At 37.1% G+C, this 59,896-nt stretch overlaps 2 protein-coding genes and 1 pseudogene across 30 annotated transcripts; 1 reads left to right on the top strand and 2 right to left on the bottom strand.

Moving 5' to 3' along the window:
- The first annotated feature begins 5,326 nt into the window (after nucleotides 1–5,326).
- On the top strand, nucleotides 5,327–6,607 carry HVA22F (HVA22-like protein F). The gene is made up of 5 exons (XM_010274386.3): nucleotides 5,327–5,591; nucleotides 5,687–5,713; nucleotides 5,812–5,934; nucleotides 6,025–6,274; nucleotides 6,443–6,607. Exons 1-5 carry the CDS (start codon nucleotides 5,545–5,547, stop codon nucleotides 6,467–6,469), a joined length of 474 nt encoding a protein of 157 aa, XP_010272688.1. The 5' UTR covers nucleotides 5,327–5,544; the 3' UTR covers nucleotides 6,470–6,607.
- LOC104608412 (uncharacterized) lies at nucleotides 6,314–39,310 on the bottom strand. 29 transcript variants are annotated; one of them, XM_088890003.1, is made up of 9 exons: nucleotides 38,997–39,310; nucleotides 38,183–38,930; nucleotides 26,610–29,710; nucleotides 26,315–26,517; nucleotides 26,059–26,119; nucleotides 14,497–14,577; nucleotides 10,103–11,538; nucleotides 6,880–7,086; nucleotides 6,473–6,774 (listed from the first exon to the last, which is right to left on the bottom strand). In XM_088890003.1, exons 1-3 carry the CDS (start codon nucleotides 39,023–39,025, stop codon nucleotides 26,612–26,614), a joined length of 3,876 nt encoding a protein of 1,291 aa, XP_088746129.1. In that variant the 5' UTR covers nucleotides 39,026–39,310; the 3' UTR covers nucleotides 6,473–6,774; nucleotides 6,880–7,086; nucleotides 10,103–11,538; nucleotides 14,497–14,577; nucleotides 26,059–26,119; nucleotides 26,315–26,517; nucleotides 26,610–26,611. The 29 variants fall into 29 exon arrangements, with proteins under 29 accessions (XP_088746132.1, XP_088746129.1, XP_088746128.1 ...); XM_088890002.1 differs by lacking the exon at nucleotides 10,103–11,538 and adding an exon at nucleotides 7,175–7,239; XM_088890021.1 differs by lacking the exon at nucleotides 10,103–11,538 and adding an exon at nucleotides 7,179–7,239 and having other exon boundaries at nucleotides 6,876–7,086.
- Nucleotides 39,311–46,231: 6,921 nt separating this feature from the next.
- Nucleotides 46,232–47,946, bottom strand: LOC104608453 (high mobility group B protein 10 pseudogene; annotated as a pseudogene).
- Between the last annotated feature and the right edge of the window lie 11,950 nt (nucleotides 47,947–59,896).

Here is a 59,896-nt window from a genome sequence, read left to right as displayed (position 1 = left end):
TTGATTGTAGGATTAACTAGAAACTAGATTATTAATATAGACCAATTTGTAGATGTCTTCTGAGAGCAACCACAGTGTTCAACAAAAATTGCCAATAGTTATGTATGTATATATCCACTCCACCCCCTTCAAAGACTCTTGATAGATGAGACCAACATTTGGTAATGGCCTTTTGACCAATTTGTGGATATGTATATTCATGGGAAATGTGCATAATCCTAATAATAATACCAAGAAAAAAATTATTTAGGTGAGAGTACCTAATTTACAAATTGTTGTTTCTACCTAAAACTTTGTTTATCTTGTCATTTACATGAAAACAAATTAGTAGCAAAAAACTAGGCTTTTCATTATAAAAGAGATAATAAAAATAATAGTTGAAATATTTTAGCATAAAAAATTTTACAAAGAAACAAATACAACCTAAAGAAATGACAATGCCTATTATACAATTATCATTAATCAAGTCAACAGAGAACGTATGCAGCCAAGGCATAGTACAACAATATTCCATCCTCCCTCACTCGACAAGTAGAACCTACCACTTCAACTTTCCTCTTTCTCTCATAGTATTAGGCCTTTAAGGTGAAATTTTCAAATTCTTCCACCTCATAATTACCTATTTTTTTCCTGTTTGTAGCGTCAAATAGATGAGGAAATCTATCACAATAGAAAGGGTTTGAAAAATAAAATCACTAAATAAATAAAAATTTATAAGTTGAGAAAAAGTGAAGAAGGACCTTTTAATTATCGAGGTACATGATTGGAGATATGAATGCATAATTGCCCAAGCTTAGACCCGATTCGGATTACAAGTTTGAGGTATTATAGGAAATGCATTATGGAAAAGAAACACTAAAATAATATTGTAATATGTCTAGGTGAAAGTCAAAGACTTTAATGCAAGGGGTATGTTGAGGGATTGATGTTTCAGTTCTTATTTTATTTTATTTTTTTGATAGGTAAAGAAATATTTCATTAATAATTAACTAAAATGTGTACAGTATGGCAATCCAAAGGAGGCACGAGATGCAGCCTAAGGTACAATTCAACTTACAATTGAGCCCAAAATTTAGATTTCCTAGAAACCCTCTTGCTTAGTTAAAGAATTGCTTGGAAGAGATTGATAGTTGATAATAGTATAAGTAGATATGATACCCGTACATTTCATACTTCAATATAGAACCAAAAGAAGAAAGAGATCTCACCATTATATTTATTAATTTATATTTCTGAAGCCTAAAAGCCACTTTGTTTTCAATTACATGCACAAATATTTATAACCCTAGCGTATTCAGAAAGTGGCAGATTGTTCTTTAGATTCTACATAACTTTCTACACCCTATAAAAATGACCCAAATGTAACTGCCCCCAAGACTAACAATAGCATTGTCAGTCCCAAAAAGGTAAGCCCAATAACTTCATCATTAGATGTATCAACTGAAGCATCCTCTGCAATTTTGATGTCTGGCCTATCAAACAAGGCCTGTGTCTACTTTTATTTCAAAGAAAGCTTCTTTGGTCCTCATGGTTGCATATCTCTACAGTGTCACTGCATCCAAATACATAACATAGGACCTAAATTTATAGGACTTTGTTTCACCAGAACCCAATATGCCTCCATCATTGTCACCATCATTAGGTGGTATCTGAACCCAAGAATCTAAAACCCCAAGCTGATTTTTAGGTGCCAGATTGTTCACAATTACCTAGTCCTTGATGAGTTCATTAGCAAGAGATTTCATAGTTCTCTCAAATTGAAACCTCCAATCAGGAAGAGATTTTTGCTAGCCATTATCAAATATCAACTATCAATCTCTCCACATTCAACTGTTTAGAGAGTTGTACCCCTTGCAGAACTGCTTGGGGGAAAGACGGAATCCCCTGGTCCAATCAAGTTTGAGAACAATGCACATATATTCCCCCCTCCATGCCTTATAACACCCCCTATACCTGAAGGTCATGGGTTGCCAAGACTGTTGCCATCATAGTTAGTTTTAGGAATCCTTCTTCTGGAGGAGCCCATTCTGGATTAGGCTTGGCTTTAGTGTGTGAGGAAAGTACCACTTGCTTCCCAATTCCTCCATATATCATCAAAGGAGAATGGGGAAAACCGCTTCAAGGTTTTAACCCAATGTATAGTCCTTGTTTTGATGTAGTTCAAAAGAGTTTATACATTTCTTTCTTTGTCATTAAAAATTCTAGAATTTCTTCCCAAATGGTCCGAATCAATGCAGCCCTAATACAACTCCACAATAATCCACCCCTCCGCTTAGACCAATTGAAGAAAGATTGGTCAAAAAGGCCACTAATTTGTGTAGTAGCTGACCATCTATACCCAAAAAGTGCAATAATCTTTTCCCACAAGCTTTCAGCCACAGGATAGGAGACAAAGAAATAATAACAACTCTCTCCACTAACTTTTCAAAGACAACACCACTTGGGGGACAAGAAAAGGTTGGGTTTTTCAATTTGTAAATCATCCAAAGTGTTTAACTTTACCTAGTCCCCTATGGAAGCTGGTACACATGCGAAGACATATTGGAATATGATAAGATTGTAGTTTCTGTATCTATAAACTAAATAAGGATAGTTGAAAAATAAATAGCTTATGTATCTTAAGGCGGGGGGGAGATGACCTTGGATCAAAATTCCTATTAATGCCACTGACTTCAGTATGTGTAATATATCAAAATAAAGTATTATAACAGAGCTTTTACGAAGAGCAAATCTAATCATATGGGATGAGGCACCAATGGCAAAACGAAAAGCAATTGAAACTTTAGATAGAACTCTTAAAGACACTATAAACATTCAATTGCCATTTGAAACTTGGATCTACTGAATGGTTTATGCAATGGAACAAGAATGATTTGCAAGAGTTTCCAACGCAATGTCATATACACATAAATTTCTGCAGGACAACATGTCGGAAAACAAGTTTTTTTTCCCCAAATACCACTCACAATCTGAGGATGAAGGGTTCCCATCTAAACTCAAGCGGAAACAATTTTCAATTCGTTTAAGCTTTACAATGGCAATAAATAAATTAAAGCTTAGGGCCAACAATAAAACTATACGTTGCTTTGTCAAGAAAAATATCATCTTCAACAATAAAACTACTCATCAAAATTGAATAACCAAATAAGAAGAGAGGAACTTTCACAAAAAATAGAGTGTACAAAGAAATTTTAACCACAAATATCATCTAAATGTAGTCTAAAGACATATATAAGTTTTATTCTTGTTTTTGCAAATATAATAACTAATGCCACTAATTTCTGAGCTACATTTCTCTTAGTAGATATTTCTGCTGTGTAGGGTTCAACTATGATATAAAAAAGATATGATATCCCAAAAACTACTGACCAATGAATTAGAATCATAAACGCGGTAGCAAATATGGTATTATTTATCAAAGGCATGAATTTTATGCAAATAAGGTGTTAGTCTCAATATTTTATGCAAAAGGCAGAATTATTCAATTAAAAAATTAAGGGGTAATTTGAACAATAAACTGACTATTGATTGAGATGATCGACCTGACTTAACTTTAATGGGATTGAAGAGGAGAGAGACGGTTGAGCGGAGTAGCACCTTATTCAAATAACAAAAGAAAATTTGACTTTTTTTTTTTCTGACACGAGACACATATAAAGACAAAATTGTATATTTGTATAAAGCCAAAGAGAAGAATGGGCAAGATGGTAGGTTTTTGAGGTTTTTATACTTACGTCGGTTAAATCGGTTTCGATTTGAAAGTTGACAAAATCAAATTGAATCGAATCAGTTTGATCGGTTTTTAGCATTTTGTTAACAGCCTAACCCTACTAGGGGGATGTTGGATTTCCTCGTAGCTTTCATTTGACCATTGGATGAGAATCAGAATCAGTAATATAATAGGGTGGAATCAATTGAATATAAACAATTCATATAAACGTGGATAGCAATGCTAACAGCAAACAAAACACTGGTCAGCAATAAGTACCAATTAGGTTTCGTGTCAAAATGTTGTGTTGGTGTTTTGACATGAAATGCTATTGCCTCTCTAGCCTGAAATGGCAGAGTTGGATCTGCTCCTTGCAAAGTGTATCCCTCACACAGACCTCACAGCATGTCCTGGTCGCATGTCAGGAACATTTCCATAATTGTATTTAATATTTCATGAGGAGATGTTCTCAATACATAGTAGGATGTGGCTGTGAGGTCGGTGTAAGGAGTGCTATGTGAGGAACAGGTCCCAATTGAAAATCACAATGGTAACAAACACAACCTAACTAAATCAATCGGTTTGATGACACAACTGTTTGGGTTGATGGGTTCCTGTCTTTGACCTAATCAATGATTTTTTACGACCACAGTGGGTTATGGGTTGGACCAACCATTATTGTGATTGGGTGACCAGTGCATTGGATGGTTGAACCCTAACTGCTTAGGTCAACGACAGGCTGAAAATATCGATAAATTTCGCCCTTTAGTAAAATTCAAATTATTCTTTTATGGGTAAGGGTCAGTAACTTTGCTTTTTGCAGAATTGGAAAGAAAGCAGAACTCGAACTCAGATCGAGTTCCAATACCATATCCGGCATTCTCCATGCATTATATTTCCAACAGATCCTAACCAGCCCGCCCGAACCCGACATACTTGAAGTTCTTTGCAACCAGACTTGCAGCAATACAGCCCTGCGCTCCATGTGTGTCAGGATCTGCTGCACTAAGAGACTGAAGTTCCATGTCTGTAATAAATTTACAGGCTGCAGGCCCCATGTATTTAAATACTGACGCGGAACCTGTATCATGATCGCTTCTATCAGGGCAAACCTGTGCCCACACGGCCACACCGATCGTTTCACAGCTCGCTTAACAGCTTATCATTGGTTCTACAGCCTCAGCCCGCGTTCAGCTACACCTTGCACCTTGCGAGAGCTAACGATAAGTGCAGCATGTGTGGGCTCGTTTTATCAAACCGACTTAGATGGCATTTAAAGGAGCGAATCCTCCTTTTTCATTGTGGATCCAGGCATCCAGCTGCAAGCGTGCATCTGTGGGTCTCAATTGTCAATTCTTTAAAAAGCGTGGATCTCCAGTTGAGGAGATTTTTTTTTTTTTTTTTTTTGTTTTCGAAGCAGTTGAGAAGAATTAAAGAATGGGGAATCTCGTCGCGTAAATTAGCCGAAGCAAATAAACCCGATACGACACGTCAGCCTCTCATTCTCCGAGCTGATCCTCCGATACAATCAATTAATAGAAGTTGCGAGGCTATTATTTTATGATTTGTGTTAGTGGCTAAGAAAGTAAAAGGGGGTGGAGGAGGCTATTATTTTATGATTCCGTCTCATTATTCTCTTCTGGATTTCCTTCTGGTTGAAGGAAAGAAGACTTCGGCAGCTCCAACAAAAATGCTTTACTTCACCTACTCACCACCCTACTTCCCTTTAAAAGCTCTGGGACATCTCATGCTCCAAATCATACCAGTGGAAATCATCAAAGAGTGTTGATCAGAAGAGAAAGGAAAAAGAAAAGAAGAAACCACAGCAGCACAATATGGGTTTTCTGGGAACAATTGCAAGGCATCTTGATGCACTAATTGGGTATGTTTCTTTCATCCACAATACACGTACAAAGTAAAGAAAATATATTTCATGGGATATGTTTTAACACAATTTCATCTCGATTTGTGAACCAGGCCGGGTGTGATGCTCCTCTTTCCTTTGTAAGTCACCAACACTATAGTTGTAGTTATGGAAATTCTTCATTCCCCACCCCTTGTTCATAAAACGATGAGTTTTAATTCTTTGATCCAATGATCAGATATGCATCAATGCGAGCGATTGAAAGTCCAACAACTGTAGATGATCAGCAGTGGCTAACATACTGGATTTTGTACTCTTTCATCACACTTTTTGAGCTCTCTTGTTGGAAAATCCTAGCATGGTAAATGGTGATATAGTGCACGCAATACATGAATATGATGTTTTTATCTTGTAAGACTTGGTTACAATTTGGCAAGATATTGCACTGCAGGTTCCCCCTTTGGCCATATATCAAGCTTGTATTCTGTTTGTGGCTGGTGCTACCAGTCTTTAATGGTGCAGCTTATATCTATGAGAATTTGGTGAGGAAGCTTGCAAATAGGATTTGGGGTGAAGTCAGCTCGAATTATCCGGAGGGGCAACGGAGAGCTCTCCAGATGATGAGCCCGAATGCTAGGCAGGCGGTTGAGCGGTTTATTCAGAAACATGGCTCTGAAGCCTTTGAGAGGGTCATGAAAGCGGTATGAGATCCAATCATTTCCATGGGCATTGGCAGTAGATAATAGAATAAAAATTGTTTGATTTAATCTTACAATTCACAAAAACACCAAGGCACATTGTTTTCTTTCTCTTCTTTCCTTCTGTTGAATTTCCAGGAGGTGATGAAATCTTACTTTACATGTTTGCAGGCTGAAAAGGAAGCAAAGAAATACTAAGGATATATCAAGCTTCTTTGAAGCAGCGTTTCCACTTCTACCCAATTTATGATACAAATATTCTGATGCTTGTAATAATAGAAATCATTAAATGAACAGTATTCTTAAATTATCTAAGGGATTCTCCAAAAGACTGTACATGTGGCATCTTGACCCCTTTTCATGGCAGAAGAATAATGCTCTCTTTTAATGGGAAAATTTTCTTTATATCCAAAATTCCTAGAACACGATCGATTTGCCTGTGCTCCACATCTTACAAGTGAATCAAAGGAATTATCAGAATGACCATGCATTGTTCAATATACCTGCAAATGTGAAAAGCACATCAACAATAGAGACATCTAAATGACCTCATCAAACTCCATTTTTTTGGTTAGAAAGAAATGAATAAAATCATATCCTTGACCTACAGATTCATCAAAGATGTTGCGGTTCAGCCATTTGAAATGAGTCTCATAGGAATTACATGTTATGTACACATTGTCACTCAATTCTGATGTGCTTTGGGCCTTTGGTATGAAGTGAATCTTCATTCTATTTGACTGCCACGCCCAATAATCGTTCAGAACAAATCTAGGTTGTCTCAGATTGGTGATGGCTCATACTGACCCATATACCTTGATTGATGACAAAGGATGTCAACCAATAATTCAAGTTTAGCAAAAAAAAAAACAATAATTCTGAAGATAGATTCAAAGTTAGTACCCACATCATTGGCATAAAAATGCAGTGCAGAATGCAGATTCTTGGTCCCAATATGAGAGAAAATTCTTCAGAACCAGAAATGACAAATGGTTAGATTACTTATGCAAATTGAATCCATGTGCATGGAAAAAATTAGAAGCTTTTTAAGTATGAATTGCATCTAACCATCTATCTATGCCTTTTCCTAGCACATGAGACAGGTTAGAGCTACTGATTTTCAACATCTGATTGCATGCATATGGCAGTCTCAACTTACACATCTACAAGAGCATAAATAGCATTCAGATTTTACAACTGACAAGCTCTTCATGACCTTCTAAAAGTGCTTTTCCTGTACCATTTTGGAATTAAATACCATGACAATTACTAATTGCTATAAATTGGCCCTACTTCAAAGATTTCCTTTCCATACCCTTTGACGTTATACTTGATATAACTTGAAACCAAGCTTCTATACAGTACCAAATTAACAATGGACTAAATATTCAGGCAATGTCCTATAAGATTCTGACAGGCGTGTCATAAGTGATGGGAATACATCTTCCTAGTTCTTTAGTATGAGAACATGTCTTTTTTCTTTTGATAACGGAAACCATTATATAAGGAGGAGGAGGTTCCTTCAAGATAAAGGGAAGTACAGTATGGAAGAATACAGGACAAACGTAAACAACAAACAGAAGCTTCCCCTGTACAGAAGAAGGAAGAGTCAAAGATTAATCTATCCTGGCGATCCATAAAATGAATGGGTTTACAACCAGAAAATCCCTCTAGAATAAACAACCAATGGCAAGGAATACCTTCAACCTTTCCAATAATAACCTCCATATACTTTTCCCCTTGATAATTCTTTGGTTCATCTCCTTCCATACACTCTAACACATTTCAAATGTAACAGATTCCTCAAAATCCTTCCCTAGGTGCTAAAATGTTCCACCTTCCAAGAAGCCATCAGCATAGACAGATTCCAGGAGTAATCTGTTCCCACTTAAAGGGAAATGCTTGTAGTGGTAAAATCACAGGCTGATAAGCATGAGAACACAAGTTTGAGTCTGAGGTAGGCCACTGTGTGCAAAGCAAAAAATGTTAGGTTAGGTTCATATCCAGTCCACCCCTCCCAAGACCCCAGATAGCAGGGACCAACAATGGCCTTTACCCATCTCACTTTAATAGCATCAAAAGTGTTCTCGGATTGCATAAGTGATGTTACAATGGATCAACAATCTTCCTCATGCACACAGGCTACAGACATTTGCAATGGCCATTCCTTTTTTTCTTAGATAGTTTATGGTTAAGCATTTTGTTTAGAATACCAGTCTACATGAAAGAAGAGATCTTTTTAGGCATTAGCTCTCCAAATCCACCTCCACGGAAAAGAATACCAGGCTATCCCAGAAAATATTCATAAAATAAAGTATCGGTGAGTGTCTCAGAGCTATCTGCTTTCTAAATCCTAGCAATTTCCAGCAAGGATATTATCCACTCCACCTCCCAATCATTGACATTGCACTGCAAGCATGGCACCTAATTTATGTTACCACCCACTTCATATTTCTCCATGATTGTGGCATTCTGATTTTATGCTAAGAAAAACATGTCTGGGTGAACCACATTCAATGAATGTACAAATGAAAAACTGATAGATATCTCCTCAATACAATTATTTTTTTTTGGATAACAGATTTACTCATCTATCAACTCATACCTACTATGCATTGTCAATGGCAGATCTGCTACTTGAGACTTTTTATTATTAAATTTTATTTTCCTCTGTTATTAGCAATACAACTTTGAATTCTTTGAAAATAGAAGTCAAAACAGAGTTGGTGATTGAAATTCAATTTCAAAGTCAAGTTCCAATTCTCTGAAGTGCAATCAAAATGTCTGAAATAGATTTTGTGGTCCCCATGGTTTGCAATTTTGATATTGATGGATGTTTTGCCACAAGTGATCTATGGAAAACTTTGTTAATTTCACTAACAGATCTAGAAAATCTAGAGAAATCAAGGAAAGATTACAAAACACATGGAATTTGTTAATGAAAATGATTGTTACAAACTGTAACTGCACAATTAAGACTCAAAAAGCCATAACACAACTACATAAATCATATAAGAGAAGATTAATAGACTTAAATAGGTATACAAATTACAAAAAGCATTTAATTCATTACCATCGAAGGATCATGTTTCCTTATTTTTCTAATATATTAACTAAATGTACAGATTTATGTTATTTCTACACTTATGCTTAAAAATACAATAATCCATCAACTTTACATATATCTGTATTTTACACTAATAAGTTTATGCTTATCTTATAAATTTTCTAAAGTTAGCACTTACCTTTTTCATAATATTTAATAACTGATTTATATTCATTTGTTACAGAAACAATATTTCTATAATAGGTGCAATTGCATACTAAAATGTTTATACTTTTGTCTTGTTCCCTATAAATTATTTGAATGTATAAATATATGTATATGGTTATGACTTATAAATTTATAATCACTTAGTTCTTAAAAAGTTTTTAATTATAGTTGTGCTATGGTTACAACTTACAAGCATACAATACACATATTATGTTCATACATACTCAAACAATAATTTTTTTTGTGTATATTGGTTAAGTATTTAATTTTTGACTAACACAATATTTTATGAGTCTCCACATTTTTCTTTTAAAATTCCAATGATTTTAGTGAAATTTCAGAAAGCGTCATCAATATTCTGAAATTTTGAACATTAAATGTTTAATTTATCGGAGATTTTCAAAATATTTGTACTAAATTGGTGATGTGAGAGAAAAATATACCAAAAATCTTTTGTATTGCCTACAGAGGGAAATTTTGACAAAAAATTGGCAAATTCACCAATATTGAAAAAGTTGATAGTTTCCCATTCTTCACATCAACTAGTAGACACCAACCTGCATCTCTTCTTTTCTTCAGGATCTAAACCAGCAAGAAACTTGAATGCCCTACCTTCTTCAACTTGCTTATCATGCACTCCTTGTCACTGGCACTATCCCAATCAATAACCAAGATATGATCAAGTGCTTCCCAGAGACCTTCAAGGTTAGTAAAGTAGCTACTCACATATCTCGTTGTTGAGCTGTTAAATCTTGTATCAACTTGTACACCCATGCATTGTTCTTCCTCTGTCCATATGTAATAGAAATCTTTTCCCAATTCTTAAAGTCTGTAAAAAAGTGTTAACAGTCCTTGAAACCTTGGGGGTCATGGAAGACAAAATTCATGACATCACCACTGCATTCTCCCTATGCCAAGTTTTATACTAGGTTCTTCTTCTTTGGGTTCATTGGCCTTGCCATTGATGTACCCAAACAAACTTCTACCTGTAATAAACAACTTGGATGAGACAAACCACTCCCTATAATTATACTCATCCAGCTTCACATTTGTAATCTGAAGGCTAGTAATATTTAGTTCTCAAGACTTGTTCCAATGTCTCCTGGCCTATGATCTATATATGTAACATCACTAGTATGTGTTTACATCTCTGAGGCATGAATCTGCTAGTAGACCCCAAATACCACTTGTAAACAACTCTAGGGCTGAAATAAATAGCTTAATCTCCTTACTTTTTTTGATAAGTAAATAGCAAAAAATTTTATTAAATGAAAAGAAGATACAAGTAAGGGTGTTAAGTCAGCACCCGAGAACAAAGAAAACAAAAAAGCCATCTTTCAAACTAGATTACAGGCTCTGCATTACATATCTGATATCCCAGGACCTCTCCTAACCTACTCCAAAATCCTCCTTTTTTATTTGACTGAATTTAGGAAGAATCAGCACCCATTCAACCACTGTTCTGCCCACAGCCGCAACCATCTTCTCCATGCTACAAGCCTTGTCTTTGAAAGTCCTATTTCTTTCCTTCCATATGTTCCAACATATGCAAATGGGATGCAATTCCATAATATCTTCACCTTCTTGCTCCCAGTCAGCCTGGGCCATGTAGAAAAAATCTCTGCTGTTGAGGTTGGATGAAAGTCAGAGACCCTGAACATGGAAGTAAACACTTTCCATAGGAATCTTGAAAATCTGCATGAGATGAATAAGTGAATCTCCTAATTGCTTCCAGTCAGGCTGAATCTCAAACTCTTTCTTCTGTTGGGCTGCTGATTTTTATTGATTTCAACATCTAGATTTGATTTGTATCACCCTAACAAGGCATATTTTGGGCCTTTGATACCCTCTCCAGGGGAAGATTTTCTACAATTAGATCCTACATTTTAGGATGCTCAAAAAAAGAATGTTCGAGCAAATCAGAGAAGGGAAAATAGAAGGAAACAACATCAAGCAGGCTTCAATGCTCTGATACCATGAAATCAAATTTAACCTGCAAGAAGATTAAAGAAAAGGAAAAAAATCAAGAGAGAAGAGGATGGAAGAATGGGTAGCAGCAATTCAATTCTGTCCAGCCCTACTAAGGAGATTTATATCTTAAGTACAATTACAATGGAAAGGACAAATCTTCCCCTCATTAGGCAGAAGAAAGAAATAAAAAAAAATAACATACAGCCCAAGGCCCACTCAAGATACTAAAACAGAAGGAACACAAATGGGCAAGCAAGCCCAAAGATAAGACATCCCAAACTAATATAAATCATTCCTTTCAAAATCGTATTCATTCCAATTTAAAAGGTAAAGGACATATCAGAAACTATGATGCCTATGTACAAATATAGACACAAACATGGAACAGGAAATGGGGATACAAATCTCTATTTCCTAATATCCAGTGCATAAATATGGGTATGTATCCTATATAATATACTTATATTATGCTTTTATATTTAGCTTTTGAAGATAAATCTCTCATGACTTATATCTTGTCAAATTTAATTAAATATCTAAAGCGTACAGAGTTTTTATAGTATAATTGGTTAAGGCATTCCATTTAACATATTTTAAGGTTTAATGCTATAGAGTACATCTAGAAGTGTCAATGAAGTATCCGGTGTCATATATGAAAAGTGTGTTGTCCAACACTTCTATGCAAAGCATGTTAGGTATAATAGATCAGAAGGCTTTTGGCAAGTTTTGTGCTTTTAAAGTGGAATGATTGTCAGTGATCATTTTACTTGTCTTTCTTTTAAAGTGGAATGGTTGTCAGTGATCAGAAGCCTTTTGGCAAGTTTTGTTCCTTTCTGTCGGCCTTCAAAAGTATGCAGCAGGCCAATATTATCACTGTAAAAATCCAAATTCCAATATTATGTTGACCTTTACAGCTTTTGCAATGTCATCTAACAAAATTCTGAAAGTTTTTTCTGGCTCCATAGGATCAACCCATTGACAATATATATGCTCCATGCCCTTGATCATGAGACAGTCCACCTTAGAAGTCTATTTCCAGATTCAATAACCCCATGGAAACTGCCAAGAAAGCTGAGAAGTCTATTTCCACCTTAGAAGTCTATTTCCATAGGATCAACCCATTGACAATATATATGCTCCATGCCCTTGATCATGAGACAGTCCACCTTAGAAGTCTATTTCCAGATTCAATAACCACCACACCCCTGCCCTAAATCTAGGTCTGCAACATGGGTGCACAAAGCCAAGCAAGGATTTTGGGTTTCATGCTGGAATTTACAACTGGATGATAGAGAAAAGTTTCAACAAGTAGTACATTCCATATCAACATCTAATCATATGATTGATAGAGAATTTAATTAGTATTTTATCATAAAATTGATAAAAAATTCACTTGTGTGTTCATACAGCACTACCATTTTCTGGAGATCATGTAACAGCAAATCCCACACGATTTCATCTGCACCCAGATTACTTGATCTGTATCTGAGACCAGGCCTTGGGAACCTTACTGTCTTCCTTTTTTCCTTTCATTTTCTGATCATATACCTTCAAAGCTTTACTACCCTTAGTAATGTGGGTTTCGATCATGTGGTTTTCAAGAGTATCCTCCATGATAGGCCAAACCTGCAAGGGAGCAAGGTGTGCCTGATAACCTGGAATGACATCCCTTTGCTGTCCACTGGAACTATTAGCAAGGTGTTTTCCATACTGCTCCCTTCTTTTGAATCATCAACCCTTTAATATATCGATCCCCTTCATATTGAAGAATTTTAGTCTCGGAGTTCTTTTATCATGGTAAGAAAAACTCCTGTTAAGTGATTACATAGGGCAAATAGATTGAGATCCAGAGTAAGTTGACCATACCTGAGCCCAATGTACCATAAAAACCAAACCCAAATCTTCAAATCTTTCTTTCTGGTTGATCCATCTTCCTAGACTAGTGCCAATTTTATAATTTTTGGGTTATTGGTCAAGAGTTATTTTCTAATTTGTTAGTATCTTTTTTGATAATCAACAGAATGAATTGTATTCATTATAATGGGAAACCTTGCTGTCCAAAGATGGATAGCAGGTAGGTAGCATGTGCAATACAAAAGAGCAACAACCTGACCAGTCTTTCTTAAGTTGTGTTAATAACCAACTTCACAATTCCAGGTCCCGGACATCACCATTCTAAGGATTGCCTTGATGTTGCTGATTTAGCTAGGCCTTCGGCCAGCTCATTAGCACCCCTTCAAATCCATCTGATCTAATTTGTTACTATCTTAGAAATAAGGTTAATCATCTAGGATGGTCATAAATATTTTAAGTGTCTTCTTTAGAGAGAATATTGAAAGTTGAGGTTCTAATCACATCCCTTTTCATCAGCCTAACTTTCAGAGGACAAAACTTGTTTGTTTTACTTGATTTTGGTGTCATTAAATAGTCTATTGAGTTGTCTATCCAATTATACCAATATATTTGTAAATTTGATGTGTTTTGGGAGAATTATAGAAGTTATACTGGTAGGATGTCAATCTGTGGTAAGATTTCAGTCTTATTTTTAATTTTTTAGGGTACATCTTGGAGTTATCTTTGGTTTGTTTAGTTTAGAAAGATTAGTAATGGGTTATAAAAGTTACTGTAAGAATTTTGCGTCCTTATTTAAGTGCCCTTATAGGTTATCTATAGGTTTGACTGTGGTCAATTTCCTATTTGGAAAGGAACAGGAAATGAATTAGTTTTTTTTCCCACAAAGGCCCATGATTGTTTAGATGAAACTTAAAGTCACCTAACTGCATGAAGCACTGGTTCTTGAAAATAAGTATCAAGAGTGGAAATATACAACTCAATAAGTTGATTTATTGGAAGATATCAATTTATGATATAATGAACTCAAAAATTGCTGAAGCTTACAACCTATAGTGAAACTCCATTTGATGCAAAAATCTTTCCCAACATTGTGGTTTTCAACATATAAAGGAGACACACTATCTACCTTCTTGTTTATCAAAATAAAAGTAGTTCTTCTTAGTTGGATAGCATTTAGAAACTTTCTATGTGTGTTTTGAATCTGTATCTGCACCACAGATAATGCACAAAAAGGCGACTTGTTAGAGCTATAAAGGCTTTGCTATGCACGATACTTAGGCTTTCACCTTTCAAATAGTTGGTCTAACGGCTTATGAGGTCTAGCAATGGAACAACTTCAGAAAAACTTTCTAGTTAAAAGATTTGATTGAATATATAATTATCTTTATTCTACGTTTAGAAGAATTTATTATGAATAATCATGCCTTAATAAATTAGTATTTCAGGAGATGTGATAGGGGTTTCTCTGAATTCTCTCTCTAGGACAATGAATATATGATAAAATTTTGCCTCTGCTTTGTGGTAAGACCTCTCAATTATCCTATATCTTTATTTCCTTATAACTACTTTACATTTCCGCTATTTCCCTTGACTTAACTCTGTTCTTTCAATAAAGGTTGTGGCTTCAATCTTGGTGGACATTTTTCCATGAAGAAATGGTTTTAGGAATATTTCACTAGTTTTTCCAAGAGAAAATATAGAGAAATTAGGGAACGATTATAAAAACATGAAATTTGTTATGAAACCTCAAGATTTGTCAGAAGAAGTTTAATTGCATTTAAGACTCAAAAACATAGCAAACAATATGCATATAAATAAGAGAAGGTTGAGAGACTTAAGATAGATATATCAATTATATTCAAGTGATAAAACTTGTCAATGATTTCATCAGCAAGAAATTCAGAAAAATATCAGTATAATTTTGTTGATATTGAAAAAACTTTGAAAGTTAACAGTTAAACTTATTTTGAATGTTTCTGTCTGCAGACAATTATTTTTTTCTAGTTCACCTAACATATCTGTTAATAAAAAGGCTCAGTTTCTGTGTAGTATCGTTCCATTTGCAATATGGGAATTTGGAGAGAAAGAAGTGAACATATATTTGAGGATAAATGTTGGGCTAGAAGCAAAATGACTGCTGAAATCTGCGCTGTAATTGTTAAATGAGCAGTGGTCCATCAAGAATTTAAAGATACTAATAGGGATAAGAACTAACTTTTTGGTCTACTTTGGGCTTAAATGATAGGGCTCAATGAGAAATATGGATTTTGTTGATGTAATCCTGAATGGAAAATGCTGAGTTTTCTGTTTTGGTGAAATATCTTCATTTTGTGATTGTAATCCTTCCTTTTTTATTTAATGAAAAGTTTTCTATATCAAAAAAACTTTTTGAAAGATTCTCAATACATTGGCATTGGCATTATAATGGGAGAAAAAAGATCCTGGGGCTCTTCCATATTACCCCATAGCGAAAGGGTGAGATTTCAACCAAATTTGTCAATGTACAACCTCTCTTTAACTGGTTGCACTACATCTTATTTTTGGTATCTTAGCAATTTGCTTTCTCCGAGGATTTGTTTAGATATAATGGATTGAGAACTTTGAACTAGAAGTATACTTTCGATTAGAAGAGTTGCCAATTTTGTTTTTGGTAAAAACAGTTGAGAATTTGCTTTCTAAAAAGTCCATAAAGAAGAGTTCTATTTAAATGCAGATTACATATGTAGTAGATCTTTTAGTAATATATTGTACCTCAATTTCATTATTCAAAAGTATGAGGCATTTTGTCAAAGTGTCCCTACGATGATTTATCATGTTATTTTAGGAAGATGTTGGCTACAAGAACAAAAAGCTACATATGATCTCAAGAAGCATGCTTACATTTTTGGAAGGGTTTATAGAATCAGATTGTTCCATATTGATCTACCTCCAGTTAGTACATTACAATTGAAGATGTGGAGGACCTAAAATCTAACAGAGTCGATGGTACATGTGCTGATGAAGTATTCAACAACATTATTACTGAAGCAAAGGAAATTAGTGGGAGGTATGTCATTACTTTGGTTCATGATCATACCAAAGAGATGAAACAAAGAAAAATAGAAAACTAAAAGATTCCAAGCAACCAATCAAAGAACAAGAAAAATTGTCTCAAGCCAATCAAAGAACATTAAAACAAATTGAAGCTGAACCTTGATGGTAGTTCTATGGGCACTCTAGGGAGGGCAAGCATAGGAAGTGTCTTCAGGAATCACTTAGGCATGGTGTTGGCTATGTATTCAGGACCAATTGGTTTTAGTGGCTCGGTTAGAGCTGAAATAATGGCACTGTTGCAAGGGCTGAGATTAGCACAACAGCTTGGTTTCCTAGAACTTGAAGTTGAAAGAGATTCAAAACTGGTCATATCTTGGACAAGGCATTGTAATTCAGCACCTTGGAGTTTTAAACACGCCTTCAGGGAGATAGACTACCTAGCAAGGGAACTCAATATCACCTTCAGTTGGATTAAAAGAATTGCAAATGGGTTGGCAAATGTACTTGTAGAGAAGATGGGCCGAATGGCCGATAAGTTGTTTATTCTTTCTTGTTATTTATGTTTTCTCTGTAATGGGCCTTATTTTGGGCCCATCCTGTCAATATTAAGTTCTTTGTAAATTCTTGCCCAACTAAGGGCCTCCTTGTAATTATTCAAATATATCTTAATAAAATAGTGTTAGGGTGCTGAGAGAGGGAAGGTTCGAAACTTTCATTCTCATACCCTCATTTCCGAACTCTCAGCTCTCCTCTCTTCAGTTTTCTTCATGGTATCAGAGCATACCTGAACTTCAATATCCTAGGGCTGGAAGCTTAACTCGTATTGCCTGATTCTTGGAGGTCATTGGAAGTGCCCAAGACTCGAATCTCTTGGAGAAGTGGTTCGGTGGCCAGGAAGAATCAGAGAAAAGAAAAAGGGGAAGGGGAACAGCTCGGTTCTGGTTTGAAGCTCGAAACTGTAAGTTGTGCTCAGATTTCTGGGTTCAGTTTTCTTCTGGTTGTTCTGTATTGCTTTCGACTGTTGAAGTGTCCGAAAACTCTGGTTGTTCTATACTACCTTCGGCTGCCATTGAATCTGGTTTAACCCGGAAATTTCTGGGCTGTTTTTTCACTCCTTCTTGGACTGTCAAAACTGCCGAAACATCCTTGTAACAAGGCTGTGGATTGTTTCTTATACTTGGTTGTTTTTGGGGGGCTGTACAAACTGTTCTTGAGGCCTTTTTCTTTTTTGACAGTGGGGTTGTCTCTATTGCCCACACTATGTTTGTAAAAAGGGCTATTTCGGCAATACCAAGTGGTATTTATCTTGAAGTCCAGATTTGAAAAGGTACTTCGGCTGAGTGCCTAGAAGTTTCTGTTTACTTCTTGAAGGCCGAACTCAGTGTAGTGCCTTCTTGTGGTCGGCTGAACTCTGTTATTGCTTGTCCTTATTCAGTATACTTGTAGAAGTCATCTGAAATCATATTTGGAGTGTTTACATGATGTACTCCTCAGAGTTTGAAAACAAAAGTGGTGCTGAATATGGAATGGTTCAGGGGACTCCAAGTGATTCCTTATTGACTGTGACCACAGTTAAACTAAATGGAACTAATTATCTGACATGGTCACAATCAGTAAAGATTCATGTATGTAGTAGAGGAAAGTGGGGGTTCATTACCGGGAGTAAGAAGGCTCCCCCAGAAGATGATCCAACCTATGAGAAGTGGATGCAAGAAAATTACACTGTCATTGGGTGGCTTGTAAACTCAATGCAACCACAAATCAGTCAACACTACCTATGGATGAATTCAGAAAAAGAAATTTGGGACAGTGTTGCAGAAACCTATTCCCAAAAACCCAATGTGGCCCGGGCATATAAATTTAGAAGTGATGTAAAGAATTTAAGGCAAGGGGAGAAACCTCTTGCTGTATATTTCTCAACCCTGAAGTCCCTATGGCAAGAGATTGACCTAATAGAAGCTGTAACTTGGGACACCACCAATGATGCAGAGACCTACAGAAAATTGGTTGAAAGGAACAGGTTATTTGAGTTCTTAACTGGACTAAACCCAGAATATGATATCACAAAACAGAATATTCTTTCCAAGGAGTGTGTCTCTTTGTCACAAGCTTATGCATTGGTGAGTAGTGAAGAGAGCAGAAGGGTTGTCCAGGTTCAAGGGGTTGATATTAATGATCACTTTTCCAATATGGGGATTAAACCTAAAGGGAATGCTAGACTTCTGGTGGCACAGGAAAGAAAGAAGTTATATGTGAGTACTGCAAGAAGCCGAAGCACACCAAAGACAAGTGCTAGAAATTACATCCTAATCTTGTTCCCATTCGGTTTCAGAAAAAACATGATGGTAAAAGATCAGGAAGTGCAAATGTAGCTGTCGAACCAGATAGTGAAGAGATGTCTGCTTCTACACAGTTGGCAGCCATGAGAGCAGAATATGAAAAGTTTGGGAAGATGATCAATCAGCTGAGTGATGTGACCTCTCCTTCCAACCCTTCAGGAAATTCTACTACTTCAGCATTTGCTCATTCAGGTATAAGGGCTTCTGCTAATCATGCTACCACTTCAGGTAATCTCAAGATCCCTTGGATTATTGACTCAGGTGCTTCTGACCATATGACCAATCTGTCTACCTTGTTTGTTTCATATGACTTACTTCCTGGACGTGATAAAATCACTTTAGTTGATGGTTCACTTGCCCCTATCTCTAGTAAGGGAACCATCAAGGCTACGGATTCCTTGTTCCTACCTTTTGCCCTCCATGTACCTAAACTAAATACAAATCTGTTGTCTGTGAGTAGTTTAACCAAGTCACTAAACTGTTGTGTAACCTTTTTTCCTTCCTACTGTGTTTTTCAGGATCTGGAGTCTCAGAAGGTGATTGGGAGTGGCCATGAGGCAAACGGAATATACCTGCTTGATACTTCGGGACAATGCACCGATCATCTTGGGAATGTTGCTCTCGGATCTGCCTCTTCAGAGTCTGTTAGTCGGATTATGTTGTGTCATCGTCGTTTTGGTCATCTGTCTTTTTCTGCCTTGAGTCATCTATTCCCTGAACTGTTTAAGGGAATTAGTTTGTCCAGTCTTCATTGTGAGTCTTGTGAATTGTCAAAGCATTGTAGAAACAATTATCCTTTGAGCAATAAAAGATCTTCTGTTCCTTTTAATATTGTGCATTCTGATGTGTGGGGACCTTACCACTTACCCTCCATGGGTGGCTACAAATATTTTATCCTGTTTATTGATGACTTTTCTCGGTTCACTTGGATATTCCTGATGAAATCCCGTGATGAAGTTCCAAGACTTGTAAAACAATTCCATGAATTTGTTCAAACCCAATTTGATACCAGGATTAAAATCTTCAGATTTGACAATGCAAAAGAATACTTTGAGAAAAACCTATCCTGCTATCTTTCTAACATGGGGGTTATTCATCAAAGCTCGTGTGCTAGGACCCCAAAACAGAATGGGGTTGCTGAGAGGAAAAATAGGCATATTGTTGAAGTTGAAAGAAGTATCTTATTTGCCTCACATGTTCCTACCAGGTTTTGGGGTGATGTTGTTCTTACTGCTACCTACCTTATAAACTGTATGCCATCTAGGGTTTTGGGGTTTAAGTCTCCCTTCACTCTTCTTCATCCGGACAAGGACCTTTTTCCTATTCCTATTCGTGTCTTTGGCTGCACCTGTTATGTACATGTTCCAAGTGTCCAAAGGCATAAATTTGAACCCAAAGTTCAAAAGTGTATATTCCTTGGTTATTCCCCCACACAGAAAGGTTATTGTTGTTTTGATCCAAAGTCTGGCAATCGGTATGTCTCAATGGATGTCACCTTTGATGAGCTTTCCCCCTTTTATGGTTCCTCTCCAGAAGGACATTGTCCATAGGGGGAGGATTTGTCACAGATGTTTGCTCTTCCTCTTCCTATCCCTGTTGAGTCTCTTGATGTGTCTGCTTCTCCTTCAAATGTATCAAGGGTGGATCAGTCGTTTCATTCTCCTTGTCCCAGTACTCTACCTCCTCGTCCTATCCTCAATCCCAAGGTGTATCAAAGGCAAAGATCCAGAAATGTGCAGGTTGTTTCTCCTACAACACACGAGCCTCATACACTTCCAGTCACAGAAGAGACAACAGGTACTATTTCAGCACCTTTGGATTCATCCTTCCCTGACCTTGATATTCCCATTGCTGTTAGAAAAGGAAAACGGAAGTGCACTGCACACTGCATTTCCAAGCACCTTTCTTACAGTTTTCTTTCACCTTCATACTTTGCCTATCTCTCTTCTGTTGCTTCTCATCCTATTCCCAGGTCTGTGTTAGAAGTTCTTAAGATTCCAGAATGGAGGGAGGCTATGAGATCTGAAATCGATGTCCTACACAAGAATGACACATGGGAAGTGGTGGATTTACCTGAAGGGAAGGATCCAGTTGGTTGCAAGTGGGTCTTTACTATCAAATACCGAGCTAATGGCACCATTGAAAGGTACAAGGCTAGGCTGGTTGCAAAAGGCTATACACAGACATATGGGATTGATTATTTAGAGACCTTTGCACCTGTTGCCAAGATGACATCTATGAGGGTTCTTCTATCTTTAGCTGCTCACTTTGACTGGCCCCTTTATCAATTGGATGTGAAGAATGCATTTCTGAATGGTGAATTACATGAGGAGGTTTACATGTCTCTTCCTCCAGGGATGTATGGAACTGATATGAAAGGGAAGGTATGCAGGCTGAAGAAATCTCTTTATGGACTAAAACAGTCCCCTAGAGCATGGTTTGAGAGATTTAGAACAGCACTTGTTAACTTTGGTTATGTGCAGACACAGTCTGATCATACTCTTTTTGTGAAGAGGAGTGGACCTCTAGCAGTATACCTCATTGTGTATGTAGATGATATTGTAGTGACTAGTAATGATGTTTCAGGAATTCATGATCTAAAATCTTTTCTCCATACAAAGTTTGAGATTAAAGATTTGGGGGAATTGAGATACTTTCTTGGCATAAAAGTGGCTCGATCCAAGGATGGGATTCTTGTCTCCCAAAGGAAGTATGTTCTTGACTTGCTCTCTGAAACTGGAAAGATGGGTGCTAGACCAGTTGCTACTCCTATTGATATGAGTCATAAACTCTCAGCCTCAGAAGGGACATTGTTAGAAGACAAAGGAATCTTTCAGAAACTTCTTGGAAAACTTTTGTACCTATGCATGACTCGGCCAGATATTGCATATGCAGTCAATTGCATTAGCCAATTCATGCATGCTCCCCGAGACACTCATATGGCAGCTACAGAGAGAATCCTATGTTATTTGAAGGGCTCCCTAGGAAAGGGTATTCTGTTTGCCAAGCATGGTCATATGAAACTTGAAGCCTACACCGATGCTGACTGGGCCGGGAACATTGATGACAGAAGATCTACTTCTAGATATTACAGCTTGGTGGCTAGTAATGTTGTTTCTTGGAGAAGCAAGAAACAATCGGTTGTTGCTCGGTCTTCTACTGAAGCAGAATACAGGGCCATGGCACATGGAGTTTCTGAATTATTATGGCTAAAATCTTTGATGGAAGAACTTGGAATTGAATATGACAAGCCAATGATGTTGTACTGTGATAATCAGGCTGCCATTAACATTGCTCACAACCCAGTGCAACATGATAGAACCAAGCATATTGAAGTTGATCGACACTTCATTAGGGAAAGGGTCTCTTTGGGTGAAGTGTGTCTTCCTTTCATCACATCTGAAGGATAGTTGGCAGATTTTCTCACCAAAGGCATTCCCAAGGCAAAACTTCAGCATGATACTAGCAAGCTTGGCATGATTGACATCTATGCTCAGCTTGAGGGGGAGTGTAGAGAAGATGGGCCGAATGGCCCATAGATTGTTTATTCTTTCTTGTTATTTATGTTTTCTCTGTAATGGGCCTTATTCTGGGCCCATCCTGTCAATATTAAGTTCTTTGTAAATTCTTGCCCAACTAAGGGCCTCCTTGTAATTATTCAAATATATCTTAATAAAATAGTGTTAGGGTGCTGAGAGAGGGAATGTTCGAAACTCTCATTCTCAGACCCTCATTGCCGAACTCTCAGCTCTCCTCTCTTTAGTTTTCTTCAGTACTAGTAAAACAAAGGGTGAATAGAAACCAATTGCTTTAGGAAAAAATGTAAACTCTTATATCTGGGGATTGGCTGGAATGGTCCAACATTTGTACTAAAATTTAACTTCAAATTTAATTAATGAATATCCTTTACTGATCAAAAAAAAAAAAGAAAGAAAGAAAGTTGTTCCAATGCCTAAGCATCAACATGAGCCAAAATTTGAGTCCTTTGAATATCAAGAAAAGCCTCAACAATTGGATGTGAATACACCTAGGAGGCTATTGGCAACAATTGTTCATCATATTTTTCACGAAAACCCATTCTAAGCTCCCTTCAGTACTCATGCTAAGATTTAAGAAGAATTATACAAACTTTTGGGGGTGGAAACATGGAATATGGATTTTTTAAATGCATTTATTATCAACCCAAAGAATCATATTTCCCAATTACTTCAATGCCCTCTCAATAAATGCTCAATTAGTGATGGTACATGGTGATCACCTAATGCTGGTCTTGACAATACAAGGTCTTGGTAGGGGTTAACTGGATAGGAACCTAAGCTACAGCATTTAATGTATGAAGTGATCACATTCTCATGCTTGTCAGCCCCAGATTTTACCAGTGCACCAAAAATGACCCCATTATTAATGACTATGCAAATGTTGCAAAGAATATTTTAAAAAATAGAAGCATTCCATTAGGCATTCCACTATCCCAAGGTGTGGCTAATAAACCAAAATGCAAGAGGCATTAGTCTACTGAACATAAATTTTTCAATTTCTCAACTAATATAAAAAAATAAAATAATATAAAAGCATAGCAAAATAAGCATCAATTTTGGTAGACCTCTGACATGTAGAAATAGGAAAGTTTTGGGGATTATTTATAGTTTGATAAATATTTGGAAGGAAAATCCAGAGAAATTAATGGAAGTATCAAAATCATGGATTTTGTTACAAAACTTAAGGGATTGTAGTAATTGCACATTTAAAATTCAAAAAACCATATAAACAACTATTCATATCAAATAAGAGAAGATTAATAGACTTAAATAGGTTCATTAATTACTATAAATATCTAATTGTTAAACTTATCAGTGATTTCATTGGCAAGATATTTCCAATAATTTTATTGGAATTTCAGAATGTTTCATTGATATTTGGAAATATCACTAATATAATGATAAAAAATATGTTAGGACTTTTTTATCACTCCTAATAAAAAGGTGTGATTTTGAAAAAAAAAAATCACATATATTGCAAAACATCCTATTACCAAAACTGCCACATTCAAATAGAAAAATCAAGGGCTAATCAGGTAAAAACTGACAAGAAATAAACGTAATATGATTTATAAACAGATTTGGTTAATGCCAACAATGGAATTGTAAATACAATGGATATAAAGCATTAAGGCAATTATATAACAGTAACGAAATGAAAAGCATTTTTAATTCACAAATCACAATTCACTTAAGTTACATAAAATCTAAAGCAATGAAGCAATAATATCAATTATCAATAAGGATAAATTTTGAGTACCAAGTTATTAACTAGTAACTTAATTGTTCACTTCTTGCAAGTAAAGCTCTAACAGATTTTTTTTTTTTAATAAATGCATCTGAACTTGGAAGACGGCTGCTAAAGGAAGGGGCCCTATGTTTCTTTTCTAATCTCATATCTTTTTTTATCCAACATTTGTTTTTTTTTTTTTTTCATTTTGTTTGGTGGGAAGTGGAGTCCTCAAGTAGAGGTGGGTATCCCATTCAAAATTTCATTCTTTTCTCCACCTAAAAGGAGAGAAACATTTTGTAGACATGTACCACATTGGGAACCCTTTGAAATATTTGGGAAGAAAGGAATGCTAGGATATTCAAAGAAAAAAGCCAAAGTAAAGGAGCCATAGAAACTAGCAGTTGGTAGCAAATTCCTTGCAGAGAATATTTGTAATTTAGACATATTGGTGGAAGGAGACTCATACAATTATAAGTTGTCTTAAAAACAGTATAGGCTCTTGGAAAGATAGATACATACCAAGGGAGGTTGAAAAGTTGGCTACGGAATTGACAACAAGTTATAACTGGGTCCCAAGGTTTGCAAATGCAGTGGTAAATTGGTTAGCAAGACAAGGAATAAATAAAAATTTGTTGTATAGGGGATTGATTCCCCAAGATGAGTTATTGTGAAAAGAAATTCAAGGGTGGCTAGAAAGGACTGGGTCAACATTTCATACAAAATTATTTTTATTCATATTCATTAATGTTACAACTTAATAATAAAGTGAGAAAAGATAAGGGTCAGAGAACCCCCTTTATGTCTTAGAGATGAACAAGAAGAAAGGGATGAAGCCCACCTCATGCATGAGGGAGAGAGCAGTTGCCAAAAAATTGTGTACCTCTAGCTGTAAGAAGCAATCAATCCTCAAGAGTCCTATTGGGTTTGATGCATTAATTGTTTATATTTATGGCATCATTGATAAAGAGGACAGATTAAACAATATTCAAAGACTCGGTTCTTCTTTGCCAATGAATTTAGGATTAAGGATCTAGAAGATTTATATTTCTTGGAAATTGAATTTGCTCTCACAAAAGAAGCATGCATATTTCTCAAATGAAATACATCCTCACATCCTCCTAGAGAGATAGGAACAGTAGGATCAAAGCAAGTTCATACTCCAACCTAGTAGAATCATTAAAACAAACAAGATTATTAGGTATTTAAAATCTTCACCTAGGAAGGGAATTTTATTTTTTAATCATGGAAATTTGCAAATTGGGCAAGATTTGTCACTAACTGTAGTTCTACCGACGGTTGTTGTGCATATATGGGAGGTTATCTGATTACTTGGTAAAGTTAAAAAGCAAGTTGTAGTCTCCCGATCTAAAGACAGGCAGAATTCAGCCATATGACTCGTGAGTTTGCAAAATGTTCTAGCTCAAGCCTTTGCATTTTGAATTAGGCTTCAGTACTCCTAGACTCATAATTCTATAAATTTGTATTATGTCAACAAAATTGTGATTATAATTTACAAAATCTTGTTCAGCATGATCACACAAAGCATATAGAAGTTGGTTGCACTTTGAAAAGAAAATCTCTATTGGGTAGATTTGTATTCCATATGTCACTACACAACTAAAGGTGGCTGAGCTTCTTGGTAAAGGGTGCTAGTCAAGTTTGATTGCCAGAGATATTTGGCAAGTTTGGCATGATTGATATCTCTGTTGATGGTTAACAATGAAGTATATATTAATATGATAAAAAGATATAGGAAGTACAGCTGTTAACACCCTTTATAATGAGAAGAAACCAAAGGACCTCTATTATGAGGCAAGCTAAAAGCAATTATAAAGAATTAATCAACAAGAAAGTACAAATAATAAGAGCCCATGACACCACAAAACTACCTAATGATAGGAGCATCACCAACAGAGAATGAAGTATTTTTTTCCCAAATTTATACAAGACAAATAGTAAAAGATAAAAATCAAATAGAAATAAAATAACATAGAGATTCATCTACAGAATATTTGTAACAAATTTTCTTTCTATAAATATCAAACCTTAAATGCACTCATCCAACCAAGAGAAATGCAAAAAGAATCTCTCCACGATTAACCATACCTAAGCAAAATCCAGAAGAATATATTTCGTTATTTCATGATATGCACATGCATAATCACCCTCAAACATAATTGCAACTAGAAGATTCAGGTAAGAAACTAAGAGAAGATGATATTATCAGTGAAGCATGAATGTACTTCAAAGAAATTAACATTTCCAGGATGCCACACTCCTTGGGCCAGTGGATCTGGTTACCTGATTAAGAAACTTGAATTTGAAAGCATAATTAAATGACAGACATTTGGTATCTTGAAGTTTGATCGCAGCCAAACAGTACAACATTATCAGAGCTACTGTTCAAAAACCTGTAGTTGAGTAAATTTCTTTTGATTTTGAAACAAATATTGATGCATACTTGTCAATTGGAATTTTTTCCTATCTTAGACAGAAAACTCAACCTACAAAACACATAAAAACTGCTTTTAGAAAGCATGCCTTACGTACGATACAGCCAATTAATTCATTAAAATCAGATATAAACCAGACTTACTCTCAAAACCTGTAAACCTTTGCTGATGTCTCCTGAAATTCTGGAATATTATCAGTTGTGTTAACAGCTCCAAAGGGTATGGTTGAATGAGTTGGTCTAGAATTATACTGAGACATGTTCTGACGGGGTTTCAGAATGTGTTTTGCTCCTGCGCTTAATTTAATAGGACCTGATCTTGTCACAACATCCGGATTAGAAGAATTGTGATCAGATGACATTCCACATTCATCCTGAATCTTCACTGGACAGTATCCGGTGCTGCTTGCCTTCTCCCCACATACATCAGATTCAGCTGATTCTCTGTTATATTGTGTATGGCAAGTGAATTCCATATTTTTCTTCAATTCTTTTGGAGATCTTGGAACCTCTTGCATCTCTAAAGTGGGTTTCTTTGCAGCTTTTGTTGAATTGTCTGTTTTAGAAGCAGCTCTCTTTTTGAATTTCTTTTCATGGTCAGGATCTCCAGGATGAATACTTTTCATCCTTACATCCTTGGTCCTGTTTGTGGAAGTTGTATTCCACAAGGAAGCAGATTTGTATCCTGGTGGGACTGGGATAAGTGGAGGGTAAACTAAAGAGGCTAGAGAAGATGAACTCTTCATGCAAGGGTGAGAATTGCTGGGGTTGTGAGAAGACATAATCAAATTCTTATTAAGGGGAGGGTTAGCTGGAAACCTAGTTCCAGACATGGTACTGGGATGAGGTTGAGCACTTGTATTAGGATATGGTTGAGAAGTTAGGTCACTCCCTTTCTGCTCTGTTGCATTTAGTAGCCAATGGGGAAGGTTCACTGAAGAGCTTTGAGAACATGATGGCTGCAAATGCTCTCCAGACTCTTGATTGGAGAAGGGAAACTGGAGAGTTGGTTTTGTACCACATTCCAAGCACTGTTTACAGTTGAATTGGGCAGAACTTAAAAGGTTATGCTGACAACCATCAAAAGGAGTTGATGCAGGGGATGGAATTTGAGAGATCATTTTCAAAGATTCAGTTCCAGAAATACAGGGATCCAAGGACCTCACTTTCTGATTTGGCAATTCTAGGGAAGGACAAGGATGGACAAAGTTTTGCAATTGTGCATCTGGGTTGCCATTGATCATGGGAAAGCTATTTTGTGATTTTACATATGTTTGCCAGTCTAGATATGAGTGAGCAGATTTAGGCTCTACCCTTTTCTCCTGAAAAATACTTTGTAAGGGAGAACAACTTCTTGGTTCAAATGAAGAAATTATAGTTTCTTTCAATTCTTCTGATACTGGAAGTATAACCAATTCAGGCTGGAAATGTCCTTTCAGAGAAGAGTTGCCTGGTGCAACAATGGCAGGACGATGCTCTGACACAATTTCCTTATCTGTCCATATCTTTCCATCCTCAGAACCTTGGACTTCTTTGCTACGTACACCCACTGTAACATCTTTACCCATCAGCCGCAATGTTGGTTGGGTGGTAAGCGGAAACCCACAGTCCTGAATTTCCTTTGGTTGAATCTTTTCACCTTCAGTTTGATGTGGAGTTGAAGTATACTTATGCCCAGAAGAAGGTATGTCAACGAGGTTCAGGTCGGAATCAAATTGATAGGCAGAGGGGTTGTTTCCCCTCACTGAATCATGCCTGTGAACATCTGCACCTCCAGTATATTGGAATCCACTAATACTTAACAAAGATGAAAATGATACTTTAGAGTTTTCTTTCTGATAGGGTTTCTCAGCAACCAGTTTTAAGTTGTCTCTGGTAAGTCCAGTCTCAGCAATACCCTTCTCTTTCAAGTGTGAATTATCAAATACACTCTTTGTCTCCAGAAGATGATGCTTTGGGGAAATGCTTGAAGTCCCAATAATTGTGTTTTGCTTCTGCAGTGGGAACCCTGCTTTACCACTTGAATGCAAAGGGATCAGTTCCCCCTGTGAATTAAGAGGCAAACCAATAAAACCTTCACCAATGCACTTATCTCTGAAAATAGCTTCTCTTTGCTTCTTCCACTCAACAGAGGGACATATGCTGCTCATTAAATCCCTAGCAGTCAGGTGACCAAGTGACGGGTAAGGTGAAGCACAATGGTTGAGCCTTTGAGTGGTGTCTTGTGACAGAAATGGATGCCTTGCACTTTTTTCTGTATTTGTAGCAGAACAGGATGGTAAGAACTGAAAATTTGCCTTTCTGTTTGTCAATGAATACATTGCAACAGATCTTGGAATAGAATCTGCACAGGGATCGGGTAGATTTATCCCAGTATCAGATATCCCTTGGATATTTCCATCTGCTTGAGCCTCTACAATGGGATTAAATCCCCTATTTGTAGTAGAATGGAGGAGTTGGGGAATGCCCACATGTGAAAGAGACTGTGAGGCAGTCAGGTTACCTTGATTGAGCAAATACAAATTATCATCATGCTGTAATTCCTGGTTGAGGTCTACAAATTCATCTGGAGTTTTTTCTTTATCCTGGAAATCTCTTTTAAGTTGACTTGGAGATGTTGGTGAAATGGGACAACTGTGATTATCATCCAAACATATATTTTCATGTGCAGGTAGGAACTCAGTTCCGTTTCTAATGCTAACAGCAACATTTTCATTACTTCCATCCACCTCCAGGGCCTCAATCGCAGGGGATAATTTTTTATTATTTTCCATAGATTGATCATGTAATGGTAGAGCATCTATGACATCAGGAAATACTTTTCCAAGGCTTTGCACTTGAGGCAGATCAATGGAAGGGCACCCTTTCTTTATTGGTCCAAGTATGTCATCCTTACCTGAAAATCTGACATGTTTGTCTGATTGTTGACCTCGTCTAAGGTTTATTTGATTACCACCCTGTATATCACCTAAACCAGCAGAGCACTCACTGGAAATGGCTGTTGCCCGATTCTTCAGAATACTGTGAATGGGAAAAACTGGTTTTTCATGCTGCTGGTGTTCTGGTACTAATTCGGAATCTTGTACAATTTTTTGTGTACAGGAACTTTTCATGCTTGATTGTCTCTTTTTTGGGATAACACCAGTATCTGAGATGTCCTTTCCCAACCTCTTATTGTGTAATGAAACTTTTTTTCGTCCGGAGATATCAGCTTGAGATGGAACTTTTAGTTTACTAATTTTTCCCTGCAAAAGAGACATGCCATACCAAATCATTAACGCATTTTGAATTCATATGCAATCCAGCACTACGTTTCACATGAACAAGAGATGCAGAGTTAGGCGAATGTTAAAGCAACACTGTGGAAGTGTCAAACATCAAATTTAAGAACGATAAGCAATCGACTTGCAAGAAAAAAAATATACCACATTTCTTCTTTTAGAATAAAGTAATATTTCATTTAAAAAGAAGGTCATACATTCTATTTATCTAGATGTAAACTAAGCAAGTTCAAGTTCCAGAAGAAAGTGTCCAGCAAAACAAATATGATTGCCTCAATGTGGTCAGCTCTTCTGGCAGCTTTAATGTGGTCAGTATGGATGGAAAGAAGCAGAAGGTTGTTTGAGAACAAGTTCACACATGAAAATAAAGTGATAAAGAATATGGTGGGCAGACTGGGATCGCGGATAGCTGTTGAGAAAGAGTTTAGTCAAGGTACAGAAGATTTGTTTTTGTCTGAACAGAGTTGATTTGGATTGTAATGAACTTGTAAGTTGCTTTGATGTGGCTAGGTGTTGGTTTGCTCCTACAGTGACTCACTGTAGGGAAAAGTTTTGTAAAAGTTTCTATTTGTGCAACAATATACCTTGCTTTAAAAAAAAAAAAAAAGATGATGCACAAGTTGTACATTCATGTATATAAGTATAGGGTCAGATATAACAGCACGGTACTATCCTTTGTTCCAAAGAGACACCTACCCTTAAATATGATTATTATCCCAAAGGATATTCACCTCACCTCAAATCTTCTCTACCCACACCCTCACAAGCAAGGGTCTTCCATTGAGTTAGCTCACCAATATGTCCAAAGAATATCTTCTTGTGTCCCATGACAAAGTTGTCTTCCTTCTCTAATCTGATGGAGATTTCTTAAGTAGCACACAATTAATTTTGTATCCTTCTACTACTAGTTCTAAGAAACCAGACTCCTTGGCCAATATCAGACCTTGAAGTGCACCATCTAGCTCAGCTCTTATGGAGCTCCCAACACTAATTGGTCCTAAAAAAGCAAATATAGTGTACCTTCTTGACAGTATGGCCGACCAGAAATAAGAGGAAGAGAAGAGGAGAGAAGAGGAGAAGAGAAGAGAAGAGAGGAGGGAAGAAAGAAGGTTAGAAATAAGTGCACCATTTAGCACATGTCATTTTTGCTTTATGAACCGCAATAGGAAGATTAAGGTTAGAAACCACACAAGGTGGCTCAGTAATAAGTTCACCGCAAGTATCAAAAAGAAGAAGAGGTTCAGAATCCAGATTACCTAAGTCCAGGAAGTCAAATTGTAATAGACATTCAATCTCTGGAGTCATCCTCTTTTTTCGTCTAACGAACCACTGGTGCCAAGACCAAGGAATGGGAGGAGGCACAGGAGGAGTATTACTACCACCACAAGGAAGAAGAGGAGAAGGGGAAGGATCAACAACACCAATTATAGTTGGAGTAGGAATTGGCATACAAAAAGGAGTCTGATCTTCACTAGCTTTCTCCCCCTGAAGAGAAGGACAAGAAGAGGAAAATAAGAGAGTAGACTCAAAGAATGTAACATCTTTGGGCACATACCTTTTTCCAGAGTGAGGGTCATAACAAAGGTACCCTTTTTGGACTGAAGAATATCCCAAGAAGACACACTTAATAGACTTTGGATCAAATTTTAACCTAGAAGGACTCATGTCATGGACAAAACAGAAGAAGCTGATGAGGAGACTGGAGATGAAGGGTCCGTGAAGGAAGTCTATTAATAAGATATAAAGCTGTTTGTATAGCATCCCCCTAGAACCGAGTTGGGACATGCATCTGGAATAACAATCCCCTAGCAACTTCAACCACATGTCTATTTTTCCTCTCTGATACCCCATTTTGTTGGGGGTATGAGGACATGAACTTTGGTGAATTGCTCCTTTCTCTTCAAGGAAAGTTTGTAAGTGCTTCTCCAAGTATTCCTTGGCATTGTTAGATCTAATAATCTTAATCTTCTTTTCAAATTGTGCCTCCACCATATTAAGAAAACCTTTTATAATTGAAGGAACTACATCTCGGCTCTTCATCAAATACAGCCAAGTATACCGCGAGTAGTCATCAACAAAGAGAATGAAATATTTATAACCACCCATACATGGAATAGAATAAGGTCCCCAAACATCAGTAACATTACTTCTCTCATTACTTGCAAAATATGTGGTTCTACATTGCTTTGATAGTTGGAAAACTTCACATTGTAAACCAGAACTAGACAAGGACTCAAACAGACTAGGAAACAAAAACTTCAACGAACCAAAAGACACATGCCCAAGACAGTGATGCCACGATTTCAATTGACTTAGTTTTTCATCATGACAATACTCAGACTAACACATTAACCCAAACTTTGGAGACTGATCAAGAAGATAAACTCCATCGGCATCATGTCCACTGCCAATCGTCTTCCCCGTACTCGGATCCTAGAAGACACAATAAAATGGAAAGAATGTTTCCGAACAATTATGAGACTTTGTAAGAGAGCTAACAAATAAGAGATTTCCATGCAATTGTGGGACATGGAGAACTGTTTCAGAGAAAGGTTGTTGGTAAGTTTAACTTCACCCAAACCCGAGATTGGAGTTTGAGATCCATCGACAACAGTAATCTTACCTTTCCTTGAAAAAAGTTTATACGTGGTAAAGTAGGAAGGCATACCAGTCATATGATCACTGGCTCTTCTGTCAATTATCCAAGGGCCAAAGGATGAGGCATGACATGCAAGTGTAGTACCTGATTTTGCAAAGGCACTAAAAGGTGTATGTGAACCAGCAGATGTAGGTAACCCACTCTTTTCAAGATGGAGCAAGATACCACTCAATTTTTCCATCACATCAGAGGTGTCATGAGTAGATGCCTGAGCAGAAGAATTCCCCTCAAGCATGTGAGTCTGAGAATCATGACTAGCTGTAGCAACATGAGCATTTACCTTCTTTCTGGTTTTAAAATTCTTAGGCTTTAGGTGGGGATTTAGTTTCCAGCACCTATCCTTGGTGTGCCTTGGCTTCTTGCAATGTTCACAAACTACATCTTCAGGTTTACCAGAACTCTATTTGGGTTTTGTAGACACAAGATCTGTGTGCTCATTGACAGGAACTTGCATCATGGCAATCCTCCTACTCTCTTCATTCTGCACCATAAATATACTATGGAGAGTGACAAGATATCAGCACTAAGGATATGTTGCCTGGTGAAATCATAATCAGCATTCAATCCAACAAGAAAATCAAAAACTCGGTTTTTCTCAATGCACTTCCTATATTGTTCAGCATCAATAGGATCCTTCCACTCCAAAGCTTCTAAATGATCCATTTCTTCCCAAAATGATTGTAAGGAAGAGAAATACATGACCACCGATTTCTCCCCCAGTCGCATATTACATGCTTCTCTTCGCAATTGATAGATTCTAGCTGTGTTCTTCGCTTGAGAATAAGTTGAAAAGTTAACCTATCCCAAATGTCCTTAGCTGTTGGAAGGAACGTATAATTGTGGGCAATGTGAGGCTGCATAAAGCATACCAGCCAAGACATAACCAGCAAATTATCCTGCTCCCATTTGTAATAAACCTAAGCTTACCTCTTCCTCCGATTGTAAGCTTAGCTGATTGAGACCATTCAATAAAATTTGTTCTATCAAGTTTTACAATAGTAATTTGCCCTCCAGCACTGCCATTACTTCCCGGGAGGACATAGGTAGGTACATACACATCCTTGTGTGAGTCCATTGATCACCACCCCTCTAAAAACACTTTTCTCACCAACACCACAATCTCCCAACACTAGCTGAACACCCAAACACCTTTCCTTGAAGGTTAAACACGGGCTACAACAATAAAACAAAAGAAAAGAAGGTGCTGGTGGCAAAATAGGGGAAGAAAAAAAATCCCAAAAAAAGGTTTAGGGCTCCAAAAAATCTGAGACTGCTTCCTATAATCTCAGAAATTTACCACACTTCAAACGCAAGTGGATTTAACAGCAACCAGCCCACCATGCGAGCATGCAAGCCCTAAACTCTAAATCTGTAATTTTTGCCAATTTTCATCTAAAAAATCTAAGAAAATGTAAAAGAGCTTCAAACCTCCATGAAATGTATATCAAAATTCCTCTAAAAATGAAACGCATCAAGGGGTGTCAAAACCGCAAATGAACGCCACCGAATGTACGGGCTGCTGACATCAACCAACGGCAAGCTGGCGTCAACAAGTTCGTCTGTGAGTCATGACCAGCAGCTGATGCTCTCCTTGATCTTCCGACGCTCTGATACCAAGTTAAAGTAATCGAAGAACCTAGGTGTGTTACTATTCACACCCTGAAGAGGCCTTCTTAACTTTTTTAAGAAAATTACAAATGGGCCCTTGAATAGGCGCCCAAATACAAAAAATCACGAAAGGACATAAGCGCCCTTACACTCTCAACAACTGCTATACTGCAAGTAGTTGGAGCAGCAACTTTATCATCCATTTCATACTATAAGGGTGATAATGACTTGCAATACTGTTGTAGTGAATTTCATGATATTGTGACTAATCTTGCTATGTTGTTACCTGATATAGAACTACATGCAGACAATTTCATATGTATCAAACCTCCAAAAAATGTACAGTTTTTGTTATTTTTTGTTGGGCACGGTTTCCATTCTTTTGGTGGTGGTTGTGTTTTATGAAATTAGTCCCAAATATATAATAATGCTCCTAAAATATCAAAACAAGCATCCTGTAGTTTTCCATAATATCCAGAATAGTCCAATGCTTTCTGTGGTTTTCTTACAGTACTTTTATATAGTCCCCTACATCTATTTCCATATCATTTATCCACTGCTGAGAGGAATCAATGGTTGTATCTACGTAGAAGTTTAGATCCTGGTAGTGATCACTCTTCAAGCCATTTTCAGTTTTTAAGAAATTTGCAGTTTCCCCATAATCAATATCAGTAGCAGTCCAACTCATTTAGCAAAACTCTGAAAAAAAGAGTAATACTAGTCAAGAATTGTTCTCTATATTACTCAATTGTGGTAAGCTAAACGACAAAATTCTAAGCACAGTAGCTTGGGTGGCTAAAGGAGCCAGAGACTGTAGCTTGGTCTTTAGAAGAGCGATGAGAAGATTCAAATGGCTAACTTCCAACATAATAGTGAGAGTCCAGTGGGAGAGGGGATCGGCTAATGGACTGGCATACCTTCAAGCTAAGCAAGGGATGCATAGGGGTCATTGATTTTGGGCTCAATTGTAATCTTGATTTATTTTTGAGGCTGCATCATGCCTCTCTGTGGACTTTTTATCCTGTATCCTTTCATAGTTCTTATTTAGTCTTTAATAAAACACTTCTTATTGCTTATCATAAAAAGAAATCCTAAGCACAGTAGATGAAATTCTTATTGGAAAGAAATTGAGAGAACATCAGCTTTCCCCAATAGGACAAGAACAAGAACAAAGCACTCTTGACCTCTACATGACTCTGAAGTATAAACCAAATTGCTTTATCTAGGATAATCTCTATCAAATTGATTATAACTTCATCACATAGCAGACATGCCAAATGTTCTGAAGAGATGTTATATTTCATGAAATTGTAAGTAATTAGAACTAAATTGTAAGGCCAATTTTAATGGTCCAAACGTGCTTCTAGTCTAAGAAATTTGTAGGTATAAATGAATTCTACCCTACACAAAAAATTCAGGAGAAGAATAAGCTATAAGAATGAATAGGAGTCAAATGATTACAGTTCAGTTCTTGAAGATAATAATGAGAGGACAAAATAGCTGAGTATTAGATACTATAATCACATATTACCTTTCAGTGCCTAAATCCTGTATCAGTAAGTTTCTACAATGGTAGCCACAATACTGAATCTAGTATAAATGTTTGTCATGAATTATCGAACATTAGGCTCAGTTTGGGAAGAGTGCAAATACAAATATGTTCACTGCAAAACCTTGTATTTGTATTATTTGCACTTTTCCCGAACTGAACCTTAAACTGAGACTAAGGCTCAGTTTCGAAGGAGTACAAATACAAATATGTACATGTACAGCACAAATACATACAAAATAAGACAAAATACATATTTGTATTTGTAATCCTTCCAAACTGAGCCTAAGGCTCGTGTGTAGAAGATGGGCCCTACAGCTCGGTTTAGGAATAGTGCAAATAATACAAATATGTACAGTGCAAATACAAGGTTTAGAAATATCATATACAAGGTTTTGCACTGTACATATTTATATTTGTACTCTTCCCAAACTGAGCCTTAGGAAACTGTGGAATGACCAATACAGGTGGAAATGCTTGAAACCTATGATAGCTGGATTTTCATTTTCCTTACGGTAATAGTATCAGCATGACATTGCACGGATCTTGGCTCATAATCTGTGTATTGACCAAAAATCTCATTTGGTATTTCCATATTGATGGTTTGGTTGGTTACATGCTCATGGTTTTGGAATATAAACTCAGAGCATTAAAATATCAAAACCGATATCGCAATTATAAAAATAGCAGTACAAAACAGTGATGACAGAAGTATAAATTTTACTTATGCAACAGCCATTAAGTTAAGTACATTTCAACTTGTGTAAGACCAGTGCAATGCATGGGCTGGTGTTAAAAGATGCCTAAATATGTTTTATAGGGGACTGATTGGATGTTTTGTTGTGAGTAGCCCGTGTTTTATTTTTTAAAACAAAAGACACAAAATTATAAAAGGATTGGAAAGCAAGAGAAGGTAGATGATGTGGACAACTGCACTTGGTGATAACCAACCAGAAAAACTTGTAACCAATCAACGGCATCATAAAAGTGAAAACCAACCAATCAGCAGGTTGGTTTTCATCAAAATTCACGAGAGTTTTAATGATCAAAGTCTTTATGGTATCATGTCTTTCTAGCATCATAGATTTTTCTATGGTATAGGTTAGTGTTTGCATTTGGAGTTCATTATAAGTTCACAACTATTATTTTGTTACAGAACAATTTCTAGTACTTACCGTAAGTTATAACATAATTATTATATTCCACTAGATATAGTGTTTGATTGCTTGTTTACTTGATAATTTCGTATTATTCTTCAATATGGCATGTGTCTATATGCCCATAACTAATTTACTTGAGTCTTCATGTCAATAATGTAATGTCAAATAAATCCTAGGAGCACATGCAATTAACCATTGTACCTCGGCCCATGAAAATACCTAGCAATATCTAATCAAATCACATCATGATTTCTTGCTTGTATTTTATTGTTTAGTCATTTTTTGTGTTCAATTAAACTAGAAGATTTCAGTACGAAAAACGATGTGAAATTATTTATATATCTATAAAAGAGTATCAAAGAGAACCATTATTTCTATGTTGATAAAAGAATATGAAAGAACTACTACGCAGTATCAAACTCATGCCATCATCTTATAATTTTTTCTATCTTCAAATTAACCAATAATCTTGTTAAAAAATGGGAAGCTTCATTGAAGACCAAAGTCTAGAAAGAAAATATGTGATCAATTAAGATTTAAGATTTTAAAGCTGATGGAGCAAAGAATGAATGAAGTGATCAAGCATATTTGGAACCCCCTAACACCAGAGGAGCGCTCTACAAGAACCTTCCTATTTCACAACATTGTTGACAAACATCATGCTCTCATCCATAAGATCTCACATCCCGAGTGCTAGACAATCTACAAGAGTTTGGAAATACGGCTCAGTGAAATGGAGGAATATCCACATGAAATTCCCTCCCCTAATGGATTGGTTTCTAAATCAATGAAAATAAGTAGATGGTCGTTACTCGGTTGTAAGCGATTGTTGTACATTTGATGTCTACATTTCATGATCTGACCACAAATTGCACATGTGATATCGATTTGGTTACCATATATAACAACCAAAAAGAATCTAGAATAAGTGGCATTTCCTATATCTGTTTAGCTGTTAGAATTCAACAGTCCATGTACGATTAACGTTTGGAAAACAAACACGATAAAAAACTAACCATACGATCCAAACCCAACTGCTCCAAAACAGTATGACTGTCAATCATATCTTCTCACACAAGAACCATCGCTGCTGAACCCGTACAGACAGCTGGAGCAGCACAGATCACTTCAGAATCCTAAAAATCTCCAATAACATGGAACCCCATCTCTTATTTTAACTTTTCCCTTTATACCGAAGCTCCTCGTAGGAGCAGCGAAATTCACATAAGCATGTACAAGAATTACGCGTGGCTTTTATCCTCAAACTCATAAAAAAAGGTCCTAATGCTTTGCAGTCATAAATCTTGAGCAGAAAGAGTATAGAAACAATATTGAAGATAAAATTAAAAGATAACAAACAATGAAGATCTAACTAAACACAGAAATACTGTAGCAATCAAGCAACCAACAATCGAGAATAGAAGAAAAAAATAAACATAGTTTTAGAGAAAATCGCGTACCTTCTTCCCTTTATTCGATGGATCGAAGACTGCAGTCTCACTCTTCTTCGTTTTCTTTTTCTTCTTTCTCTTGTTCTTCAATTTCAGTTTCCTTGCAACAGCTACGGCTTCCTCTCTCGACATCTTCTGCTTCCTTTTACGTTTCACAACACCATCCGATGCTTTCGCAGCTTTTGTAGAATCCAAATCCTCTTCAGACACCTGCTCCGCTTCTTCATTACAATCAACCTCCGCCTTCTCGATCTGCTCCGCAGCCTTAAAGATCTCCACAATAGATCTCTTCTTCAGCGTTCTCGTCTTCGACTTCACTGCCGCCGCCGCTTCAGCCGTCGTTCTCGTCTGCTTCCCTTCTTCGGAAGACACCTGAGCGAGACAATTATCGATATGCGCGTTCACCGCATTCACCGTTGACGCAGTAAAACTCCGACAGACCGGACAGATCATTGCCAATTTCTCCTCCTCCGTTCCCGAACCCGCTTTTCCAGCCCCCAAATCCGCCTTTTCCGACACCAAACCGCTTCCGTCGCCGGAGACCGGTTTCTCCGTTTCTTCTAGAACCTTCTCCTTCCTCTCATCAACTTGCTTAGATCTCACCAACTCGAGCTCGTCCTCCCACCACCGGTATTTCGGACACATTAACGGAGGAAGCAATTTCTCCATCTCTTCTTTCGTCTTCTTCTCCTTCCCATCTCCACCGAACGGCCAACATATCTTCACGTCAACGCTTCTCATCTTCAAAGTATACTCTCTGAAACACCAAATCACAAGCTTCAGCCCCATACGAGAACTCCTAACAAAAACCATCGACACTTACCGGATCGAAAAGCCTCCAAACGTAGCCATGCTCCAGTTTCTCCTACACACACAAAAAAAAAGAAGAAAATATAATAAAATTTCAACGAAGAACAAAGGATCGAGATTGGTTGTTGGTGGCGATAGAGATTCCGGCGGCGGTGACCGACAACTTTGACGTCGGATTCAGAAGCAAGAATTTGATGCGAAAGAGGCAGAGAGCTCGCTTTTTGGTAGCTTTTCCATATTTTTCCCGCTCGCTCTCTGCTGGCTTGGGTTGGGTTCGGTGTTCCTCGCCACTCAGTTCTCCGTCCCCTATTTATGACAGAAAGCGACGTATAATAGATCAGAGAGAGAGAGAGAGAGAGAGAAGCTATATATATTTCTTAAGTAAAATAAAATAACTTCCGAAAAATAATAAATATGATAATGTATGTGAGGATACTATGGCATACATGCATGCATGAGCATACATGATGGCCATGAGCACATGAACATGCAACGCCAGACGCTTCCGTGGGAGGGAGACATGGGACCGACCCTCCGGAACACCTGTCACTTGATAGTGACATGATTATAAGGAACTAAATGAGAAGAAAAAGGCAAAACCCAGATAAATAACTTAATTAATTAATTAATGTAATTAAAAATTAAACAATTTGAAGGGCGTGAGAGTTAATCTCCTTTCTCGCCATTTTGTCCTGGTTCAGACAGGCTGGTTTGTAGGAGGAATTAATTCTGGGTGAGGATTAATTGATTGATTTCTGTGGGTATAATCAGAGGAAATGTTGTTGGGAAACGATTCAGGAATGTTAGATTAATGGGGAAATGCGGTTTTCCTGAATAAGAAAGGAGGTGAGAAGAGGAAGAAGCTGGCTTCGTTTCTGAGTTCGCATGAAACAAAGCTGCAGAAAACGAGGCTGCTGTCTCCTGATTTGGCCACCCTTCTTGTCCTTGTTGGGTTGGATGTAGTGACGGTGATTTGGTTTTGCTTGGAGTGGTTACGAGACAAAGCTCAGAAACGAAGAAAGAGAGATGGAGATTGTTGTGAAGATGAGTGACGGAAGAGAGTCTGGTGATCAGTGGTGATTTCTTTTCCTGCTTCGGCTTACCGCTTGTCTGACAGACCGTGGACTGAGTAAGAAGTCAATGTTCTTTGGGTGCTTAATGACTTATTAATAAAGCCGCTTTAGCTGAGAGCCTGCTGAAGTATAAGTAGAAGTAGCTAGCTCTTTGAGTGTATCTCTCTCGATCTCTCTCCCATTACATCATTACAGGTTAAAAGCTTAACTTTCATGATTTGAAGCTTTTTGGCTTTGGACGCAGAACATTACAAAACAGCAGAGCTGGGGGAAATTGGAGTTGGCAACTGTACGCAGCAGGCGTAGCCCAGCGAAGAGTAGACTCTTCCTTGCGACGGAACGAGAACGCCGCTATCACCGCTGATGCCAACTTCAGGTCTTCAGCAGGGTGCTTTGATGCTTTCTCTACGAATTCATCTAAAACCATCTTTTATTAATAACGGTAGTACGGGGCTGGCCGCTGGGTCTGCTCTGAAAGTAATAAACTAACGGCCGTTATATCTGTTAAAACGATAAAAGAAGCCAACGTTAGATACAGTTGTGAGCAACGTAACTGTTACACCGTCCGTCGTAATTATGTCGGCACAGTATAAAATGTACACATCCAATGTGAGGCCTTTCTCTACATTTACTACAAAAGTACCCGTACTATATACCCTGTTTTTGGGGGTTCTCCAATGGTTCAAGGACACATTTATCAGGACAGCATGACCAATTGTATCAGCAATTTTTGAAGGAGCCTTTTTAGTCGATTGCCAATGAACAAAATACTTGATTAAAAAAAGCACTACAAAATTGGGTTTATAAATTTATGCAGGGGAGAGCATGGGTTCATTCAGTTCGGTTACAAGGCATCTCAAGTTTTTGGAACCGGAACATAGGTCGGCTTTGGCTTTGGTAGTTTCAAAGTCGAACTTATTCTTTCCTTTACTCAAAAATGGAATATGTTTTTTAAAAATTTAATTTTTTTTAAATAATAATAATATAATTCAAAATTTTATTAATTTATACTATATATTTAGATTACTTATTGTACACATTATTCAAATATTATTATTTAGATTAAATCACTTAAGTGAATCAATAGTCAAGTGAGACCATGGACTTATGTTTGGGTTCAAATCTTCACATCCTCAAACTATTTTGGGATTTGTTTTAAACCAAGTTAAATTTCAAGGTCAATTCCACCAAGACCAACCAAGGTTAGCTCTCTATGTCAATTCAAGTAGGATAAACCCCTAGACCCTAAAATTATTCTAGGTTGGGGTTGCTCCCAAGAATTTAGAATCAAGCGGCCTACCCGGTAACAAATTGGATAGGATTATTTGAGGCTAGTTGGAGATCAATTTCATTCGGTTTTGAGTAGAACCTATTCATTTGCTCACCCCTAGGGTTATATTAGACCAAAATGGTATTTATTCATACCACTGTTTTAAAAATCAACTTGAAGGCGGAATCATTTTTCCCAATGGATTGCATGTCATTGGTTCAACCATTCGGATGAAACAACTGAGTGCAAAGTTATGGCCTACAAAGTTTTCTACAAAATTGTATTTTATAACCCATAACTCATCAATCAAGTCAAGTGACTCAGCAATTAAACTACTTGGCTTGAACATGTTTTGACCAAGTCAATAGTTTTTAAACATTTTGTGGGTTTTAAGTTAATCCAAACCAAAATCAGAACCGGGTCACAGGTTGAACAATTCAACCAGCTGTGTTAAGGATGACTTGAAAATATTGGTTCAAACAATAGACTATTACTTGGTGCAATGGTTAAATCTTGAGTTGATAAGCATGAAAACATGGAATGGTGTGTGAGTAGTCACAAGGATAGGAATGGTAATGAAGCGGGTTTAGGGTGGGGCATCCCCGCCTTGTAGTCAAAATGCTTTGCCCCATCCTCGGTGGTGGGGTGGGTTTAGGGTGGGGCATCCCCATTCCTCGTCAAGGACAAGGAATTCCTAAATTTTCTCCGCCCCGAGGCAATCACCTAAAAATAATTTAATTTGTGGATATTTTACAAATAGGATTATGGGAATTTGAGGATATTTTAAGAACTGAATTATGAAAATCTGAGAATACTTTAGAAATGGAATTATAAGATTCTAGGATTTTAATAATTTAGTGAAAACTTAGAGATATTTAAAAAAAAAATCAATATTAAATATAATGATGTTTTACTAATTTACCATTAGGTTCGGGGCGGGTTCGGGGAATTCTATGCAAACTACTCCATCCTCGTTTTAAGACAAAAATATTTTTTCCTTCCCTGTTTAAGATCAGAAAAAAACCCACCCCATTTAGGGTGGGACGGGGCTTTACAGAAAAACTTTTTATCCCTAAATCTAGCCCTCCTACAACCCTCGTACCTTTGTCTTTGTTCAGACAACTTCTTTTAGTATTTACTTACAAACTTAAATTAAGCATAGCATTTATATATTCGGACAAAGAGCAATCACTTGAACTAAGCATGTTTGTGATCTCATGTTGGTGGAGAATGTTGAACTAGCATGGCAGCAGCGTATTCTCAATGGAGGTGTGAGGTGAATCACATTTACGGAGATAGTAATGGAACTGCACATGGCCTAGCACTCTAGCCCAAGTTGCTTAAAAAGTAAATTTCAAACTGATGTAACCGTTTCTGGTCACGTACCATTTTTTGTGATGTATAATTTTTTTTTGGCTAAGTACCTCGTTATTTGACCCGGTGGTGATGTGCCTTGGTGATGAGCTACTTGGTGGTGAACTCCCTGGTGGAGAACTGCCTGGTGGCGAGTTCCCTAGTGGCGAACTGCCTGGTGGCAAGCTCCCTGGTGGCGAGCTGCCTGGTGGCGAGCTGCCTAGTGGCGAAATGCCTGGTGGCGAGCTCCCTGGTGGCGAACTGCCTGGTGGCGAACTCCCTGGTGGAGAACTGCCTGGTGGCGAGCTCCCTGGTGGCGAACTACTTGGTGGTGAGCTCCCTAGTGGCGAATTGCCTGGTGGCGAGCTCCCTGGTGGACTCATCATTTGACCTGCTCCTAGGCGGTCTGCAACTCAGAGGATGGTGGAGCTCCTTGGTTCAACGCAACCCGACTACCCTCTGCATGAGGTGATTTCCTCTCCTTTGTAGGCGGCGGGAGCTGAGGGACCTGCGAGAACTGAATCAGAGGACCCGGGGGTATTTTCCCGGCGGGGACTCTCCGATGCCTAAGTTAGCATTCTGATTACAGAGAGCTTGGAGTGAAATGAGAGCTTGGAGAGAAATGAGAGAGCTAGAGGGTAGGGGTTACCATCCCTTTTCCCCTCCTCCCCCCCTTTGGAGGGTGAGGTCTTTATATATCGGAGTCCTTGCGGGTTAGGTGGGTGAAAAGCCTCCAAACGGTAAGACTCGTCACATCCCGTCAGAACCGGGGTATGGTGGTGAACTCCTCGAGGTCGTCAGGCTGGCGCTTGTGTCAGGCGGCCAGGTTGGCACCTGGGCCAGGTTGTCAGGGCGGCGCCTGCATCAGTCGGCGGGTCGGTGTCTAGGCCAGGTTGTCAGGTCGGCGCCTGTGTTAGTCGGCGGGTCGGTGTCTAGGCCAGGTTGTCAAGCAAGAGATCTTCCTGCGATACGCCAAACTACTCCTGTACCGAGCTACCCTACAAGGGGCGAGCTGCCCGAGGGAGCTATGCCGAGCTGCTTGTGGCGAGCTCTGCCGAGCTTCCTAGCTCCTTGGTGGCGAGCTCCTTGGAGAGAAGCCTAGCTCCTTGGCGAGCTCTTTGGTGAGCTACCGAGCTCCTTGGTGAGCTACCGAGCTCGCGGGGTACGCCGCTATGGTTCATCGATGGGCGTCTTATGGGCGGCTAGGTCGGCCAGGTCAGATCATGTGCCAAGTCGCGCAGGCCGCACGCAGGCTGCCCATAGCCTACGTGCAGATCGCGCCAAGCCGGCCAGACCGGTGCCCGGGTGGGATACCAACTTGGTAAGTTGTTGCCTGAGTGTTTGCCTAGTTGTCACGAGGTACCACATGTCGCAATTTCACTGGAGGGCCAAATCTGCCCTCATCACAAACTATTGTACCGACCGGCTCTACACATCACCTAACTTTCCTTCGTCCATCATATCATATTATTATTCTGTTAGCCAATCTGTGTAGCTCGTTTTATGTTGAACGGAATTAGCCCAAGGGTTTTCTAAAAGAAGGTAAAATGATGTGTATGCGTAACACCGGCGTGTTCAGGTTATTTAGCCATTTTACATGCATGCATCTCCAGTAGATTCCAATTCCATGGTTTAGCCATTTTAATAAACAAGCATCTAATTTATGCCTTGTACCTGTGCACATCTCTTAGAATGCTAGTGAGACAAACAGGTGGCATAATATGATTGGAGATCGTCCGGCAGATAGAAACTCTCTTTAGTTGACGTTGTAGGAGAGACAGAGAGGGCTGGTTGGAACATGGAAGTACATAAGGGAGGATTTGTGTTCGGGCTTTAGAAAAGCAAAGGTAGCAGGAATCCTGGTGAAAAGTTTCGCACGGTTCCTTTTTTCGGGGTTTTTTATAGTACGGCATGATCCGGAATCCGGAGCTGATGATGTTGGCAATGGAGTTCAGAATTCAGAGAGTTCAGAATATCAATCAAATTTTATCCAAACAAACAACACCCCATTAGTGCTATTCCCTAGGCATTCAGACATCATTTCGAGCAAAGCTCAGAGAGAGAATTTGGCTTGGCTTAACCAAGTTGCAGTGGAGAATCTCATGACAAACAAATTTAGGAGAGAGTCATCACTCATCACTATGAAAGGTGGTGACAACATTCTTTTTTATATTGTTTGGGTAAAAAATTTTGTTAAGCATGCATTCTCTCATTTTCTTATCGTTATCTCTCTGACAATATATAAAAATAGTTTACTAGTTTATAGCTAATCCACTCTGCCGTAAAGAAATTGTTTAAGCCTGTCCAATCGTACAGCGGCCAATGAAAATAGAATCAAGAAAACAAGTTTTGATAGAACAAAAGGAAGCTGTCCTTATCAGTCCCATACTGGCTAGTCTAACCCCCACCAGCTAAATGTTGCCCACTCACGCTTAAATAATAATATGGTAAATTATAAATACCCCCTTGACCCTGCACTATTTTTTGTGACAAATATCCCATGAACTTTGGCTGTTAGATAAAGATCCCTCCATTAACCTTTAATTAGTTAATTTTGAAAAATATTCTCACTTAATTCTCTAAAGTTTTCTAAATTCCTAAATTACCATTTTCTAATTTATTATTTTATTCTTTTTTATATAGACCGGATCTGCTCCTCACACCTGGTGCCTCACACGCACATCCTATCACGCATTGGGAACATCTCCCATACTTATTGACTATTATTTACGGAAGATGTTTCCAATGCATGGTGGATTTGCCTGTGAAGCGCCCATTTGTGAGGAGCAGATCCCACCACTCTTTGCAAGGTGTTTGTTTCTGCAATCAATATGGGTCCGCTGTTGAGAAATTGCAGCTTCTGGTGTTAAAGGATTGGGTCCCATTGAAAAGATTGTTCCCTGCATCAAACATTGTGATCTCAACAAACTGATCTCGTAAGGGAGGCAACTGGATAATTGGTTGTTTAAAAGAAGCACCTCCACCAACTGTGCCTTTTAAACAGGCAAAGCTACTAAATGAAAACCGAGTTGGCTGGAGGAGGTGAGTTAGATGGCAATTTATCCAGGAGCCTAAGGCCCCGTTCACTTTTTTGTAAGTTATTTATCCAAGTAAATGCAGTTACTTGGGTAGGTTTTTCTTGAAAAACACTTACCCGAGTAAGTGCATACCCATGTTCTTTTATTTGTCATGTAAATAAGGCAATGGCCATTTTAGCCATAAAAATCCATTATTAAAAAAGGTATTTTTGTCCCATTCAAGTGTTGGCAACATTTCCCTTAAGTGGGAAAGTTATTTACCCACCTAGGAGAGGGGTACCACTTATTTGGGTAAGTGATACCCACTTTCCCTAATCTCCACATAAATCTGAAAAAATAAGATAGGTTTCTTGGTAAAATCCTATTGACCAACTTTCTCCCCTCTCAAAATCCAAAAAATGAACGCCCCCTAAAACGAAAATCCCTTGCAATTGCAGATCAACAAATTCAGTTTTTGTGTGTATGTGCGTTTAGAGAGAGACCTACAAATATTTTCCAAGTAGGGAAAGGAAGGGAAAGATAGGAAAACCTTTACAAACCTTGTATTAGGTTTCCCTACCTTCCCCTTGAAACCAAACATAAGCTAAATGTTGTTTGATAGTGGTGTAATCATTTCCGGAGCAGGAGGTTGCCTCCTGATTCCCTCTCATTCCAACGCCTTGACCAATGGGTTCATGCCATTGGCACAATCTTCACGGGAAGATGTCAGAAAACAGAGGAATGAAGAAAAATCAATAACCTCAAGAAAAGGACCGACCTTAGATATATTGAGGCTTTCAAGCATTTGATAATTTTCTATACTCCAAAATTTCGCTCTAATGTCTCTCTTTATCATGCAATCCTTTCTCTTGATAAACTTGTTTTTCAGCCTCAGTCAGTTTTCTAGCTCCATAGGTGTCCAATCTTCTTGTTGATGGCTTTTTCTTGCCCATGGTGCAAAGGCTTCAGCCGATCGGGCATAAAGCTCAGCAAAAAAAGAAATTGTAATCACTCCTATTTGGTTTAGGATGAGAGGGGTCCTTCAATGCTAGCCTGGATCTTTTCTAGTGCCGACAAGGAATTATAGTTGAAGTATTAGTACACCAGGACATCGCAATTGAAGTATTAGAACTCAAAAACATCTATAACTCAGGAGGAACATGATACAGGACACCTTTCAGCTTATTGGGACCAAAACTCATAGTCACTAAATATCCATTGTCAAATTTTCCATCAATTTATCCCAGTAACCCGACAACCAGCACTCAATTTTGAAGTTTTTGCTAACCAATCCGTGGTGGTTTGTTTCTCACAAGTAGATGGTGTGGCTCCTGTGCAACAGACAAGGCTTTTAGCTACAAAATTAGATGCCTGGACTGAAGGGATGTTTTTACGAAAGAAATACAACTGTTCATAATGGTGAAGCAATGATATGTAGTACTTGTACAATACAAAGGATGCGTTGGTAATGGTGCTTGGGAAATTGAAAACGGAAATGACACATCTCCATTTGTGATCTCTTATAACCTCCTCAAGACCACCCTGTGATGTAGCCTCCACAAAAAGTCGATGTAGATCTAGAGACTTCCCACCCATGGTGGGTACCATAAACTTAGTTTCCAACGACCCGTGAAGATTCGTAAGTGTTTCCATGAACGTCTTTGCATTTTGAATAACTTCCTCATATTCCGCAACTAGCGAAGGATAGAGCTTAGAAGGGTTTGATTCTTCATATGTGTTGTTCGATGGTGTTTGTGGAGCCACTGTTGTTTTTGTAGTGGTAACCATTGAAATCAATACTAGCAAGTGCTCTGACGTTGTTGTCGTCCGGTGGGTGGTCACAGTATAAGTCCGTGTAATTGCATATTCTGAGGCCTACCAGAACTGTTGATGGTAGAAGTCGGAGTTGGGCGATCTTCTCTACCCTGCTCGCTGGTTTCTTTTATGATGCCGAGAAGGAAGTGAACGAACAAACACCCAAACACCCCCATTTGCTGGTAATGGAGGTCGGACGTAGGTGGCGGTGGGGATGTTTGTTCCGATTGTTACAATTCTCGTCACGGTGGGAGTGGAGGAGGAGGAGGTGGCGGTGACGGTGTTTGTGTTACTTAATGCGGGGAATGAACAATTATAATTAAAGTTTTTTTGTCAGTGATGCTGTGAGAGAGAACGGTAACGAAAAGAAAATAGAAAAAATTTAATGGGGTATTTTGATAATTTAATGCCTTTCGGTCGGGGTATTTGTCGCAATGTAAAAGTTTAAGGAGTGTTTGTCGCAAAAGAAAGTGCAGGGTCTTTGTCAGTTACCGTATAGTATAAGGGGGGTTTTGTAATTTATCCTAAATAATATGTTCAGTTGGCCAAACTCCCCTGTGGGGCGGTTGCAGCCTTCTCAAGAAATCATATGTGCATGGATTTTTCATTCTACAGCGCGCTCTCTCTCTCTCTACTTCTGATCATCGTCAGATTGGAATCTCTTGGGTGCTATATTTCTAAATTCATCCTATGGGAGCTTTTATATTTCATGGGTGGAGTTCGAAAACACTAGGGGCTCTTGCACTTTAGGTTTCTGGTATCTGAAGTCCAATTATTTTGAGCTTGTAGGTTTAATTGGAATCTTGTTTGGACAAGGCTAAAGCTTGGCATTCACATTTGTAGTTTGAAAAGTCCCTTCATACCTTTTGGGGGAGGCATTTTTTTCTTGGATTTTGAGAGGGGGGAAAGTTGGTCAATGGAATTTTGATTTTTATTGACCAAGAATCCTATGGTTCTTTTTTTCAGATTTATGTAGGGACTAGGTAAGTGATACTCATCTTCTAGGTGGGTAAATAATTTTTCCACCTTGAAGGGAAATTGCCAACGCTTGAATAGGATAAAAATACTCCTTTGTAATAATGGATTTTTATGGCTAAAATGATCATTGTTTTATTTGTATGGAAAATAAAAGAACATGAATAAATGCACTTACCCAGGTAAATCTTTTCTGAAAGACATTTACCTGGAGAAGTGCATTTACCCGGATAAATAACTTACCAAAAGGCAAACGGGGCCTTGAAGATAAGAAAGGAGATATCAAAGTCGTTTTCATGGAGATGTTTCTGTTTGCAATGCTTCTATCTTATTTCTATGGAGGCAACCAGGTAACACTATATATATAGAATTGAATTTGGGATTAAAATTAACTTGAAAAGCACCATTTTAACATCTTTTGTGACAAGTGGTGTAATGTTTTCCTTTTCCTATTAGTAACTGTTTATCTACAATAAAAAAAAAGTTAAATATATATTAGTTTTATTCTTTGTTGAAGCCTGCATTTTCTGTTTAGATCAGAACAAGGGGGGCATGAAATGACTGTATTCTGTAATCAAATGCAACAATACTCTGCATTAATTTTGGTGGTCATTCTTAGGGTTTGAATATTAAAAGTTGTGAGAAACGGTCCATCCTGTCCTTGAATGAATCCCCAGGAGGATATCCCATGTCTTCCTTATTAGAAATCAATCTTGATTTTGAATGGTTCATCATCAATTATAGCCTATATGTTCTCTATTATATCCAATTATTCACTTTCTCCATGTTTTTATTCTTTTCTTTTTCATGTTCATTGAGTAACACCAATGCATTTTTTCTCCACTGACTTGTGACAAATAGATCTTGTCCTTGAAATTATGATGGGAAATAAGACGTTTGGTATGCATCATTAGTGCTTTTTTGTCTCTGTCAATATGGGAAAGTGGGTTAGTTTTTAGCTTAACGCTGTGTTTGGTTTGAAGGAAAAAGTATGGAAACGAAGGGAAAGGTAGGGAAAATTGTAAAGGTTTTTCTACCTTTTCTTTTCTTTTCCTATCCTTTCCTTCAAACCAAACATAGCCTAAAGGAATCCCAAACACTATTTTCAAAACCGGACCAGACCGGAAAAACCGGGAATCGGTCACTTTCATTTTTCTTCAAAACCGTTTTTTCCCCCAAAACCGTTGATTTTGATCAGCAAACCGCTGAACCGGCTGGTTAACCGTTTGAACGGTTTTGATCATTTTCTAATTTTTTTAATTTTTTTATTTTTTTGTCAGAACAGGCCGACCATTCGGGTCGAACAATCAGACTGTTCGAATCGGTAACTGGACCCCTGACCGATTCGGTCACCGGTTCGTTTTTAAAAACCATGATCCCAAATCCCACCCACTCAAAGAATTTGGGCCCCAAATACCATGACACTATCTAGACAAGGTCTTTTTTTGAGCAACTTTTAAATTAAAATTAAAACATTGAAAAAGGTAGTGTTATTATTGATCAATCAAAGTTAGTACAGGGCTACAATGGAGGGCTATTGTCCTTCTTAAATATAATCTCTTTGTATTTGCTTGCATGAGATCGAGTTTCTTCTGAGCTCAGAACTCTTCATTAACACCGTGTATATAACTTCAAATGGAGTGAGTACAAATTAAGGTGTGAAATGAAAAGAAAGACCATTGCTCAATGTGAAGTTTATTTCCACAATATTAAGTAGTTAGGTAATGCAACTATCCACATCCTGATCCTCAAATTGATTATTATCTTTGCCCTGTAGGAATAAGGGCATTTCATTCCAAGACTGGTTAAAGAATAATCTGTGAATCAATTGCAAAAGAAAAAGAATTAATCTTCATATAATCAAGTTTTGGTAATATATATTATGAAAGCAAAATCACCCTTAGTGATATAACCTATAAGCAATTTAATTAAGCCATAGCTTTCATGAGCACAATTACATACACCAGCATGATCAAAATTTATGAGATAATTATGCTTTCCTTTGATAAGATAATAGAGGGAAAGTCTAAACCTATTTTCACCCCATAATTATATGGAAAGAAAATATTGACAGTGCAGTAAGAAGATGACAACAAGTTACATTCAAAGCCTGTCTTTGCAAGAAAGAAACCAAAACATAAAATAAGATATTAATGCCAGTCTATATAAGTTAAAGTAACTTCTTTTGGCCCTGAATTACTGCAGGGTCCCACTCCAGACCCTTAAATTTATTAATAAATCAATTCCTGACAACCCCTACACACAATGAATTGAATCCAGACAGAAACCAGAGTAACATTACACTAGGAGTGGGGCCATAGGGCCTTATCAGTTATCCCTGAATGCAACACAACAAGAAAAGGGGAGATGATGAAATTCATTAATTAGTCCGGAAAACCACTTTTAATTATCAACCGGAAGGAATTCAGAAGTTCTTTTTTTATTTAATAACAAAAAGGATTTCTAAATTCTAATAATAATGCTGCTCTTGTGATATTTTCTATTTCACTACTGAAACGGACATGCTAAGCCTAACTCAACAATAAGTAGAATATTTAAACCATACATAAAAAACAAATGAAATTTATAAAAATGCCTAAATACAGTAAAAACCATAACTAGCAATCTAGCTAGTTAAATCACAACTTATAATGAAAATTAGTTTTTATTTTTTTCCTAACAAGACCATAAGACCATAAGATGGATAGCTGAGCCTAAACTATTAATTGTTACTATTAGGCTGTGTTTGGTTTGAAAGAAAGGTAGTTAAAGGGAGGGAGAATACTCATAATTGTTGAGCTTTCCCATAAGTAGTAGCTCATCTAATAAGCTTCCTTGACAGAATCACACAAGCTTGATGATATAGAACAGTCACTACAATAATAATCGTTGGCTAAACGTTGTGGAAACTTTTTGCGACATTTACCAAATAGATTAATTAGATATCCATATCCAATAATGTCTAATTAAGACGGCTTGAAGAAAAGATTAATTGTATTTGAAATACTTATACGCAAATAAATCTTTTTGGTAGGAACACAGTCTCCAAATTAAGAACGTAATTAACAGCTTCATTAAAATATAGTGTGATCTTATATATTAATTGTTCAACAGCCATAAATTTTATGGCTTGAGAGACTGACTAGTTACTTAATTAGCTAGGACGAGCACCAATTATTTTTACAGTTGATCTAGTAATCTACATGTTCTTCACCCATTGAGTATGTTGGAACCATTTAGATTTCATTAATTAAACAAAATGAATTATCACCCTAAACTGGTATTCTACTTCTATATAGAACATGTAAGTTTTACTTTTAAGATCAAAAGAGATACCCTTCTCTTTAATTGAACTGTTCCAAAGATAGATGGCCACAATTCAAATTTGTTTATTGAATTCATTTGCAGTTTTGCACCTTTTTTTTATGGAGACCTCTAATTTTATTCTAAGTGGAAAGGTGGACCATCTTAAATTTTAGAGTAAAAGACTTAAACCTCCCCTAAATTTGAAGATAAATACTAATACCTCATTTCTAATATCAGAATAAGATTCCATTAAAAATTTAACAGAAACAATATAAAAAGACTCTTTTATCCTTCACTATTCTTTAAATTTAAAAAAACACCCAAGTTAGCCAATAAAGAATTACCACTGTTTTCTTTCCTGTAAGGATAAAATTATATATTAAATCCAAAGGAAATTACATCAAGAGGGACTAAAACCCATTCAAGACAAAACCTGAGCTGCATAAAAATGGTGAAACGCTAAACTGAGCAATAAGAGATTTAGAATCAACAAAAAGGACAATTCGATCACTAATATGAATAGTTCAGCGTGTTCTGTATGAAACCACTGACAACAATCTGATTTTTTAATTTCTAGTCATTAGAATGCGTTTGTCCATAAATTTCAACACAATTAGAAGAGTTTTATATATACACTGTGTATGCCACAGCTACTTCTACATGGATCAGCAATAGGAACAGGAAGAACCCCAACCTCCAAAAACTTTTCCAAAAAAAAGATAAAAAAAAAATAAAAAACCTCCACAAACTTCATCTAACAACCAACGATCGCCCATGCAATTATAGCTAGCTACTTCCCCCTTCAATGAACCATCATAGTAATTAAATTGTTAGATCGGTATGATGTACAAACCCATCTCTTAACCTTTTGTAGAATAATTCAAATTCTCAATCCTGGTGCGTTCAACCCATTCATGATTCAACCACAAACTTATTTATTTGGGTAATGATTCAACCACTGACATAAAAACCCTCTGGATTGCCCACAAAATGAAGCACTTAGATTAAGAAATCAGTGCAAACAACCTCCAAAATAGTGTTGTGCAGCCATCTGTTCTCTCAACAAGCTAGATTCAACCATGTCTGACCAATAGCCAAGGCTAGCTCAACCCAGATGAGTAAAGTGGCAATACCGTGTGGTGGTGTTGCTGGTGAGAGGTAGTCGTTTGTGGATTGCATAAGTTAGTGGTTGGGTGGTACAGGGAGTGCAAACCTCTATGATGTTTTTGGGTATGTGACAGATTGACACGCTCAGAAGAGAGCAAAGGACAATAATGGACAGAATTCGGTTTTAGGAAAAAATTATTCCCACATAATGTCATATGCAAACAGATTTGGACGGAATGTTAAGATAGGGGAGGCTTTTGTCTTATGACATCACAAACACAGGAGGTCTTAGTCCAATTTGAAAAAGGAGAGGATGTTTTAGTATTTAGTATAAAAACGAAGGGAGGAGGACTTAACCCACTTTGCCCCAGATAGTAGTCCGGATCTGCTACTACTCAAACTGACCTCACAGCATGTCGTGGCTGCACAATGGGAACATTTCCCAAACTTATAATTATTATTCATAAAGAGATATTCCCAATATAGTGGGATATGGTTGTGAAGTCGGTGTAAGGAATACTCTGTAAGAAGCTAATCCCAATTCATCCAACATAGAAGCGTGCATCTTTTCTCTCTCACCCCAAACCCAAAGAACTAAACAGAAACAGAAAGCAACACCCATTACAAAGCCAATAAAAAACTTTACTAACCGATTCTCAGCTTTGAATTTCTCAGATAGTCTTCTCTCAACAAAGATAGATCTCTTGGAATCTCATGCATGGCTAGAACTATAAAAGTGGAATCTTTCTTCATCAATGCCTTTGTTAGCCGAAAGAAAAAGAAAAATCAGCACATCGATTCCCTTCTCTTAAAGTGTGAGAAAAGTTAAGATGCATCCCGTTATTCTTTTCCAAATGTCCCCATGAATGTAAGTGAAATGCCAAGGGAGACAAATTCATTTGCGCTTAAATTTAGGAAAATGAAAAATTGAAAATGACCAGCCCCTTCTAGGCTTCTAGCTATGAATTCCAAATCTAATATATAGACTCTGGTACTTGGAGAAAAAATGAGATTCCATTTCCAGCGTCATATTCTGTTGACCAAACACAACCTAAGAGAGGATATAATGTTTCACGATAGTGACATATACAAGGACAAGCTTCATCTCAAAGAAAATAAAAATCAATAACGTCTTTAACAAAGTCATGATGAGCATTTTATATATCTTTCTTCTTATTAATTACTAGCTTGAAAAAGTTTTTACCTTCTCATATAAACTGTAAATAATATATATGTTAGTATGACTTCACTTGGAACAATTGTCCCATAAATACCCCTAATTTACCCTTGAAATGATTTAAAGCAAATTTATAAAGACTTCTGCCAAAATATTTTTTTGAATGTTTGTGTTTGCAAGAGTGTATCACTATCAAAAAAAACTTTGGCTGTTCGGGGCCAACAGTCTATGATGTTGAGAACACTCTTGGGAATGCCACATGCATGCATTACCAAGTAATTGTTACCTATTTTCTTTTGACCAAAAAAATAGACATGTGCGCGAATGCGTGAAGTCTAACCCAAAAAGTCTCAACAGCATAGGCTGTTGGTCCCCAACAGCCAAAGTTATCCCTCATGATCAGTATTTACTGATGCATATTTGATACATAAACTCTTGTTATTTAAATCTTATTAAGTTCTACTGGTTCTTAAATAAATTTTTCTATAAAAGTTATATCTTTGTGCCTGTATATATATATTGAATCTTGGTAACCTAAGTGACAAGAAAATTTTCTCAACTTTGCACCATAGGTTCAGTTTGAAAGGAGTATAAATGCAAATATGTACAGCGTAAATACATACAAAATATAAGGTTTTACATTCTACATATTTGTATTTGTACTCCTTCCAAAGTCAGCCATATGGGTTTTTAAGTTTTGTCTTTTTAAGCCACCTTTGTGAACTTCCTTTTGTTAGTACTATATCAACCATAAAATTGAAAAAAAAAATAATTAATCAGTCATTAGAGGTAGTATTTTAACTATTAAATCATCGTAATTCAACAATGGGCATGACATTAAATAGAATGGAATGGTGAAACATGATTCATGTAACCAACCCTGTATCACTGCAACACAAGGCTTAGATTATGATTATGATTATGACAACAAGGACAATGATGATTCATGAGTTATGTGCACAATTATACATGCACATTTTAATTCTTTTACCATTTTCCTAACATTTCCTACCTCTACCCCAAAAATTTGCAATACTTCACATATATGTACTCTTATTTTAAGCCACTTTAAGCCATCATAAAGTAGCAATTCTAGTTTTAACACATGAAGTTGAAAAGACACTACTTGAACAAAAGGAAAGAATAAAAACCAGCTCCATTGTAGCCCATCTGAGCAAACAATGGCCATAATTGCAAGATTTTCATGTGATATGATATACTCAGATGTAACAAGACCTTATGCTGCAACATACAACATATTGCATCATTCTTCTTTTCTAAGGCAATGAAGGTTTTATATGAGTTCAATTTATTAGGACATCTCCTTAACCTTAGAGGGACGATCACTCAATAGCTTATTAGGACATCTCCTGATAGCTAGCGTGACTTTTCATGTATTATTTACACCGCTCTACATATAATAGAATTTGTTAGTAAAATAGTTAAGTAAAACTAATAGAGGCACTTGGGTAATCTTAATCTAACTATTAGCTCCATTACTCACTGTATTCTCACGTGTAATAGAAGATTAATTATCCACTTTGAGCATAAAATTTTTGAATAATCTATTGTATATTAGTGTATATATAGTGACTTGAGAAGACTCATAGTGTTTAACATAAGTCCATGTTCAATGGAGGTGTTATTTCCATATTTAAAATATTAAATATATATAAGTCGATCTGCATTTGAAGTTTTCAGTGTGATGAATAGCATATTTTTGTTGTCATTAGGGATGGCAACTTTTCCAATCTTCGTCGGGTACCCAACCTCTCCGACCCAATGGGATGGAGACTGCCTTGACGGGGTAGGGATGGGTCCCCGCAGAAAACCCATCTCCATCGGGGATGAAAAATTACTTTTATTGATCCTTTATGAGAATCGGAGTTGGGGATGGAGATTTATTTCAAAGTTAAGGTCGGAGATGGAAAATATGATCCCACCCGTTGCTATTCCTAGTTGTCATGATAATCTTTTCAACCAAACACTACTTGGGATCAGATGAAATAGATACAAGAGCTGGATCTCAAGTAGCCTCCGTAGATTGTATTTAATGTACTACTGGAAAGAACTGGTTAGCTGATGCAGATTACTTTTGCCAAGTACATTAGAAATGGGCCCAAATGGAGCTAGAATAGTGGCCTTCCACCATTTTATGATTGAATAGTTTCCCTTAATAGTATTCTGAAGTTTGAATTGGCTAGGTCTGGCAAAGGTCTGGCAAAATCTTATCAGCCCCATGGCAATCTCATATCCTACCAGCAAAATGAAAAGAACTGGTAAGAGATAAGAGATTCTTGTACTTTATAAACAGGAGGAAGTAAATTAATAATAATCGGTTTTAATGTTAAAGCAATCCTGATCTGAAATAAATTTATGTCAATATTCTCTATAATTGTGTTTAGTTGCCTATAATTTATGATTATTAGTGGAAAAGACCAAAAGGGACTTAAGTGGAAATAATAAAAGATGGTTTAATCGCCCATAGTTTAACAGAACAGAATGACAAAATAGAATTCAATTAATCGATCCTAGCTTAGATGATGATAATGATGATGACAATAAGGAAAGAAAGCAAGTTGTGTAGTCTTCTCAATGGTCTCTTTAATATTTGTAGTAGATGTAGTATTTGGTCTTAACTTTTCTTTTTTTCTTCCTGTGTTGAAAAATAGAAATCAAGAATAAAGAAAAAGAGTCATACTCATTCCTACCTAAAGAGATAGATCCTAAGCAAGTCCAATATATTCTCCCATGTATTAAAGTGATAAGGTAAGAAAAATAATCTAAAACCTCTCTAAAAACCATTCAATGAAAAACTTAATCTATTAGGTGAGGTTCCTGAATAGGCTTTTATACCTTGTGCTGAATTTTAATTAATTATAGTGGGAGCAAGAATGATCCAACACTAGGTTTTTATTCTCTAACAAAACCTAAAAGCTGTCAGGTGAGGTCCGTGAATAGGTTTTTATTCTTTAACAAAACCTCATTCATTTTACAGGTTATGCCTAAAACCTCCATTGACCTAAATTTATAGAGATCATTAGTCAATGATCTCTATTTGGGAGGGATAGGGGCGTTAGACACAGACCTAACCTTTGGCTTCTTTTCTTTTTTCTTTTTTCTTTTTTACAAAGTGGCACTCTGTAACTCAAACCCATTAGTCCAAAATTTTACCATTACACGAAGCAATGTATAATTTTTTAAAGATAAATGATATTCATTCATTGACATTATTTCATCAAAATTTACTGTAACAAAAATACCCAAGAAACATGCTAGCCTCTCTCTCTCTCTTAATAAAATGGTTCTTAAACCACCTCTCTGTATCGTCATGAATTTATTGATGATCAGTTTTTATCAGAAGTCATATATTAAAATGCAATAAGCAAGTAAGCATATAGATCGGGTATGTTAACATCCAAACATTGCCTTGCAGAGTCATCTATGTGGTTGTAAGCATCTAGCTACGTTTATTGGAAGTCATACATTCAATGCACTTTGACCTATATTTGTTCTGCCCAATACTCATTTGTTGGCTCAGGTGGATGATTTAGTAAATTTACATTTTTTTATTTGTTATAAGTATCAAGAAAAAGTTGGGGAAATCTCTTAATGAAGTCAACATTAATTAGTTGTTTTGAAGATAGGTGAATGGCAATACGTACATTGCTTTCAGCCTTTTTGACAAAAAGGTAATAGGCAAGGACATGATGTCCATTAAAGTTGTACAAAACTATGACGTTAGTTTCTTGAATATTATTGATCACCGTAATTGAATTGCTTGAGCTGAGGGGGTATGGCGTTATGATGACTAGACAGTCACCTTTGTAGGCTTCAGGAAATGAAAGAGCAACGTGTACAGAAGTTGTTTCGAACTTCAATTATTCACAAACAATATATTCCATAGAAGGCGTGGATGTCACATAATTGGTTAACAAATGAAATCAATCACTATCATCGTGTTTGGAAGCGCCGGACGTTTTTTGGGATCGATTTTCAAGAAAAAAAGACTCGTACTTTCAAGACATTTTTTACAAAACAACGTTTCTGCCACGTATGTAGTGAGTAATACTATACTGTTTGGTAAGATAATTTTCATCATCAATTTTTATGTATGTGCTGATAGAGAAGCATCACATAGGATATACATCAGTCAACTATTGGGGAAAACGGTTTATCATATTAATGGGGTCCTATTTTTTAGAAATGTCCGATTTTTTAATAATCCACTGAACCAAACAATGAGATACATGGGCATTTGTTGAAACACCTATGTAGATCCAACGTGATACCATATTTTGAAAAACGGCCACAGTTCCAATCATCCCCTACATTAAATAATCCAACAGTGTAATTGAATTTGGTTATCTTGCATGTTGGATGTCACCACAATTGGTCACATCTCATTTTTGTCAAGGGAAAACCCCTCATCAAAGCATACATGTGTCTTAAAAGACAAAAAGGCCTTATGTATTCTTTGACTTCTTTGATAACCCAAAGGAGAAACGAGAAAGGATTGTTTTTTATCTTTTTCATAAGGATATGCCCTTTGTAAAAAACGTTGTTTTTTTAAAAAAAAAAAAAAAATCTCCTTCGGGGCATATAATTAAGATTGAGGGTTCATTTGGTTTCTAGCCAAGGATTTTAAGGTTTATTGTTCGATTCCAATTTCAAACCCCTATTATTTTTTAAGGTTTATTGTTCTTTCATTTACTATATATGCTATCTTAACTAGTTTCGTCACCTTAAATTTGAGGTCATCAGTACTCTGAGATTCAGCTTTGTTTTGTTTTATAAAATTTGGAAATTAAAGTAAAGGTATTATTTAGTGAAATGGTAAAACCCCAAGCTCATAAGATTTTACGAAAATTAAAAAAATAAATAAATAAATGGTGATCCAGTTCTCCCCTCTAAAAAAATAAATAAATGGTAAAACCCCAAGCTCATAAAATATTTACATGTAATAACCAAGTCTGATGGACCCTCAAGAAAAAATCATCTAATACATAATAAAGGAATACCTGATCCGTCATCCTGTAGTAAAGTCTTGATTTGTTTTTCATGCTCATGCTAGAGTGTTCATTTAAGCGCTCATAATTTGAGTTCTCACAGTGTCCCACAGTACATCCCCGCTATGCATTGGGAACATCTCTCGATATTGACATCATCAGGACTGATATTATCATCGGGAGATGTTCTCAATGCATGGCGGAAATATACTGTGGGATGTTGTGGGACACCTCTTTGTGGGGCGCAAATGTGAACTTTCATAAGGATATGGCACTCAATACAATGGAATTGCAAAACAAGATTCATTTCACCAACCCATTTTTGAAGATAAATAAAAAGACAAATTTTATTAAAAGAAAATTAAGGGAAGGAGGAATGTACAACAGATCACCCACTAGCCCAACAAAAACCAACCGAAACAAACACCCAACTCTCTTACAGCTTTTTTATCTTTTAACCTTTCAGCCTTAGCAGTCCACATAAAGTCTACCAACTTTCATTTAACTTCCTACTACCAGGAAGACCTCCTAAATTAGCTGTTATCACAAGGCTTAACGATGATGAAGCATTTGGTCATTCAGGCATTTTAAGAGTTAAGCACCAGAAAATCCAACAGGATTATATCTAAAGAAGAATAAAATTAAAAAGAAATGGTACTTCTGAAACAACCTCTATTGATGGAGGCCCATCACAAGAAAGCCCATCGCACCCTTAGGGGCGGCAGCTCTAGGATAAGGATAAGGCAAGAAGTCAAGATAGAGAATGAGCCAAGATTATCAAGATTAGTCCAAGAGAGATAAGCAAGAACAA

The sequence above is a fragment of the Nelumbo nucifera genome, chromosome 6, assembly GCF_055504915.1.
Source record: "Nelumbo nucifera cultivar China Antique chromosome 6, China Antique-T2T, whole genome shotgun sequence".
NCBI classification, from domain to species: Eukaryota; Viridiplantae; Streptophyta; class Magnoliopsida; order Proteales; family Nelumbonaceae; genus Nelumbo; species Nelumbo nucifera.
The sequence above is the reverse complement of the archived record's forward strand: the minus strand, read 5'-3'. Positions and strand labels throughout refer to the sequence as shown.

Coding starts and splice junctions, on each gene's coding strand:
- LOC104608412 (XM_088890006.1), bottom strand. CDS start 39,025: ATGGCTACGTTTGGAGGCTTTTCGATCCG. Junction 38,931..38,996: donor TTTGGAGGCTTTTCGATCCG/GTAAGTGTCGAT, acceptor TTGGTGTTTCAG/AGAGTATACTTTGAAGATGA. Junction 29,711..38,182: donor CATCGAATAAAGGGAAGAAG/GTACGCGATTTT, acceptor TCTCTTTTGCAG/GGAAAAATTAGTAAACTAAA.
- HVA22F (XM_010274386.3), top strand. CDS start 5,545: ATGGGTTTTCTGGGAACAATTGCAAGGCATCTTGATGCACTAATTGG. Junction 5,935..6,024: donor TGTTGGAAAATCCTAGCATG/GTAAATGGTGAT, acceptor ATTGCACTGCAG/GTTCCCCCTTTGGCCATATA. Junction 6,275..6,442: donor TTGAGAGGGTCATGAAAGCG/GTATGAGATCCA, acceptor ACATGTTTGCAG/GCTGAAAAGGAAGCAAAGAA.